Source organism: Miscanthus floridulus, chromosome 14 (genome assembly GCF_019320115.1).
Source record: "Miscanthus floridulus cultivar M001 chromosome 14, ASM1932011v1, whole genome shotgun sequence".
Taxonomy (NCBI): Eukaryota; Viridiplantae; Streptophyta; class Magnoliopsida; order Poales; family Poaceae; genus Miscanthus; species Miscanthus floridulus.
In genome coordinates, this window is record NC_089593.1 from 26,385,736 (window position 1) to 26,457,531 (window position 71,796).

Consider the following 71,796-nt stretch of genomic DNA (forward strand, 5'->3'; position numbering starts at 1 on the left):
TTTAGTGAATAGTCACGGATACACGTCGGCCATTGGATTAAGTAAGCATTAGTTCCAAATATGGGTTTTGGCCGATGGATGAATGCTAAATGGAATCCTAAGTGCGGATCAGAATCAATGGATTTCTTAAACAAAGTTTTGTGACACTTAATAAAATGCTTGACCTAGGTTGATTAATCATTTGACCTTTGGTATGAAAGATTCTGCGGGACGTTATCCTGGCATTTGATCGATACTCGATAGCCGATTCGTTTAGTCATTGGCTCTAATAGCCGGTACCATAAGGGTATCGCCTCTAGTTCAAAAAATGAGATCTAAGATGAAAATCTTCAAAGACATAAAAGCCGATACGATACGTATTGCCTCTAGAGCAAAGAATAAAAACAAAAATAGTCATACACAAGAGCATTGCACTAAGACACATTCATGAAAAGAATAGGAGTCTTTGTTCATCGGATTACCCTAGATACAATCTAATCAAAGACCTTGTTCACCACATCCTGGGCGGATGTGATGTCTACTATGGCCTCCGCTGCCATAACAAATTCTTCAAGCAGGTCCTCATGTTCCTCAGGGCCGTCGCCCATTGGGAAACCAGTCTCCATGGCATGGAGCCCGTACCCATCTTGGACTTGCGCCGCGGTCAGCGCCACCGCCACACCATGATGAACGCCGTGGAGGGTGATCTTCTCAACGCGGGCTGGGATGTCTTGAAGACGAGCGTCGATGGGAGAACCCCGAGCATTGACGACGTCTGTGGCCGCGTTCGCCGCCAGTTGGAGGGACTCCAATTGCACCATTTGGGCTGGCGATTACAGAAGACTATCAAGACAAAGGCAATGAAAACCAGAATAGAAGCATTCATGGAACTCATCTTACCTGCCACCGTGGCGTCAGACTCAGCTAGCCATGCTCAAATGGCGCTGGCCTCCTACTCAGCCACATTAAGGGCCACTTGGAAGACCCCTAGACGGATCTCAGGCTAGCTGTTTTTCTAAATCGCTTCGAAATACCGGTCCTCCACCGCCCTCCATTCTTGGAAGAAGCGCCGAGCATCGTCTCCATCATACGAGGTGGAAGAGTCCGACAACGAAGCCGGCGCGGAAGATGCAGCATCAGAGGGCTTGCTGGCCCTAGGGAGGAGACAAAGACTGTCATTCACGATGAACCTATAGGCGAGTCAAAAAATATCGTCATCATGAACAGAGGATATCAATCTCACCTCATATGTCGGAGGTGCTGGATCATTGGCATGTTCTCCTCCAGGACCTCCTCCGTCGTGCGCTTGCCGTGGTTCTCCTCATCGGCCATGAAGTTGATTGAATCTATAGGAAGAGAGAAAGGCCGCTATAGAGTTCTGTGAGGGCAGAGAAAGGCAAAGAAATAGGAATGGTTGCAAGTGCGGATGTGTTCAAGGCCGGAGCCCTTGGTCGGTATTTGAAGCCATAGGACGAAGGGGTGAATGCATAGGGTCGTGTAAAAGGCAACCACAATTAATAGGAGGTGAAGCATCACCTCACTGGTACCGAAGAGAATACGACACCAGATGACTAGGGATAGAAGATCGAAGGGCTCTCTTAATAAAGGTCATGTTTTCAGACCAAGATAGGATTAAAACCAAGAGTCTGGAATCGGCTATTTTCAAAATCGGCTCTTTAGCCAAAACAAAGGTGATCAATCGACTATGACAGTCCTTTAGCCTCATGCCTATTCAAGTTCCCCTTGGCCAAAAGAATTTCATGATAAAAAGACTCCCCTGAAGTTTGTGTCACCTTCAGGACCTGATCTTCAAAAATGGAGAAGGGAGACAAGACTCTGGAGAGGGCTGGGGATGAATTACCCTTGATGGCCAAGAGCAAAAGAGCTGATAGAGTTGCCTTATGAACTCATGTGTATCCATAATACAGTCCCTCCATGGGAAGTTCAAACTGGATCGAGGCGCATTATGTTGCAGAGCGATTTATCAGCCGAAGTCTATAAGAAATTTTGTGATGAATGACTTAGAAGACTTGAGTTGCCTTCGGCTGTGTGCTCTTGAAAAACATTGAAGCCCAGAAACCGAGGATTGCAAAATATTACAGTTAAAAGGTCAAGAATGAGCAATTCTCTGAGAGAGATTTGGTCTGGAGAGTAAAATTGCCGATCGGGTCAAAGGACAACAAATCCGGCAAAGTGGTCACCTAATTAGGAAGGACCTTATCGGATCAAGCGTTGTGCGCCTGGTAATACTTATATTTTGAAAACACTGAAAGGAGAAGAAGAATTTGGCAGAGCAATCAAATGGGGAATATTTAAAGGAATATTACCCTAACATTTGGATTAATACTTGACAACCAATTTGCTCGGTTGTCAGCACTAATAGCTGATACCAGAAGGGTATTGCTTCTAGTGCGAAGATAAACCCAGAGGGGTAAAAGCTGGTACAATGTGTATCGCCCATTGGAGCAAAGCAAACACGGATAAAGTGATGCATATAGTATGAAGTACAAAACAAAAGGAAAATCACTCAAGATGGAGAAATTCTTTGCTAATATCACCAATTACAAACTATGGGCTGGAAAACACTTTGGCTACTATATCATCGGCCTGAGAGATAAAGGCTACGAAGTTAGCAGCACTGAAGAAATCCTTAATCAGGCATTCATAATCCTCAGGGTGTGCCGCGGCTGGGAAACCATGGGGAAGGAATTGAAGCTCGTGGCCAGAATAGACTTGCATAGAAGTCAATGCCATGGCGGCACCATGGCGAACGCCATGGAAAGTGACCTCCCTGACATGGTTCGAGATGTCGTGCAGGTGAACTACCAGGACGGCGCCTCTGGCATTGACAAATCCCACTGCGTGCTCCACAGCCAATTGGAGGCTCTCCAGTTGGGCAGACAGATCTAAAAAAGATTCAAAGGGGAGAAAATTAGAGTCTTGAAGATGAAATTGAAAGGAATCAAAGGTTATGATAGATATCTCACCCGTAATTCTAGCCTCAGCCTTGGCCAACTTATCCTCTAGTGAATCGACCTCAGGAGGTGATCGACATCGAACCATGGCCAGGGCCGATTCTGTGAGGGAGAGACATTCAGCGAGACTCTGGCCATGCCGATCAATGGAGGCAAGTAGATCATCGTTGTCAATCCACCTCCTTTGATAACAAGGGAGCTGGCGATAAGTTGTTAACGAAGAGGTCCCTAAAGGTCGAACGAAGTCAGTCCTATCCCCTGAGGCAATGGGGCACCAAGAGTTGTACCCTCCTGACGATGAAGGCGCTGACATGATGATGCAAGTCCGTTGAGGGCCTCCTCAGCAAACTTCTTGCTGTTCTCCATGATCTAAAACCTACAGAAGAGCAGGAACTATACTAAGGACATGGAAGGTTTGAGGTGAAGTGAGTTGTTTTTTGATCCCTAGACATGGCCCGTATATATAGCCCGAGAAGGCAAAGAGGTAGATTTCGCCAGCGGTGTGAAATTGAAATCAGATACGAAAAATGATCGACGCTCTGAGAATTCAGGGAACAAATAACGAAGAGATAATAGATTCGAACTTATTGCTTCCCCAAAAAATATCATAGGACAGATGTGAAGAATTTACATTGACTGGAGATCAACCCATCAAGACTTCTTTGGATTGAAGGGAGTCCAGGTCCCCACAAGGCCGAAGGTCATCGTGAACCGAATTACATCAACCCATTGATAAAAGTGTACCGGAGAAGGGAAAGGCCGCCCGCCTGACAGATGCCCAGCCAATTTCTCGGTGAACTAAGAAATTGTGGGAAAGAAGCCTATGGCTTTCCCGGTGGGCGTTTGGTGGAACAAACAAGGGGAAGGTGTACACACATTTTAGCCCTTTCAAATACTAGAACAGCTTTGCGAGCAAGGAGAGAAGACTCAGGTGATATCACAAGAATTCTTCTAACCGCAATAGCTGGTCTTCTTGCTCAATGAGGCGCTAGAATGAGCGACACAATCACCCTATGCACAAGAATTCTTCTAACCACTCAAGATCTTCATAGCAAAAGGATAGACCATGGAGGGTCCAGCGGAGTCGGAAGCACTCGAGAGGGCAGATAGAAGAGAAACATGGCTGAATTATTGAGTTGCTCTTGCTAGGGTCGGATAGATATTTTATAGCCGGCCTGAAAAAATGAATCCAAGTGCCCGTGAAGCAATGATGCTCTTGTAAAAAGTTTTGAAGCATGGGCTCATGAGCTTTCATAGGCGACAACAAATGGTAGACCCCAGATCAAGATTCTCTACCCATGACTGTAGACCTATCGGGGGTACAGATGCGATAATTTTGGAATAAAATTACTTCTATCCCAAAATTGGGGGGCATGTGTTTACACCAAAATTTAGAAGAAGAGGCGCAAGAGACTCGAAAGCTCCCAAGATCATGTCGGCAGGGAATCAATTGTGTGTAGATCAGAATCAGCTGATTTGAACGTAGCACTGGAATCGGCTTTCTTTAGGCAGCGCTAGCAGATAACGACAAAGGCTACGATCGGCGCCGAGACAAAACATGATGGACTCTACAAAAGGGAAAGATTAGAGTCCAAGTTATCTTAAATTAGGAATGTTTTCTCTTAGGGCCAAAGATTGTGATGAGTCATGCTTAGATAGGAGTCATATGTAGGTCCTGGGTATAAATATCAAACCCCAGCTATTGTAAAGGACACACAATCCATAAAATACCAGTTATTTACTTTTTTCGGCTCCAGCCACCCCTTAGGAGTAAGAGTAAAGTAGATCTCGGTGAGTTCTTTAGCAAATACGGCTGCATCGATCTAGTCGACCTCCGATATTGCTTATTGCATCCATTATTTATTTAATTACAGCAATATCACTTCGCCTGATTGGGATTGATCTAGATCGGCCTTACATCTTTTTTAACCCATCGTTTGTTAATCTAAATTGATATGATTTGCACTTTAAATGATGACTTAATGTTTTATCGGCTGTTTTACATCAATCTTGATCGTGCATAGCATGCGGTTAAGGCATGTTTGATCTTGAGTAGATCTATTGGCTAGCGAAAACTGTTCCATGACCCATTATCACGGCCTGTGTGATTTTGCCTCACACCCCACTATTAGCACCGTGGAGTGGGGATCATTATTTGGTAGATCTATTTCTGAGAGGGCATGACCTTAACTGTGCGCTATGCTTGAATCGGCTGTTTTAGCCGATATCAAGCGCTTTCACGAATAGTTCGCATCATGAGATCGTTGAAGTAGCGATAGGTTGAAAGGTGTGTTAGCCCCATGATCTTATTATTGTATTATGGCCTACATGATTCTACCTCATGCCCCACTTATATTAGTAATAAGTTAGGGTCGTCGAGTCTATTGTTGTTTCTAAGGCCTGCATGATTCGGCCTTATGCCCCACTGGTTATAGCGATAGATGAGATCTAACATATTCATTAGATTTATTTCTATTAAATGGTTAAATGTTGATGAACTATTTCTTTTATAAAGGAGTTTGGTTGCTTGCAGTCATTGGCTTAGCATGAATTAATTATCGTTGATATCTTATTGCCATTGACTAATATTTGTCCAAAGAATGATATTCATCCTGAACGATAACTGATTCTTCTTACACAACCCCATGAGCTTTAACCGATTTATTCTTATGGATATGCTGGAATCGACTATTTAGTTGATCTCCTTTCATATCAGCTCTCAGAGCCGCATATTCGGGACTGTCTAGCAACACCAACATGTTTTGCCCTTAATTACTGATAAACTTTCTCTCCTTGTCAATTGCAGGGTCAAATTGACTGGCACGTCTTGGGAGGAGTGCGTAGGAACGACCATCCCTGCACTGAAGCTAGGCGGATCTCCAGCTCCATCGAGCGGACCCTTCCGGCTTGCTCGTGTGCCCTCGGCACGGGATGAAATTCTGTGTCGACAGGTAGCATGGGAGCAGTGGGCCCTGTTCTACAGCGAGGAGTGTAGGATCTGCAATGAGTGTCGTTGGTTCTTCCTTGATTGCCTGTGGACATGAGTGCTGATATGTTTATATATTTGGATGATATGATCGAAACTTTTGCTTTTGGTGATGGTTGATGTTCGATCCGGAGAAGCAGTGATGAAAACTGAGATGATTTAGTTGTAACTCATGTTATATTGCTGTTTGTGATGGTGTTTGTGATGTTCCACACTACTCTATTGAGCCGCCTCTACATATAGACGCCGAATTTTAAAAATTAACTACTAAAATTTGAATTTTTTAAATGACCTTGGATGGAGAAAGAACCAAAATAACAGTTATAGATCTCGAAAAGCCATTAAACTTTGTAGTTGACAACTTTTTCATTTAAAATCATCTTGTCATCGAAAACTAAGTTTAAATTTCCAAAAATTTGAAATTTGAATTTTGAATTTTTAAAATGACCTCAGATGGAGAAACTACCAAAATAAAAGTTGTGGATGTTGAAAAGTTATGAAACTTTATAGTTGACAACTTTTTGATTTGAAATCCTCTTGTCAACCAGACTAAGCATTCATCCACAAAAGATTTCTTGTTAGAGACGCGTGTTGTAAAAGCGCGTATCTAGTAGTAAAATGAAAGGCAAAAAATTTGTACCCCTATGGGGAACGATCCCGAGACCTTCAGGCCCACAACCCCGTGAGTTAACCATTGCGCTACGTTCGTAAGTTCAAACGGGGAGCGGTGTTTATTTTTAAAAAGGTTTCCCATACATTAAAACAAGGTGGCGATGGGGCCGTCCTGTCGGGGTCCTACTTTAGACCCGTGTTATTAACAATCGTCTGTAGTAAGCCAATTGAGGAACTGTCCGCAGTCATTCGCATCCAAAGGGTGTCACTTCACCACTCCAACAGAGAGAGGAGTGGTAGTTCAAAGCATTGGAACTGCAACTCCTTCACTCGCATTCACTCCGGCCTCTCGTCTCTCCACTCCTCTCTTGCCTTCCTCACCACGCATGCAGCCGCCTCCACTCCTGCCGCCTCCTCAGCCCACAGCCACTGCCATTGAAGATGACGAGGCTAGAGAGGCGACACAACCTGAGGGACAAGAAGATGGGGAGGTTCACCCGCCATTCCTTGTCCTCGGTAGTGGTGAAGGAGGAGGTGAGCCCCCTGTCAGGGTCCAAGAAGATGTCGGCCTTCAAGAAGAAGGTCGTCCCGATCGCCCCATTGGGGTTAAAGAATAAGGCCGTTGTCATCACTAGGAAGGAGAAGCACCTGGTGGCGTTGATGAAGGAGAAGCAGCTGGCGGTGGCGAGGAGGAAGGAGAGGAAGGCCTTGCCCGCCTCATCCTCTCCTATGAAGAAGAAGGCTAGGCAAGACATGCCCTCTTCCTCGACCGCGGCACCCTCGTCCTCGGTGGTGGCATCGAGGGCAGCAGTCAAGAAGCCAGCGGTGGTGCTCACTGTGGACTCAGATAGCGAGGAGGAAGGCAACGCAAGCAGCGGTGGTGGCGGCGCCTTCTTCCTCGGCCATGGCATCGAGGGTAGCGGCCACCAAGATGTGTGACCACTGCTTTGAGGGAGGAGCCAGGATGTGCCGTTTATGGCTCTGCGGTGGCGTCAACTACGGTGAAGTCAGCGGTTCAAGCTCCACCCATGGCCAGGTAATGCACACTCTTTAGATTACAACTGCTTATATATAGGTTTTCTTTCTTAATTTCATGACAATTTTGTTGGTAGCCTCTGAATTGGATGAGTTTGTTGCTAAAATAATTTGTCTCATGCCATTCTCTCATCCTGGACCCAGATGTAGCAGAGAAAACAACTTAGTGTAGAATAAATGCAGATGCATCTCAAGTTTTTATACAAGCAATGTAAACTATCATATATTGTATTTTGCAACAACATTGTGATTTGAGTAGATTGCTTTATTTAGATGTTTATCATAGATCAATGATTTTAATCTTGTGAATAATTTTGATGGTGCCACTTCAATATTTTAGCATTGTGATTTGAGTAGATTGGGTTTCATCTCTTTGGAGCAGCTCTAAGTCTTTATGTGCATTGTTAATGGCAGCTAGATGTTTTATTTTTCTAATTTGCTATGATTCTGGTGTTCACAAGGTCATAGACTTTGTAGCCTATAATTGATTATATAAAACTTATATGATTTTGATATGTATGCTGGAAAATGAAACTTATATGAATGCAAATGAAACTTATATGTAGGTTTTTTGTCACAGTATCTAGATTTATGCTGGATTTTCATATATGTTCATATAACTGTTTCTGTGCATATAAGTTCGATCTTATCAGCTCCCTCTAAGTACCATGCATGAGGCCCTATAGGCAGTGGTTTTGAAACCCATCATAAAGAGCATAGGCGGTCTTCAGCGGAGTGTTGACAAACTCAAGAAAGAGAAGGCTAAGAACGAAGAGAAGGAGAAGCATCTCAAGAAGAACCTGGACGACCTTGGTGACCACCTAGCGTCTGTGGTTTAGAATGTGCATGACCTCCAGAGCAAGTTGCCTCTGCTGTCGGCGAACAACTAATGATGATGTGATGTTGTGTTAGTTTTTGCTAATGAAACTATGTGAATGTAAACTCTGTGATGACGTACTTTTGGTGATGATGTAATTACTATGATGAAGTAGTAAAACTTGGTGATGCAAACTCTGTCACATACTTTGGCTAGAAATGCATCTATCTATATATTATTACATATATATATTGTTGCTAGTTTTTCAATGGCTGGAGTGAAAATGGAAGAATATAAGCAAATTCATCAATGCTTTAGTAATAAAAATCACATTTTTCAGTATACTTAGTTCACATTGCAAGTTTCACACAAGCAACTTCATCACAGTTTCACACAAGCTCACCACTGTTCATAGAGAAGCACACGCCAGAGAACAGGAGGCCAAAGGTGAGAGTAGGGAGGACCAGGGAGGAGAGTTGAGCACGCCGGCGATCCACTGTAGCTCGAGATGGCGAAGCATGGTCGGAGCACACCTGATCGAGTACACTGAAGAGAGGAACGAGTTAGAGTTGTGGTGCGGCGGACACTAAACGGCGGTGCAACAGTGCTCCAGCAGATATAGCACGGTATAGGTTAGTCTAAGGCCTCAGGCAGCATCAGCAGCTCACCGCGATGTTGATGCGCTGCTTGGTTGAACCGGGGATGAGGCAGAGCTAGATGCCCAGCGGTGATGGCGAGTGCGGTAGTGCGAACTAGTGACGAGGTCACCGTTCTGCCATGACCTATGTGGTAGAGGTAAAATAATGGAGCCAATGAGCATCACGGAGTTGCAGGAGAGCTAAAACAATAAACGAATTCACTAGAGGAGCGCCAAAATGAGCTGGCCACGGCGAGCTACTCATGGCGGCCATGGTGGCACGGCCGTAGTGGCAACCGACGCCGAAGGCAATTGCGGCGGCGAGAGGTAGCTACAACGGTTCGAGGAGGACCGCAAGAACTAGGCAGAGCTGGGAGCTCCGGATTTTGCCGTCGAGCGGTGTGACGGTGCTCCGGCAGAGAAGACGGAAAGAGAGGAGCGCTGGTGGCTCGAGCTTAAGACTTCCTCAACTACGCCTGGCCGCCTACGCGGCGTGGCACTAAGGCTGCCCACCGTCGCCTGCTACAGCAATGAGCCCCTCCGGCCTGCCGCCCACCACAGCAGCACGCCCCACCACCTACCGCGCGCCCATCCTTCCGCTCCTGCCTACGCGCTGCGTATCTACCCACCGCCTGCGATCGTGTTGCGCAACTCCGGCCGCCTGCAATCGCGTTGCGCAACTCTGGCCGCCGCCCGCCAACTCCACCCACGCTCCTCAAAGCTGCGCAAGAGACACTGCCCACTGTGTTCCGTACGCGCCAAGTACCTCCCTCTGCCCGTTAGCACGTGCCAACGGCTAAGTACACAGGCCAAGTACTACAAACACGTGTATGGAACACACGTCTGCACAAAGTATAGACGGTATAGAGCAGCACGCGTCTGCTACAAGTAGGATTACTCAAGACGCTGTTGGAAACACGCGTCTCCAACAACATACGTGTCTGCAATAAGAGATCTTACTACAGACGCGTGTCACGTACGTGCGTCCATAGAGTTTGATCCCGTTATCCGAGACTTAGAAATCACAACACGCGTCTCTAATAATTGCTGCAGATACAAACGTGTTTTATATACACGCGTTTGTAGATTTAGCTCAGACGCATTTTACCAACACGCGTCTGCAGTAAGCGCTTATTACAGACGTGTATTGACCTCGCCGGACCGGTGACCCCTACCGGCGACTTACTACAGACATGCGTCAGGAAGACGCGTCTGTAGTTGTACTACAGCAGACGCGCTTTACTGGTCGCATCTGTGGTGAGCTGGTGGATATGTGGCTTTTTATATAGTGTAGGTGTGCCAGCTGCACTTTGTGAAAATCAATATTTATCACTTTAAAAATTCTTTCTTTTTAATTTAGTTTAATTCAAATAGGAGAGTATGCAGAAAGACAGAAAGACAATAGACTTAAGTGGTTATCGCTTCTCCTTGTTCGTGTTCATCTCGTGCTAAACCTGATATATCTTGAAAAGGGTGGGGCACTAGTGTGCTCACTAGATCGCACATTATCTGTCAAGATTTCGTTCGCAGCGTCGGGTGGAATTCATCCCACCAGATAGGGAGCGTAGCTCAGCTGGTTGGGTTTCTTGTGGTGGAATCTGCCCACCCGGGTTCAAGCTAGTCCCCGACTTGACACGGGTGCTCGCATTTTCCTAGATTTATTTATTCTAGGATTTAACGACGCTATTCTTTTAGTGGTAGGCGATGTGCCCGTCGACAGCGAGGCGCCTATGGTGACTTCATCAATCTTGAGATTTGTTGGTCCAACTCAGTTTTTCGAAGGTGCTTATAGAGATAGAATGTGTGTGCGTGCGTTCATAGGGGTGAGTCTGCGCTCGTGTATGTGAGCATATGCGTCAGTAACTGGGTCTCGTAAAAAAAGACATGGCTTGATGCACCACAGCATGCCATATGTGGAAGGACAACATTGAAGCCGAGGTAAGCCATCCTCTTGCCAATCCCATAAGTCAATCAAAAAAAACGAGAAACAAGGTATCTTGGGAAAGTAAGCTTCTACTTGAAGTACGAGATGGGTGTGGTTTCATCCGCTTTATGAGCACGAGATCATATGGTGGATCAAACACTCCATCTGTGGAGTGCAAAAAAGCATAGGATCCCAATAATACTGGCAACTCCAACCCTGGGTTTTGGTTGATTCATGAGGGGTTTGCCGAATTAGTACATGATGTGTGGAAAAAATGAGAAAAGAGGCTCAATACCACTCGGGATATGGCAAAATAAGCTTTGAAAATTATGTCATCATTTGAGGAGTTGGGCCAAGAATGTAAGTGGTGCTTATAAAAAGGAAAAACAAGATATAAGAATCTAAAATTAATCTCAAACATGTATTAAGATTGGTGCATTTGCTTAGAGAGGAAATTAGGTGGTACCAAAGATCCAAAGCAACCAACTTATTGAAGGGTGATTGTAATACCTGATATTTTCAGTCGTTGGTTGCCAATGGAAAACATCATAAAACAAGAAATATTCAATTGGTAGACAGTGATCAAATCTTTGTAGAAAGATTAAGCAATAAAGTCTCACGTTACTCATTATTATAAAGGGTTGTTTGGACAACCAAATGAGTCTCCTATATCCTTGGTCAAATTGCAAATTGAGGATACAGGTCAAGTGGGCGATGCTTAGTATGAGGCTTATAGAACCATTCGTTGAAAAAAAAAGAATAGGATTTGGCAGGTGACATGGCAGGCTAGCTACTCTTATGCATGCACTCTTACTGCTGCAGCAAGGGTTGGATCAAATTTGGGCAATGCTACCGTACATCTATTACCTCGTAGGAAGTAATAACTCAAATAAATCTGGACCATTGATTTTTTAGATTTTATGAATTAATTAAATAAATTAGTAAGCTAAGGAAAGGAGGGAAAATCCATCAAACCCTCTAATCACGTAAGAAACGGATCTGCACTTCCTTTCTCCGTATACACAGGGAGCAAGGACGCGGAATCCCATCGGCGCATGCTACGCAAGCGGATGAGGGGGGTGTTTGCGTTATTTAACATTTCCTTTTAATTATTTGATACACGGTTGATTTTACAAATCCTTTTGATACACGATTTATTTTACAAATTGACACATTACCAAAACACCGTTATATACAATCTTAAATCCAAACTTAATTTTTGTTGTCCGCTTCCGTATTATGCTACACGTTCGTTCTTCTGAAACCACGAAAGCTAATGCAATGAAGATCTCTAGAACCAAAAGTGATTTTGAATTTTTGATGCATGTAATAATTCATACTTATTGGCATGACACCACCAGAAAGAACGATTATTCTACATAAATTACACGTTATTTACATGCATCAAAAATATTTGTCACGTCAAAACATCGGGGAAATTACACGTTACAAATCTTACATGTGGATTCATCAACAAGTACACGTTAGACTTTACATGCATCAAAATATGTCACATCCAAAATTCCAAAATAAAAAGATTTGCCACATTCAAAAAACCAGATACGGGTCAATTAGATCAAGAGCAAAAAAATTAATCTAGAACTTTCCTTATTTATTTTATTTTCCTAAATAAGAAATTAAATAAATTTATATTTCACATATTACCATTCCGATCTAATTGAAGAGATGGCTCACAGTCATGTGAGGGTACCACAGCAAACCCCATCAAATTTACATATGGTTATTCTTGTACATTTTTGCATTCAAATTGGATCCTGAGTTTTTTTTTATAACGGAACTACGGTAGGCTTATGCCGACCTGAACGTGAAGATGTAAAGTTTGTCGCATTCAAATTGTATTGAAGATGTAAAGTTTGTTGCACGCACAGGATTTGAGAAAACGTGAAAAAGAAAAGGAGAGAGAACAACAACTAGCTAATTACAGAGCCTTTGGATCATAGCTAGGGACGACATCTGCTATTTTGGTAGCTTTAGCAGGTCGGTTAGGTGAAATACTGACATTCCAATATAACAGGCAATGTTCTTTAATTTTTTCTACGACTTTGCATCATTGTATTCAGGTCCGGATGGGGGCCGACACAGATACGTCACTTGATGACACGACACGAGTTTACCAAAAGCATATAGTCCAAGTTTATAGGGAATATATATGTGTGGTCGGTCATTTGCTGAGCGTTCTAGTCTTCTAGAAGGGCTACCTACCAGGCTACTACCTCATGCACACATCATAGTGGCATAGTTTCTCGTGAACATCACCCGTTTGGCCAATCTAGCTGGAACCATTTAGGGCTCCTTTGGATAGTGTGGTGGAAAAGGCATGTGGGTTTGAGCCCCCAAGGGGAATTTTCCACTGCACCTGCCACCCCTGCCCGCCCAGGAGACGGAATTCCCTTGGGGGGAAATTACCGGCTACCGTTTGGAAACCACCGGGATACAAATCCCGGCCAGACAAAAAAATATTCAAAAAAATCAGAAAAAAATAAAGATTTCAAAAATACAAGAGAACATAGGTTCATCTCACAGCTGGTCATCACCATTGGCTTTAGATGAGTGTGTTAAGCAACCCAAGAAAACAGACAAGAGTCCACAGGTTTACGACAAAAGTACATATTACATTAATCTTGCTGCATAACCAGGTAGAATTAACAACTGTCTCGGCATAACTGCACTACACTCTATCCCTCACAACCAGCATCAGCAAGCTAGAGCATATAGAATCAGCCCTGCAATTGGATGAAGAAAAATCACTATTAGTCGATGCAATGTAATATTTGTAAAATGGTGCAATGTAAACACAGACTGAAACTAATTCAGATACTTAAGAAATACAACTCATCTCCAGAAAAAGCTGCACCGTAAATCCTACCAAACAGTGAAATGCATAATATTGGAGCTAATGAACTGTTTTGATATCGAATCACCAACTACCAAATTTAGACCTCTCTTTGGTAAGACATCATCAAATTTAGAGTGACAGTGCTATTGTCTGGAAGTAAACTACTTGTCTAGCTAGCTTAACTGTCTCCTAGTTTAGTAATGGAGAGATTTGCCTGAGATCAGGCTTATGTGCCTAGCTAGCTTAACTGTCTCCTAGTTTAGAGTGGGCTTCTATGAGAAATGAGTTACAGATACTCTCTAGGAAAAGCTAAGTGCATAACTGGTTTGTGATGGAAGATAATGGTTATTTACTTCCAAATGACCACTTAAGTGACAGTGCTATTGTCTGGAAGTAAACTACTTGTCTAGAATTGTATCCGATATGTATCGAGGTCCATTCAACCACACTTTAAATTACTTGTCGAGGAAAGGCAGAACAATATGGACCAATGTTGAACTAGGGACCAGTTGTTAAGACATAAAGTGCTGAAAATAAATCTAGATAAACGCTAATAATAACAACCTTTGCCAACTACTACTAGATCACTAGAAAGATTTCTAAGGAAAAAAGGTAAGTCTGAAGATTGTGCCTCCAGCATATCCAGCGCACCCTAGAAAGAAGAGAATAATAGAACTGCACAGTAGCTACAAGCTCTACAATATTCAACTAAGACTGATACATCTCATCAGACATGGTCCTTCTAAATGTACATTTCAAATTTACTCCATCCCAAATATCAGCTAGAGTTTTACCCTTTTCATTGACTATCCTGTAAATGGGCCAAAATTGAATGATCAGGCTAGAGGAGCCAAGCCAATTATCCTCCCAAAATCTAATTTTTCTCCCATTGCCTACTTTCCATCTATAACCCATCTTAGCAGCTTGAGCAGCCCACATGAACCCCTTAAAAAAGCTAGAAGCCCCTACTGTGCTCGATTGGAAGATGTTGGGGTTGGAAGTGTCATACTTATAATCAATGAGCTCTTTCCAGAGCTTCTTTATTTAAATTGTACCTCTTAAGCCAAGAGGCCAGCAAACTGATATTGAGATCTCTAAGACTTGGTAGACCTAACCCCCCATGTTCCTTACACATAGACACTAGTTCCCAATTAGCTAAGTGGTATTTGTGATTTTCCACAGAGTCATTCCACAGATAGTTACCCATATGAGTGTTGAGAATCTTTATAGCCCACTCTGGGAACTTAATGAAGGATAGAAGGTACACTGGAATACTTGCTAGACATGTCTTAAGTAACATGGCTCTAGCAGCTAGGGAGAGAAGTTTACCCCTCCATCCTGAAATCTTCTTTAGGATCTTGTCCACCAGAGGCTGGATATCATCTCTTGTTAAATTATCATAGTGAAGAGGTACTCCTAAGTATTTAATAGGAAAAGAACCCAAAGAGCAGGAAAACAAGTGTGCTAGCCTATGTGCTTCAGATGATTCTAGATTCAAAGGAACCAATTCACTCTTATGGAAGTTAATCCTCATACTAGAAATCTGCTCATACCACATAAGAACCCCTTTAAGATTTCTCAAAACTACATCATCTGCTTTAGAAAAAAACAGTAAACTTACCTTTGGAGCAATCTCACCCTTGATCCACAATAGGCGAACTCTTGGGTTTGTGAAGTTGATAAAAATTTCTCTGTTCACCTCACACTTCATGACGCTTGTTGCTTGCGCCTTCTCTTCATCTGAGAGCTCTTCCATAGATTCCAGAAGATCCATACACTTCTTGATAGAATAGTCACCTTTACTTGTTTCATCTAGTGATTCCACAAAAGTTTTGCTTTGCTTTATCTTGTGGTCCAAATAGCCTTGTAGAACTCCAGCAATGCTTCTCTTTTTCCCACTTCCTGATCCCTTTTGTCCCGAACAAGCAGAGGAAGCTGGTTCTGCTCCAGTGAGGTCTATAGGTTCACTTGATGCCCTATGATCATCCATACTTGCAGAGAAAGGGTTCATGCTGCTATCTGGAGCATCTATGTCACTGGCGTTGACATGTTGAGTGGAAGACGGTGGGTGCAACTCAAGTGGCTCTGTTGATGTGAAATTTAATTCACCTGTTGCAATGCTTCCTGTTTCATGTGGATAAATAAACTCAAGTCACATGAATGTCCCAAAAATATTAGCAGAAAAGGATAGTAGTAGTAGGAAAGCTACTACTGTACAGAACACACATTGAAATAAAAAGCTCCCAAGAACATTCCATGCAACAGTATCAGAAGACACATAGGTTTTCACAATAGTATAGTCAAAATTACACATTGCACACTTGCATTTCATATCTTTGCGCAACACACATGGCAATCACATGTAATCAAAAGATAGTCAGCCATGTAGGCTGCATAACATTTGGCCATCCCTAATCTGATAAACTAGATCTAACACATAGATGGATCCTTTTATTGTTTCTTAAGTTGCAAGCGCTGCAATAAGAAGAATAAAGCTAAAGGAACATGAACCTCCAAAGCACACCTGACAACTGGTATTTTATAACAGTAAAAGTAAGTCAATACATATCCTGCTTTCACATAAGAGATAACCATATGCATTCAGGGTAGACCTGGGAGCAAACATGCTTCTAAACATATCCCTAACACACCATGTGAATACAAAACAAATTAAGGAAACCATGACTGAAAGACCATGTTTTGATGTGCATAGATAGCTGGCAGCACTATTGCAAAGCAATGCAATATTGTGTTCAGTGAAAACAAGAATTGACAATTAAATAATGGCAATAGAAGCACATGCTATAAGAGAAGGTATGGATTTTCCGCTCAGCCCACTTTCCAACATGCAGGTTGCGTGCACATATGCATAGACAAAGTCCAAATATCATCAGCTATAATTGCCAACTGAAAGGAATGGAACAATTCTGGATAAATAGGTTCAAGCTAAAGGATGCTCTACTGAACCCCAACTAGGAGTTCAGGACACAATTTGCAAAACAGGATGATATGTGATTAATAAATAATAGGTTCAAGCTATAGGATGCTCTACTGAACCCCAACTAGGAGTTCAGAACACAATTTGCAAAACAGGATGATAGGTGATTAATAAATAATACGTTCAATTTGCATGTCTGTAAAGCTATTTGCAGGACAGTTACACAGCTGCACAGTTTGAGAAACACATGTTAATAGTTCAAAAAAAGCTATTTGCACTAGTAGCTGAATAAAAAGTTTACCTTCATACACTTTCTCACACTCGTGATACAAAGGAAATGCTTTTGCTTGGAACTTCTTAAGCCTTGGATGATCCTGGCAAATGCAAACTAAAGTTAGCAGCATAGTAACAAGCCAAATTATCTAGCAAGTGAAATGATCTTACAACATACATCAATAAGTTTCTTCCATTTATCTGGTAAAGCATTGATCATGCACAAAGAATCATTCCAGCCAACCCCACTTTCCTTAATCTCTGCCCGAATGGCCTTGTAGTTTCCTTTAATGTCCTTCTCCTTATCTTGAATCTGTGCCTTCGAAAATCCAGTGGATGGAAACTTCTCATTGAAATGCTTTATGATACTTCTCCATCCTTCAGGTGACCAACCATTTTGGCCCTTAAACCTTTCATGATTGTGTTCTTGAAGTACATCAAGAAGTCCTTTCTCATAATTAAAGCTCCATGATGCTCTTGAGCTTTGTCCTTTAGTCATAGCTAGAGTTTACAAAAATAACATTCAAACACAACTGTAATAGTTTGGCGACATATAACATAACTCACATAGATAGGAAGTCATAAACATAGATGTCTTGTACAATAGCACATTGGCATGTTCAACATTTATTACATAACACCCTACAAAATAATCTTCATGCTCTACGACTTGACTGCTACTTCCTAAGCACGACTTTGATTGTAGCGTTCCCACATTTGCATGGCAATCTGATCTCTTAGGACGTTTGCAGCATGGTCTTGTAAATTCAGCGACTGCACATCATTTTGATGATTATCATCTCCTTGTGGCAGATCAACATGATCAGATTCTGGTATATAAGTAGGTTGGTGATCTAGCCAATTCTCGTCACCATTTAGACATCTAATTATGTTATGAAATACAGCGGCTGCTGCTGGAATTTTTATTTGAGATTCTATGGGATGATGTGTTCCCACTTTCAGAATTTGAAACCTTTTCTTAAGAATCCCAATAGCCCTCTCAATATGGTTTCTAAGAAGTGCATGACGATGATTGAAAAGCTCTTTGTGATCAGCATATTCTCTTCTTCGAGATGAGCGCCGCCGAAACTCAGCAATGTGATATCTAACTCCTCGATAAGGCGCCAGGAATTGTGGTGCATTTGCATACCCACCATCCACAAGATAAAACTTTCCCTCAAGAACTTGGAAACCCTTGGAAATAGCTGATCGAAGAACTCCAGCATCTGAAGCAGACCCTTCCCACCCACAAGAGATAAATGTGAAGTTCAGGTTGAAGTCACATGCTACCATGACATTCTGAGATAGTGTGCCTTTCCTATTCCTGTATGGGGGGGCTTTCTCTTCTGCAATTGTGATAGGCACATGTGTGTCGTCGATAGCATCAATACAATTCTGTAAAAAAATGAAACTTAAAAACAGAGCAAAATGTTGGAGAGACAGTAAGGTCTAGTGTTATGCCTTACCCGAAAAAAGGGCCAAAATCTAGGATCCGTAGCGATCTTGGGGTGAGTTTGGTTGGAAGTAGGAAGCTTCACAAATATATATGTGAGAGTGGGAATGATATTGAAAACTGCCCTTATGTGCCTATGGACAATTTCACCACTATGCTGAAATGTTTTCTTCAGTCTATCATTGCTAGCATTGTGTGAAATCATATACATAAACATCCCTAGCTGCTCCTCAACGGTAACACCTCGTGTGTCACGCAATAGACCCTCACGCCTAAGATAGTTGCATGTCTCCTTAAATATTCGTGTCTCCATACGAAACTCAGATTTACACCAATTCTCGTGCCCCTCCAGAATTTCCTTCACCTTCTTAGCACCAGTATACTCGGAGGTATGCTCTGGCCTCTTCTCTTCATTCAGACATTCAAGTATTGCGGGAACAATGACAAGAAACAATTCATCATCTTCTTCTTCTTCCATCTGTATGAATTTTCTAATTTTCTCCTTCCTAGAGCCCATTATCTAAAAGTTGCAAATAAAAACAAGCTGAGATATTATCCTACTTGTGTATTTATAATAAAGTACGTGTTAGTACTTTATTTTTCTCTCTGAACCGAACAAGATCACAGGTAGCAGTACTAATTCTGCAAGCATATTCATAGTGTGACCCTTATATTTGACATTAACATCAGCTCTATACCAGCTGAGATATTGGACTACTTATGTATTTATAATTGAAGCCTATGTTCCAAAATACCAGCTCTATACCAGCTCTATACCAGCTGAGATATTGGACTACTTACAACAACAACAACAACAAAGCCTTTAAGTCCCAAATAAGTTGAGGTAGGCTAGAGTTGAAACCCAGCAGAAGCAATCAAGGTTCAGGCTTCTATAACCAATAAACCAACAAACTTCATATCTGAGCAACTCATATAGAGTTAATAAAAAACATCTTTATTAATCTAGAAGAACCACTGAATGTAAACAATGAATCCACTATATTTGATTTTCCTCTGATTTTCATATTTCTTGACCAACTAATACCAATCGATAGCAAGCTAACTTACCAAGGTTAGTTGTTGGGATGCAACCAAATAAACCTTCCCAAGCAGATAGAATGCATTTCCCTTCCAAGCAGATATTGGACTACTTATGTATTTATAATTGAAGCATATTCATAGTGTGACCCTTATATTTGACATTAGCATCAGCTCTATACCAGCTAAGACAGCTAGCAACCGATGGAAAACAAACAGCTACTACAAAGAAATCTCTGAACTGACTGAAAAACGAAGTCTGCAGCTGAGTTTTACCTGAACTCTCCACTGGTCAGTTACTACTGACACTCTAAAATGCAGCTGCAGTGCGCTATCTGAAAAACAAAAACAGAGGAAACCTTGAGCCAAACAAAGAGCAGCAAGCTAGTTTGACAACCTCAACTGAACTGGAGTCATTAACCTAATGTTCAACTAAAAAAAGAAGCAACCAGTCGCTGCAGCTAACAACTGAACTGGATTGCAGTACAACTGAACTGGATTGCAGTTAACTGAAATCTGCGCATAGTTAACTGAAGATAGGCATGCAATTAATTAATGTATCATATCCCTAAAGCGTATGAGAGCATACATCCATCCGAAGTAATGACCATAATAATTCTTTAACTTGAGACATATTCATAGTGACAAGCATCAGCTCTATACCACAAATTCATAGTGACATATTCATAGTGACAGTCTAATAAAAAACATGTCGTGCACAACTATCAAGTGACAAGCTTTCCAGGATGCTATTGAATTTTTTTACTCAATTATGTTACCTCCATCTAAATAGACTCGTATGGAAGAATACTGAAAAAGTAGAAAGTGCCTTGTATACATAATTACTGAGACCAGAAGTTTTTTAACCAAGATGCATTCACATTCCTATTTCTAGAAAAGGTGCAGCTTTAAAATGAATAATGGTATTTTAAAATGTGCTACAGCTACAGCTACAGCTATTACTGACTAAATTGATCTAGCCCAGCGGCAAATTCTCAGGTGATATTTTAAAATGAATAACGGTATTTGCCATTACAGCTACTATATTACAACTAATATTTGGCTTCTACCATTACAATCGATTTCCCAAATTGATTATCTTGGAAATAGTTTTCTGAAGGAATATAATGTTCTGAATAGCCATTTTGTGTCAGAGAGCTACCATACTATGCCAGAAAAAAAACTTTTTTAAAGAAAATCTGAAGCAAGAAAAATATTTTCTTGTGATCACAAGAAACAGTATTAATTTCTTCAGAAAATATTTTTCTGAATAGCTTGTTCTGAATAGCTTGTTTTCTTTCACAGCAACAAAAGACATTAGGCACGCTTGAGAACTAAACGGACACTAAACTAAACAGAGATGGTTAAACACAAATGGAACGAGAAGAGAGATGGATTGTACCACAAACAGAGATTACATATGCAACTTGTCTTTGTAGCCTTGTAGGTTTAGGTTAACAAGCTATTGTAGATGAAGAAATATGTGACGCTAGGAGGAACCAAATCCAAATTAAGTAGGAGGAACCAAATATGCATACAGTGCAGCACCGTGGATTGGAGGCTACCTAGGTAGACATTGCAGTTTGCAGAACAAACAACAAATACTGCAAAATTAAAGAATCCGAATCCACATAAAAAATATTCACACATACAGATATAGGAGCACTAAATTAAGAATGCACAAGTGATCTGCCATTGACCCAAACATGCTCCAGTGGAAAGAAATCGACAGGATTGACAATAAAAAAGCACTGGTCGCCATCAGACCACCACACAATTCATGAACACCCAGCAGATCTAAAAGAAACGTACAACAAGAGGAGGAGGTAGCGTCCAACCTGTGGCTAGGAGTCCACCAACGGGAAGGCTGATCGGGGATGTAGAGGGTGCAGGCAGCAACTCGATGAGGGTGGAGCTAGTGGATTGGGGACGGAGCAGCGACGGGCGGCGCTCAAACCCTAGGCTCCATAGCGGCGCTCTGCGAGGAAGACGAAAAGAATAGATGGCCTGTGAACGGAGGGAGCAAAGATGCGGAGGAGCACGAGTAGGAGAGGGGTAGAGCTCGAACCCTAGCCGCCATGGCTTACCTTGCGAGTCGGAGAGGAGGCGACGCCGCGCGCGAGAGAGAACGCGATGGGAAGGAGAAACACGAGGTCACAGGCGTTTATTCCCTCCCCCGTGGATCAACGGGTAAGGACCGAAAAGCCACGCGTATTTTTTCGCCCCACGCTGTATCCAAACGGGTACCGGGGCTACAAAGGGACGCAGAATCACGGGTGTTTCTCCGCCCGCGGATTGGACGGGGATACCGGCGGGGGTCGCTGCACCCAAACGAGCCCTTAGCATTAGCGCGTGTGTCTCAGTGTCTGGTTTAGGGGTAGGCACTAGCGCTAACCCACTTTCTCTTACAGTTCGCGGCCAAAACTTCTACTATGCCTGAATTATAAAAATGACTAAGAGGCTGTTTGGATTGGAGCCACACTCCGTGCCACGGGTGTGGCCCGCCATCGTTAATTAGCGTAGCGTTTGGTTTCTTCGCAGCTTTAGGCAGCCACAACGCCGGCACACTCATTTTGTCGCCACACTCTGTGGCATTGGATTTTGCCGCCATATTTGTGACGCCGCCGCAACTCGCCGCAGTTGGGGCGTGGTAAAAGGTCGCGTAAAACCGAAAGTCTACCTCTAGAAATCTTTAAAAAAATCAAATCAAAAACTGCACAGAAAAAGATTAGAAAAAAATTATGTGCACAAGCGGTTGCCGCATAGTCACAAGTCACTCTAGCACGTCCATAGAGTTTCAGACTATAGTGACGGTATAGCGGACTAGCGGTGAATAGTTCTTTTTAAAAAATAAATATACCGGCTAACCGAAACAAATGTGGAATTAAAATTATTAATTTAGCTAGGACTACACTCCTCTATCTAAATTATCAAGCACCTTATAAAAGATCCTAATCAAGCAACTAAGATATCGGACTAGCTAGAGCTCACCTAACCAATTCTAGGAGCAATGTCACACAAACATATACCACTAGTACTTCAAGCACCGGGGAGCTCCTACACATGCTAGTAGCAAAAGCACAAAGCTCCTAAGCTCACTAGCAATGCACAATAACAAGGCTACACAAGCCAAATTATAAAGCGTAAATTACTTAGCTACACAAACTAAGAAATATAACTAACAAGGTTACTAAAACTAAATTAGTTACATAAGGGAGCTACTTCTATGCTATACAAACAACAATGTAACTAGCAGTGTGCTGGCATTGTGGCTGCCTAAAGCTACGAAGAACCCAAATGCTACGCTAATAAATGATGGCGGGCCACACCCGTGGCACGGAGAAGCACAATATATGAAATATAAATACAAGCTTGTGTAATAGAGAATGCAAACCAATGGAGAGACAAGGATGACACGGTGATTTTTCTCCCAAGGTTCACGTGTTTGCCAACATGCTAGTCCCTGTTGTGTCGACCGCTCACTTGGTGGTTCGACGACTAATTGGCATCACCCGCCAAGCCCACACATCGGGCACCATAAGAACCTACCCACAAGTGAGGGTAGCTCTATGACATGCTCTACTAGTGTTACTCTTCACGTCTCTCGCGGAGTGAGCATGGTACCCCTCACAAATACTTCTTCGGAGCACCGCACAATCTTCTTGCATGCTTCACGATGGAGAACTTGCCGCCAAGCTGTCTAGGAGGTTGTAAGGAAAATGGACCATTTGGCCCATTTAGTTTAGATTTTGGTGTTTGAGGAACAACATGACCCTTTGGACTAATGTTGGTTGCTAGTATAGAAGGTATAGTTCAAATAGATGCAAGGCAGACTTTGACTTGGGCAATGAGGTGATTCGGATGATCAAAACCTCAAGCAAGACATTAGAAGCTTTTTTGAAGACCTGCAAGACATGCTAGAATTCAAATACACCAAGCAGTAGAAGCGCGGACACAAATACACAAACCAAGTTGAAGCCACTCAACCCGAGACAAAGAGGTGAATGAATTGAAATTGTCTCATGATTTTGGATCTGCTCAAATTGACATGACACTAATTCAAAGCTATAGAGCTTTTCATTAGCTTTCCGAAAAGTCCAGCGCCTCCCAGGGTCCGGAAGGAAATAGAGAGCATCCAGAGTGCACCAAACTGACGGAACCCAGTCTGGCTTCAGCGATCGGACCCAGACAATGCAGGGTCCAAAACTCCAAAATGTGCAACGTCGCCTCTTCACCGCTCGCGCTACAACTAGACCCGCAGCTCAGTGTCTGGTCCTGCCCAACACCTGGGTCCGGAACACTTTGTGCCGCTGCTGCCAACAACCGAACCCGATGTAGCCCTGGGTCCGGTCCTCTGGGTCCAGAGCTCCATAGAGTCGCACCTTGCCTAGGGTTGATGACCAGACTCAACCACTCAAGGTCTGGTCCTCCTGTAGCCAGGGTCCGGTTGTCGACAAAATATCATCGGCAGTCCTCCGAGGGGTATCCCACGAAGGTAGATTGATCGGTAGGGGAGCGTGAGATCAAGAACAAGAAGGCAATAGAGACACACGAGTTAGACAGGTTCAGGCTATCAGTATGACGTAATACCCTACTCCTGTGGTCTGTTGGTTTGTATTAGCTATCATGTGATATTATGTGAGTTTGGAGGGGTCCTTGCCCGCCTTATATAGTCCGGGGAGCAGGGTTACAAGTCGGTTAGATCTAGGAGATAACCAGAAAGTAATAACTGATTACAAGAATCTAGGGATCATACATATCCTAATAGATCTCGTAGTATCTTCAGGATATCCTCCAGATGTCTTGTGGGAGGCGCCGAGCAGAGCCGTGCCACCAAGGCTTCGTCTTGTGGGCTAGGCCGCCCCTAGGGGCGCAGCCCATGTGGTCTGCCGTGGGTATCCGAGGTCATACCCCCCCACAGCTAGTCCCCGAGCGCCTTGTACCCATTGTGCAATGCCGTCTTGAGCTTGTCCGAGCAGGTGCAAATGAAGCCGAGCAGTATGGACTCATGGTCCAACCACCGTGATGAATTGCCGAGCAGTCGTGAGCAGTTGCCGAACAGCATATACTAATGCCGAGCAGTGCGACCCATAACCGAGCAGCATAACCCAAGCACGTCTTGCCATAAGGGTGTAAGGAGCTCAAGTTTAGAATAAAAAATTTCCTCGCAGTGGACGAAGTGTGCCCACTTAGAGTCCGACCATGTGTGAAGGAGATATTCTTCTTTAGCTTCAAGCAGCATGGAGTCTTCTAGAACAAAGCAAACACATTCACCGTGAGGTGAAGTGTGCCCACTTAGTCCCCGAGCCTGACAGTAGATGACGTAGTCATGTGGTGCTAGGGTCAGAAAGTAGAGAACCAGTCGAGCAGGCAGCCAGTCCCCGGGCGTGACCCCAAAAAGAGACAAAACACATTCACCACAAGGTGAAGTGTGCCCACTTAGTCCCCGAGCCTGACAGTAGGTGACGCAGTCATGTGGTGCCAGGGTCAGAAACAGAAAAACAATTAAAGACCAGTCAAGCAGGCAGCCAGTCCCCAAGCTACAAGCGGAGATATCGGAGAAATCAAACCGTGGAGAAAAAAACCGGAGTAACAGCTGTATATTGTCGGTTACTGAGCCTCAATAAATGGCGGAGAAGGCAGCGATTATTCAGCGAGTAGCAACTGACGGCGGCGATAAATGGGCGATGTGGGCTGTAGTTGCGCAAAAGCCCACGTTACGGCCACCTTGCTGTTGCGGAGGATTCGAAGAGGCACAAATCGCGGGAACGGTTTCCCAAAAACCCTCGACTGCGAAGAGGTGGGAAAAGTGCTTTTTAACTGCGCCACCGCATCCCAAGTTTCCACCTTCACCACTTTGCCATTTCATCTTCCTCTGTAGTCCTCACACTTCTAGATTCGCACCCACGCACGCTACCGGCTCCAGCCCCCATCCAGATCTAAAAGATGGTGCCAAAGAGGAGAGCTGCGAACCCGAAGAGAGCGAGCCCAAAGAAAGCAAGTGCCGGAGCCAAACATGACAAAGAGTGGATGCCATCGCGCACGAGAGAAACAGAGCTCGAGTCATTGGTGGCGGTGGGCGTGCTTCCAGACCATGTCACCGCCGGATGGCGGCCAGCCAGTGGTGAGCCCTTCCCAATGCCCAACACTGATGAAGTTGTAGTCTTTGAAGATTATTTCTGGCATGGGTTGGGGTTCCCAGTTCATCCATTCCTGAGGGATCTATTGGAGCTCTGGGCGGTTAGTCTGTGTAACCTCCATCCCAACACCATTCTTCATATCTCAATATTCATCCATTTCTATGAGGTGTTTCTTGGGGTTCTGCCACAATTCAACCTCTTTAGACATCTCTTCTGGTTGAAGAAGAAAGGTAGTGGTGGCTCCAGGGTGGTTAGCGGTGTCTATTTGCAGCTCCGGGACGGAATGGCCAGCGAGTATATTAACATACCGTTGAACACTTCTCTAAAAGGGTGGAATTCTGAGTGGTTCTACATGAAACAGAGCCACCCTGCAATCTGCTACGACGTCCACCATATCCCAGAGAACCAGAGGAGCTGGTCGGAGAAACCGAACAGTGTTGACATGGAACAAGTGATGGAGCTCCTCGACCTAATTAGAGGCATGGAAATTAGAGGTGAACTAGTGGCAGCAAGCTTCATAGTGCGCCGTGTCCAGCCCTGCAAGGAGAGGGTCCACCTGGGTTTTGACTACAGAGGTGATGACGACGGGACCTAGGAGAGAATGGAACGACTGACGAAAAAGAATGTCCTGGAGTGGGCCGCAGAGCTGTTCGCTCCAACATTTCGTTCACCTGGCCAAAGCAAATGAGGGTCTTCAATTGCACATATCCGCCCCCAGAGGTAATCATCTCGATTTTTATCCCTGATACTTTTAATCCTAAAGCATTGACGAGCAGTGAACTGATTTGCTTATGCAAAGATCCATTCGCAGGAAAGAGCAGTGTATTTCTCCAGTGTCCCGAGGGGTGATTGGCTGAGGGGAGTAGATGCCCGGCCACCAGCTCGATCTGAAGAAGATGCGGCCAGCACCCCATCAGAATCCTAAGGCACCGACGCTGGTCGGACGGGGAGTTCACCCCTAGTGACGGAGAAAGTCCAGGGGAAGAGGGCAGCGATGGATGAGCCATCCTAGAAGAAGAGAAAAACAGCAGCTGCTGCTCCTCTCAAATGAGGCGGCATCTCGCTTGGTAGCGACCAGACCACTTGACCACGAAGGACCGCGGTGCTCAAGTGGTCTGATGACGATGAACATCCAGTTGCTCCTCCTTCGAGCACCCAAGCACCTCCAAGCAGCACACGCATGGAGGAGCAACCAAGGGGAAGCAAAGAAGTCCCCAAGCACCAGGCGACAGAGGTTCCCACTGGCCAGGCGACGGAAGTCCCCGAGCAACAGGTGGAGGTAAATCCAGAGCGATGGGGGAAGAAAACCCTAGAGCAGTAGGCGGAGCAGAGGCCGACTGTGGAGGAGGCGAGACCTTCACCCCCAGAATAAGGGAGTCGACCCAACAGCCGCGCCTAGGGGCTCGGGCAGGTATCGTCGATTTAAAAAATTGCACCGGCAGACCAAACGGTAAGTACTCTCATATTGGAGTTACTTTGCTATCTTGTCTTAGCTTTGTTGCCGATTGACCAAATGATATGATGCGGTGCAAGTCATACGGAGGGTCTGGACCTGTCCGCCCAGGCTAACGAGCAGCCTCGGGCTGATCCCGGAGCGGAGGTAACGCCGTTAGCTCCCATGTCAGGGTCCTCGGGTGCTCGGCAGCCGGTGGAAAAGTCAACCACCACTGCGGGTGGACTAGGAGATGGTGAGAGGTCGGCGTCGGCAAGGGACGGGTCAGCGACAATACCTGAAGCAACGACGATTACTGTCGGGCCCTCGGGAGCTAAAACTGGAGTTGTCAGTGAAGCACCAGAGTCTGGGTCGGCGAAACCAATGGGGCCCGAGGAGCTAACAGCGCCCCCAGAGGCGTCATAGGGCATGGTTGGACCCGCTGTTTGGCCACAGAGCCCCCTAGTGGTTTCTTCTGCTGCTGCGGAAGAGGAGGATGAGGTGGAGGAGATCGTTCGTGCCGAACCTCGAACCCAATCCGTCTGAATCCTCCGCAGGCGCGGTGACGAGGTGGTAGTTGTCCAGGAAGAGGACACCCCCAAGGAGATAAGGAGGCTAAAATCCACCCTTGCCGGAGTAATAAAACAAATTGAGGTTAGTACTCAATCCTGAGTATTCAGTTTTGACGTGGGAGATCGAATACCATTATTGTCCTTGTAAATTTCAGGGAATAAATCGGACTGCCGAGCAGCGGCACCAGTTGATAAAGAGGATGGAACCCCTTGCTGAGGAGAACCAAAAACTCAAGGAGGCGATAAACCTCTCGGAGAGACACACCCAGAGGGCCCGGTGCGAGCGAGACCTCGCTGAATCCAACGTGCGGGACCTGGAACATCAGAAGGGAGTCATGTCTAAACAGCTGGCGACTATGAAAGAACAGCTGTGGAGCAAGTCTGAGCAACTGGCCACTACCTCCACACAATTGAAGGATGCTTCTGAGCATTTGGAACAGCTGCAGAAAGTCTCCGAGCAGAAGAAAGGTACGTGTGATCGACGAAAGTGCTTTGCATAGTTGGATACGCTTACTTGTGGTGCTGACTGTTGTACTTGTAGAACAAGATGTAGAGCTTAGCCAGCTGTGCTAGGCCCTCGAGCAACTTCGAGAGGAGAAGGCGAAGGAGACAGAGTGAGCGAGCAAGCTAGCCGAGGAGCTGAACGGTGAGTATTCTCTAGTCGGGGTTACGGTTGAAGTAACTTCCTCGCTTGATGGAACTTTGTAATGCTTGTAGACTACCGTCGGAGGGTCAAGGCACAATTCGATGTGCTGGAGCAGGACGCCCAGACCCAAAGGGACAAATTTGATGCCATAGTTACCGGAATCAAACCAGTGCTCGACTGCATCAACCCAGAAGTGGCTCCTCAGCCTAATGGCAGGCCGCCGCACCCGGACATCGTCATTGAAAGATGCAAGACGATGTGGGAGAGCTTCAAGGGCTTCAACCACGATGCCGTTGTTACCGCCGCTACCCACGCCCTTGCTATGGTTTGGTCCCACTATCCAGCCACTGACCTTCAGGCAATAGGGGGCGGGTTCACCGAAGGACTGAGCGAGGCAGAGACCCAGTAGCTAGAGGATGAGGTGGAGGATGCAGCGAAGAAGTTGGCAAGTGATATAGACCTGTTCGGCGAAATGGACGACCATGGTGGAGCACAATGATCTACCTGGTGGATATCATTTGTAATTTCTGGATAGTGTAGCTGGAATGCGCGAAGGCGTAAAAAACACTTATGTATACGATAAATATTATAAGGTGCATGTGGATGCGGTTAGATTGAATTTTGGCAAAAATAATCTCCATAGTTTTAACCACGTAGTGTAAGTAGAGTCCGAGCAGTTGGTTCGCTACTGACCCATATGGCCTCGGCTAGCCCGTAGTCCATAGCGTCGATCGCGGAGCCCGTGCACATGTAGGAGGAATAGGCATGACCAAGGAACCGTAGCTGACCACCCATAACGCAGAGCGCAGAGCCCGTAGCACGTGTAGGGAGAGATCAGAGACTGGGTCTTCTCCATAGAGAAAAGAACAGAACATGGGCTACACGGCGGTTATCAAAATAACTTGGAGATATAGGTAATATAACCGGCGTTCGAGCAATTAATTCTATGCTGAGCCCTCAGCCTTGGCTAGCCCATAGTCCATAATGTCGAGCACGGAGCTCGTAGACGTGTAGGATGAACAGGCGTGACCAAGGAACCACAGCCAACCACCCATAACGCAGAGCGCGGAGCCCGTAGCACGTGTAGGGAGAGATCAGAGACTGCTTCTCCGAAGAGAACAGAAAAGAAAGTATGTTGCTCGCTGATCGGTGAAATATCTTGGAGATTTGGAGCAAAATGTTCGGCATTTTGGAGGAACGTTTTGTGACGGTTCGGAGAGAACGTATTCGGCGAACTGGAAATTACGTGTTCGGCGAATTGGAGAATACATTCGGCAAATTGGAGATTACGTGTTTGGTGAATTGGAGAATACGTTCGGCGAATTGGAGATTATGTGTTCAGCGAATTGGAGAATACGTTCAGCGAATTGGAGAATACGTTTGGCGAATTGGAGAATACGTTCGGTGAATTGGAGATTACGTTCGGCGAATTAGAGATTTAGAGAAACATGGTCGGCGACAACGTTGGTGGAGCTCGTCATGAAGTGGCGTAAAAACCCGGTCATTGTAAGTGGAGATTTAAACCATAGTGGAGAAAAAATGGAGAAAAATTATGGAAATCAAAATTTTATTCATCATAAAGTGGAGAGTACATATCTGAGGCATTTCAAGGATAGAAACGTATGACGTGCTCGATATGCCAGGAGTTAGGAACATCGATTCCATCTAAGTCACATAGGCGATAAGACCCTGGTCGGGTAACGTCTTTGACGACGTAAGGTCCTTCCCAGGGGGAGGAGAACTTGTGCATCCCTTCAGTTTTCTGCTTTCTGCGAAGGACAAGGTTACCGACAGCAAATGAACGACCATTGACGTTGTGGTTGTAGTACCTTCGCAAGCCTTCTAGATACTTGGTTGTGCGGACACAAGTGATTAGGTGTTCCTCCTCGGCCCTATTGATGTCCTCTGTCCAAACAGCTGTGGCTTGTTCTTCATCAAAATTTTCCACCCTAGGTGCTCGGAAGGCGATATCCGCTGGAAGTATGGCTTCTGAGCCATAAACCAAGAAGTATGGAGACACGTCGTGCTATGACTATCTTGAGTACGCAATCCCTAGACTACAGCTGGTAGCTCTTTGAGCCATCTGCCCGGATGTTTATCGTCTTTCTGAAATAATCTCTTTTTGAGGGCATCTAGTATCATACCGTTCGCCCGTTCGACCTGACCGTTGGCTCTAGGATGGGCAATGGAGACTTAATTGACAAAGATACAATGGTCTTCGTAGAAATCCCAAAAGTGATGGCCAGTGAATGTAGTTCCAAGGTCGGTGATGATGCTATTCGGGAGACCAAATCTGTAGATGATATCTTCGAAGAGCTCGACTACTTTCTTTGCAGTAGCCGAGACGAGCGGTTTATATTCAATCCACTTGGAGAACTTGTCGATGGTGACATACACGTACCGGAAACCACCTGGTGCTGGTTTGAAAGGGCTGATCATATCTAGTCCCCAGCATGCGAAGGGCCAGGAAGCTAGGATGGTTTGCAGTTCTTGCGCCGGCACGTGTATTTGTTTAGCGAAAAATTGGCATCCTTCATAACATCGGATGAGGTCTTCTGCATCAGAGATGGCTGTGGGCCAATAGAAACTAGCTCGGGAAGCCTTGCCAACCAGTGTTCTCGAGGCCGCGTGGTTGCCGTAGGAACCAGAGTGAATTTCGAGGAGTAACTTCACTCCGTCTTCTTGGGTGATGCATTTTTGCAAAATCCCTTCCTTGGTACTTTTCCTCATCAAGTTGCCATTTACCAGCACGTAATGTTTGCCCCCAACGAGTTAGGCATTCAGTTTCAGTTTTATCGGCTGGTACATCGGCGCTAGAGAGGTACTTGATGAATTGTTCCCTCCAATCGGCGGTCGGCAAAGGTACCGTAAGTACCAGCTGCTCGGTGGGTGGAACTTCTTGGATTTCTTTTTCTTCTTTAATGGATGGTGTCACAAGATCTTAGACGAAGACCCCGGGTAGAACCACGGCACAAGAGGAGCCCAACTTGGACAAGTAATCGGCGATCTGATTTTGGTCGCGTACCACGTGGTGGTACTCGATACCGTAGAACTTCCCTTCAAGTTTCCTGATTTCGGCGCAATAAGCATCCATCTTATCGTTGGAACAAGACCAATCTTTGTTAAGCTAGTTGATGACCAGCGCGGAGTCCCCGTATACCATAAGGCGTTTGACGCCGAGCTCAACAGCTATACGGAGTCCGTGGAGACATGCTTCGTATTCGACGGCGTTGTTGGAGGCCGCGAAGTGTATCCGGAGGACGTATCGGAGCTTATCCTTGGTCGGCGTGATGAACAGAATGCCCGCACCAGCACCATTGATGTTGAGGGCGCCATCGAAGTACATCACCCAGTGCTCAAGGCAGGTAGCGGCGATGGGCTCTTGGATCTCGGTCCACTCAGCGACGAAATCAGCGAGCGCCTAAGACTTGATCGTAGGCCTGCTTCTGAATTCAATGGAGTAAGTGCTGAGCTCGACGGCCCACTTGATGATACGGCCGTTGGCCTCTTTGTTGCGGAGGATGTCCCCTAGAGGGAACTCGGTGACCATGGCGATCTTGTAATACTCAAAGTAGTGGCGGAGTTTGCGCGACATAATCAGGACGGCGTATAACAACTTCTGGACCTGAGGATAACGAGTCTTGGGCTCGTTAAGAACCTCGCTGATGAAGTATACCGAACATTGCACCTTATAGGCGTGTCTGGCCTCCTCGTGTTCGACCATAATTGTTGTGCTGACGACGTGAGAGGTAGCGGTGATGTAGATCAGGAGAGTCTCGTCGGACCATGGCACCGTCATGTTCGGAGGCTTTGTTCTGAGGCCTTGAGGAGTTTGAAGAAAGGTAAACTTTTTTTGCCGAGGTGTGATATGAAGCGGCTTAATGCAGCCATGCAGCCAGTAAGCTTCTGTATATCCTTAACGCATGTTGGCCGTTTCATCTTGGTGATGGCGGAGACCTTGTCAGGATTGGGTTCTATGCCTCGTGCGCTGACAATGTAGCCCAGGAGTATACCGGATGGAACTCCAAAGATGCACTTTGAAGGGTTCAGCTTCCATCGGTATCTTTTTAGGTTGGCGAATGTTTCTTCGACGTCGGCGATAAGATTATTGGCGGTCTTGGACTAGATGACCACATCATCGATGTAAGCTTCGATGTTGCGGCCGATCTGTTGATCGAGGCACATCTGGATAGCCCGTTGATAAGTCGCCCCGGCGTTCTTGAGTCTGAAGGACATGGTGGTATAGCAATACGCGTCGAAAGGCATGACGAACAATGTCTTGATCTCATCTTCTTTCTTGAGAGAGATCTGGTGATAGCCAGAGTAACAGTCAAGGAAAGAGAGTAATTCGCAGCCAGCGGTGGAGTCAACAACCTCGTCTATCCGAGGCAAACCGAAGGGGTTTTTGGGGCAGTGTTTGTTAAGATCAGTATAATCAACACACATTCTCCATTCTTTATTCTTTTTTTGAACGAGAACAGGGTTCGCTAACCAATCAGGATGATACACTTCTTTTATAAATCCGGTAGCTAAGAGCCATTTTATTTCTACCCTGATAGCCTCCTTCTTGTCTGGCATGAATCGACGAAGTTTCTGCTTGATCGGTTTGGCGGTCGGCAAGACATTCAAGGAGTGCTCGATCTTCTCCCGTGGTACCCCCGGCATGTCTGCAGGTTTCCAAGCAAACACATCGGCGTTGGCACGTAAGAAGGAGACGAGCGCGCTTTCCTATTTAGGGTCAAGGTGAGCCCCAATCTTCATGGTCTTGGAGGGGTCGTCGAGCCCGAGGCCAACCTCCTTCACTTCCTAAGACTTGGCGAAAGCACGGGGAGGTTCCAGCTCTGGTATCTCCATGTCGGCGGGTAGCATTTTGGCTTCGGCAACCATGCTGGCCATCTGGATGGAGAGGTCGGTAGCTTTGGTGAGAGCGAGACTCTCTGTCTCGCAGGCGTAGGCGATGGAGAGGTTAGCCCGCAGAGCCAGAACTCCTGCAGGCAAAGGCATCTTTAGCACCAAGTACACATAGTGCGGTATAGCCATGAACTTGGCCAGAGCTGACTGACCAAGTATGGCGTGGTAAGCGGTGTTGAAATCGGCGACGTAGAAGTTAATGTGCTCAACGCGGTAGTTGCTCGCTGTGTCGAACTATACTGGTAGCGTGATCTCTCCAAGCGGTTTGGAGGCCCTGCCGGGTACCACACCCCAAAAAGAGGAATCAAAGGGCGTTAGATCCTCTAATCCGAGGCCTAGATCCTTTAAGGCTCTAGCGAAGAGGAGGTTCAGAGCGCTCCCACCATCGACGAGCACTTTTCTGAACAACACCTTTTGGACAGTTGCGTCGAGGACAAGGGGGAAGCGCCCTATGTAGGAAATGTCTGCCCACTAGTCATCCCTACTGAAGGTGATGGGAACCTCAGACCATGGGCGATAGCTGGGGTTGGCGACAGCGTCCTTCGCGGTGACGTTGAGCACCCACCGTGCGGCGAGCTTCCGTTCCCTTCTGCTTTCGATGGAGGCAAGGCCCCCAAAGATGGTGGCAACCACCTTGTCATGGTCCTGGAAGGCATTGCTATTGCCCCCAAGTGATCGGCGACTGCCGGTTCCGCCATTGGCGTCGTCGTCAAGCTTTTTGTTTTGGAATTCCTTCGCCAACCCGAGGTAGTCCTTCATTTTGTGCTTGGCGTTCTTGTGGAGCGGGCATGGGCCATCGAGGATCTTCCTATACTACTCATCATAGTTGCGCTTGGCACGAGGTTCATTGATGGCAGCGACGATGTGGTCTGGCCGACGGCGGCGATTTTAGCTAGACTTAGGCCCTTCTTGCCGATCTTGACCACTGTTATAAGGATAACTACAGTCGTCGAAACGACGGTCGCTATGGCGTCAGTCGGCGGGGCGGTCGTCATACCAGCGTGTTGGTCATTGGGTGCCCGCATCCTCATTGAGGCACACCTCGGCCTCCTCGGTATCGGCGTACTGGTCGGTGGTTGTGATCATCTCGCTGATCCTAGTAGGCGGCTTCCTGTTGAACTTGGAGCGGAGCTCGCGGTGGTGGAGTCCTCGGATGAAGGCGGTGATGACCTCAGCTTCCATGATGTTGGGGATAGAGTTCCTCATCTCGGAAAAGCATTGGATGTAACTGCGGAGGAGCTCAGACGGCTTTTGGTCGATGCGGTTTAGGTCGTGCTTGGTGCCCGGCCGAGTGCACGTGGCCATGTAGTTATCGGTGAAGACTTTTTTCAAATCCACCCAGGATCCGATGGAGTCCGGGGCAAGGCTGGTAAACCAGCTCATGGCAGCAGGCGTCAGCATGACAGGAAGGTAGTTTGCCATGACATTAGAGTCTCCTCCAGCGGCACGGACAGCAGTGGCATAAGTCTGTAGCCACTGTGTCGGGTTCATTCTTCCATCGTAGGGCTCAACCCCAGTGATCTTGAAACCATGGGGCCACTGAAGCATTCGGAGTGTCCTTGTAAATGTCGGAGGCCCCTCGGAGTTGTCGATGCCGTCATCAGCGGTATTACCACCGGCGAGTGGTTCGACAGCTGAGTCTGGGTTACCATACTCTTGTTCGTACTCCTGACGGCGGTAGATTTCATCTTCATGGCGACCAAATCGGCGTTCGTCAATGAGCCGTCGTGCATCTCGATGATTGTTGAGATGCACCCGGATGTCCTGGTCGACCTCCTAGTCATGTTGGCAGTGATGTTCGGCGCGATCGCCCCTAGCTCCACCTTGGGGGGGCTACCTATCATCATGGTGCTGGTCGGTGAAGCGACTTTGGCGGCGGTCGGTCCTTGTGGCAACTGATCGGCGGATCAAAGTGGTGGAGTGAGAGGGTCTCTGATCCTGGCGGATCTCATTGACCTGATAGTGCGCTGCTTTAAGCATGGCAGCGACCTTGGCAAGCCCAGGCATCTACGAGAGGCGGGCGAGCTCGTTGGCGGCTACTGCCAGATTGGCGCTCGGAGTCCTGAAAACATCGTGGCCATCAACGCGGAGAAACTCTTCATCGAGGTTGCGCTCGAGTGGCCTCCCTTGCAAGTCGAGCTGCTGCTCGGCCATCACGAGGGCGTGCTCGTTTGCTCAGCGTTGTGCGTGGTTGACGTTCCGGTTCTCGTGAGCGGCGTGTTCCTTCTTGGTCTCGCCGTTCCGAGGGGGGCTATCGACGCTGACGTTGAAGATCGCCCCCCCCCAGAGAGGAGGGAGAGGAAATTGTTCAGCGGAGGTTTCGGCGAGGGTCTCTATGGAGTCTTGGGACTCGGAGCCTGGACTCTCCTCCAGAATGGTGTGGAGGGACACCCCAGGGTGCCGGCTAACATGGAGCATGTTGACGGCCGGCAGAGGCTGGTCGGCGAACTGGTCAGTGAAAGGATGAGCGTCTCCCACCTGGTCGGCGAATTTGCCCCTTAGGGCATCTTGGAAAGTGGCGACGGCGTTGGCGAGCCCGAAGGGCAGAGCCATAACTCCCGGAATCTTTCAAGCAGCCTCCGGGAGGTGTAGATTGGTGGGTGGTCGGCGCTAAACAAGGGTGTCTAGAACCAATTCGGCGATGGAGAGGCAATCGGCGAGCTTGTGACCAACCTGGTCGATGGATGCGATCAGATCGTTGCTGTTGATCTGCCTCCTCTAGTAGTGAGGAAACAGGCAGCGGGTTGTTGACGAAGGCGACCGCAGAAGTGGTTCCGAGATTGGATCTATAGTCGCAAATGCGGGGGTGATCGGCGTAGAATCGATCTGCACCGGCTCGAGGAGCTCTCTGACTCCATCAGCATTGATGATCCACGAGATCGATCCGACCGTGAAGATCTGGCCGGGCTGCGGGAGGGACGAAGAGCCTACGGAAAAAACCATCCTGTTCGATAAGGAAAACAGCACGCACAGCCCCTACCTAGCGCGCCAACTGTCGACAGAATATCGTCGACAATCCTCCGAGGGGTATCCTACGAAGGTAGATTGATCGGTAGGGGAGCGTGAGATCAAGAACAAGAAGGCAACAGAGACACATGAGTTAGACAGGTTTAGGCCGTCAGTATGACATAATACCCTACTCCTATGGTCTGTTGGTTTGTATTAGCTATCGTGTGATATTGCGTGAGTTTGGAGGGGGTCCCTGCCCGCCTTATATAGTCCGAGGAGCAGGGTTACAAGTCGGTTAGATCTAGGAGATAACCGGAAAGTAATAACTGATTACAAGAATCTAGGGATCATATATATCCTAACAGATCTCGTAGTATCTTCAGGATATCCTCCAGATGTCTTGCGGGAGGCGCCGAGCAGAGCCGTGCCTCACAAGGCTTCGTCTTGTGGGCTGGGCCACCCCTAGGGGCGCAGCCCATGTGGTCTGACATGGGTATCCGGGGTCATACCCCCCACACTGGTCCTCCCAGACCACCTCGTTTTCTTCTCCAAGTTGATCCATTTCAACTCCAACAACTTCTCCTTTGCAAATGTGCCAATACCACCAAGTGTACACTACCATGTGTATGTGTGTTATCATTTCACAAACATTTTTCTAAAGGATTAGTCACTCAATTCACCATGCCACTAGATCCTAGCAACGATGTAAAGTTAGATCATTCGAGTGGCACTAGATGACCGATATGCAAAAAAGTTTGCCCCTCTTGATAGTACGGCCATCTATCCTAAACCCAATCATGCACTTCTCTACACAACCTTTGACTAGTGAAATGAAATGCCCTAAGGTTATATCTTTGCCTTGCGTATTCCATTTCATCTCCAATGTTGATGCAACACATGCACCAACCAATCATAAATGATATGATCCACTTCATATCATCACGTAAACGTATTGGTTCATTGATTTTGACTTCACTTGCTCTTCACTGTTGCATCGGTCTATCGGCGGCAAGTCATCAATCAACTTGCCCTTCACACTTGCAACCGGTCCATTAAGCCAAGTCTTGTTTTGATCTTCTTCACCTTAGTCACATGACTCCATATTATGTCTCATATGCAATGAGCTCCTTCATCACATATGTGAGCCTTGCAACAAATCCAAGCCATCTTCACCATCATGGCATGAGTTGCTCACACGAGTGTATCTGTAGACTAATCACCTGTGTATCTCACATTTAAACACATTAGTCCACCTAAGTTATCACTCAATTATCAAAACCAAAATAGGGACCTTTCACAGACCCACATGATCTTTTGTCTCATTTGTGGTCCTTCTACGACTACACCATATAGTCACCTAAGACTAATTAAGTATAAGATGCTATAATTTTATATTAACTTTCATAAATCTTATATTGAATATTTTTTGCCCATAAACAATCTTAAATGAAAAGAGTTTCAACTATAAAGTTTTAGATCTCATCAAGAACTACAAGTTTGTATGGAGCCAGTTGAGGTCGTTTGACAAATTAAAAAAATTAATTTCATGATCTAACGTAAACACAATTTGAACCCCTAAACATTCTTAAACAGGAAAAATCTTCCACTTCAAAGTTTTGGATCATGTTGGCCTCTACAATTTTATTGAAGTTTGTCTTCGTCCTATTTTATTTGAAAAAATTTATGAATTTATTTGTTTGGAAGTTATTTTCTAGGATGATCGACTTAGTTATCATATACATGCATATGTATGCCACCTGTGTAACTAAACATAATTAATTGGAGAATATACAGGTCTCTTTCCGGGCCTTGTATCATCAACTTCTATCTATAAATGACTCGTCTTGGATGAAATTTAGAATATGTACTCCTGAAAGATGATTACGAATGGAAAACTGGGTATATATATAATAATAATATAAATAATGTAGTATCTATCGATCACACTAGTTGCATGTAGGGATTATCCATACTGTGTCATGCATACACGAACTGACGTTCATTCAGTTTACATGTTCGTTAATTTTACTTTTCTCCTTGCGTCACTGTTGATAATTGCTACGCAAATTATAACAAATTAACTCTCTATGTACTAGAGTGACTCATTTTGGATTCTCAGCGATATGCCATTGGACTATATGCTTTTGATGCGATTTTTTTTCGGTTCTTCGCATCTTTGAGTGTTCACACATCTCCACGTCTGCTGATTGCAGTTCCAAAGTGTTGCACAATTCGCGCATGCAAGCGTTAGTTCGACTGAATCAGAGAGCTGATGATGTTAACTCCACAATTTAATATAGTATTAGACGTACAGAGTCAGGGATTATATGCGTGTCGACATGCATAACATTCCCACGTAGCCAACAATAATTCTCCAAAAACAAACTTAGGCAATGATATGATGTGACATGAAAACAATAATTCTCCAAGAGAAATAGGTTGAATTAGGTCGCTTAAAACATAATCTTATGGTTCATTAAAACTTTGTCTGAAGATATATATACAAACCTAAACTTTAAATGCACAGCTATGGTTTATCTAGCGATATATTTTACCCTAACCAAATAGTTTAATTTGCAACCGTTTTATCTAGCGATACGCCCTGTTCGTTTTTGTGCTGGTTTGGCTTATAAGTCATGGCTGAAAGTATAAGCCAAATACGACCAAGCGAACAGGCTGTATATATTCCAGGAAAGTATAGGCACACAACAAAACTAAAGCAAGTGCAGAAGTATAAAAGCGATAAGTGAAGATTTGTGCAAAGACAGATGTAAACAGTGCGAATAAAGATGTAGCCCGTGGTATCAATAATTAAGCTAAGCACCACCACCCCTAATCCACATAGTAGCTCCACCGAGAATATGTGCCCGGTCACTCAGACTCGTCCAAGGACATGGGCCTGCGTTGGCAAGAGGGAATTCCTTGTCAACCATTAAAAAAGATCGTAATTTCATGTGAGTCACTGAAAAAGTTTGGCGGACTTCAGCGCCATTGCTTTAATTTTTTTTTTTTTTTTTTGCCCTCCATGCCACTGCCATCAGATTGGGCTCTAATGATATCACACTGTATAGGTGTGAAAAGTCAAAAATACCCTTAGGTCTAAATATGTCATTAATGCTTTTGAGCATCTTAACAACTTTAAATGAAAAAAAAAACTCAAAACTAGTAAGTTGTAGATCTCGTCGAGATCTACAATTTTCATATAAAAATTATCCTCATTTAATTCCGCAAAAAAAGATATAATTTGATATGATTAATATATCTTAGAAAAATCATATATTTTTCGGTATTAAATAAAGATAATTTTTATATGAAAAATGTAGATCTCGACGAGATCTACAGCTTTCTAGTTTTGCGTTTTCCTATTTGAAGTCGTTAAGATACTCAAATAAAATTAATGGTATATTTAGACCTAGGGGTATTTTTGACTTTTCACACATGTAGTTGACACCGTTGGAGTCCAATCTGACGGCAATGACATGGAGGGCAATAAAAAATTGGAGCAGTGGCGTTGAAGTCCGCTGAACTTTTTTAGTAACTCACAAGAAATTGTGATATTTTTTAGTGGCTCACAGGGAATTCGCTCTTGAAGCAATGGCCCGCGCAAGGTAGATAAGCAACAACATGCCACAAAGGCAGGTCTCACCTCAGGTTTCTTCCCATCACTTGATATCTCCACTATGGAGCTTGCATTGGTCCACTAATTAAGGAAGGAGGTTCTTCGTCCCCAAATCCTGTTTGATGGTCGTTCATGCTGAGCGAACGCTTGTCTCAGCATGACCGTGGTACCCCGACTCTCTTAGCTAACGCGCGGGCCGCTAAAGCTACTGACACACACTCGTCCACCCCGACCCAGCTCGCCTCGGTTCTTCTTTTTCCCCCGGCCAGCCCCGCATCCGCCCACCTCGACCACTGCCCAGGCCGCCGACAACCTCCCCTCCCGGCGCCCACCTCCGCCGGACAAACTCGCCCTTCCCTCCCTAACCCCAATGGAGGAGCTCGCCAGTGACTCGTTGCCTCCGCCGCTGGCACCGCCCATCCGTTATCTCGCTCACCGCCCCTCAACCCGCCAACACCGTCAGGCCGGCCGCCTCCCCTGGGACCCTTCTTCTAAGGCTGCCGGCCATAGATGGTCGCAAAATATGAAACATTAACCGCTGCCGGCGCCGCCGCCGTCAGCGCCTCATCCACAACCGCCCCGGCCGTGGCCCGTGGCGACCTCGCCACTAGCTGTTCCGCCCACCACCTGCCCCCCTTCTTCCCTAGTTCTAGTTAGAAGCGCACACACGCCATATAAGATTTTGGGTGGTACCCCAACCTGTTTTAGTTTCATGTGTGGACCCTTTCCCCCTGAAAATTAGCTGAGCCGCTGCGGCTTTTGACTTGCCATCGAAATTCACTCTCATTATTGTAATGGTATATCTTTACTAGTTGCATGGCGTAATACGATGTCGTACATCGTGCTTGTTTTTTTCAAATGCTCTCCCATTGCAACATGTTCTTCGTATGGGAAAAAACTTAAATTATATTCTAATTGTTCATCCTTTATAAAGTTGCAGACACACTTAAAGTATCTTCTTTTAACAGTACAAAACACGTAAACTTGAATCATCATGTCGTTTTTTTATTGCAACCACGGGCACTCACCTATCATCAAATATATGTGGTTCGACTCTTCGAGGACTGGCGGCGTGCAGATATTGGCGTCGCAGGTGGGATAGCGGCGGCATGGACAAGGCGATCGCCGTAGCCATGGTCGGGTGCTTGCTCCCATTGCAACGCACTACTGAAACAAACTACCTCAATCATTAGGCTAGCGCTGCTGAAACAAATTAACTACCTGTCATCAGGCTACTAACTGTCATATTCTTCACATTCAGTTTAGCAAAATTTACATGACTGGTTTTTGCAGCTTAGCATGTGATTCAGGGAGCCATATATGTGATTTTGGGACGGACAAACCTTTGGTAAGTAAATACTTGTTGCACTTCTTTTAGCTATAGCTGATCATAATTTTTCATGGCTAAAAAAACTGTAGTTAGTAGTAGCTCAGTATTCTGTGAATTGCTGGCAGCAAGATCCAATTGAATGAAGGTGAAAAGGGAGACTTGAAGAAATCCGTGGGAATGCGCTGATGTTCGGACCTTGTCGAGTATAAAAATGCACCTTACTTGACATGATTGAGCATCAAGATGAAAATTTATAAAAATATATATAGCATATTCAAGACTTGGGTAGTCTTTTATATATATATATATATATATATATATATATATATATATATATATATATATATATATATATATATATATATGAAGTATTGGGGTAGCTGAAAGGTGAGCTATTCGTTTCAGGTTAGACGGTGGGCTTGTTTGGGGTAGCTGAAAGGTGAGCTATTCGTTTCAGGTTAGACGGTGGGCTTGTTGGCCATTGCCACTAGTAGAGAACAGACCTTTGATCCTCGGTTAAAATGGGCTCTAATCCCAAAATTTTTTGCGTCCGGGACTAAAGATACATTTAGTCCCGGTTGGTGGCTCCAACCGGGCCTAAAGGTCCCTGCCACCTCTGTCTGGCGCAGTAGCCGTTGGGCAGGGCAGGGACCTTTAGTCCCGGTTGGAGCCACCAACCGGGACTAAAGGTAGACTTTTACTCCCGGTTGGTGGCTTCAACCGGGAGTAAAGGTCTACTCCCGGGCCGTGGCTGCGCCCGGGTTTGGAAAGTTACCTTTAGTCCCGGTTGGAGCCACCAACCGGGACTAAAAGTCCCCCTTTATATCCCGGCCGTCTCCTTCCTCCCCGAGCCCGAGCTCAGCACATTTTGAAGCTCACTGCACTAGTGTTCTTGCTTCCTCCCTCCCTCCATTGTTCCTCCATCCATTCTTCGATTCCTCCGTCGATTTCTTCGATTCCTCCGTCGATTCTTCAGTTGTAAAGGTTACCAACCTCATACTCTCATTTTTCACCATTGTCTTATCTCATTTTGTTCACTATATATATGGTTCTTTATTGTGATTTTTTTCATTTGTAAGCAATTTGAGCTCAAAATCACTTCAAGCTTGCATATTTACACGAAAGAAGGTTAAAGTAGCTAGTTGAACTTGCGGACCGTGTTCATCTCAGCGACCATGTTCTCTGCCGAGCGGTAACAGACGTCAAGGAGGAGCTTTGATTCTACGAGGGAGAGCGGCAACGGTCGTGGAAGACCGTGTTCCCTTCCTCGTAGAATCGGAGCTCTTCCGTGGCCAAGTACAGTGCCGTCCGGTGGAGAAATGCTCACCGAGATGATCACGTAAGCAAGTTCAACTAGTACGGATGGTTATTTATTCACATGTCCCGATATCGTCGCAGTAGTCTGTCAATCACCGTACTTTTTATTTTAACTTTTTATGAAATATAAAACCTAGAAAATAGTTAGAAAATTATAGAAAATCCGTACTAGTTGAACGTGCGGACCGTGTTCAGCTCGGCGAGCATGTTCTCTGTCGAGCGGTAACGGACATCAAGGAGGAGCTTTGATTCTACGAGGGAGAGCGACAACGGTCGTGGAAGACCGTGTTCCCTTCCTCGTAGAATCGGAGCCCTTCCTTGACCAAGTACGGTGCCGTCCGGTGAAGAAATGCTCGCCGAGATGATCACGTAAGCAAGTTCAACTAGTACGGATGGTTATTTATTCACATGTCCCGATATCGTCGCAGTGGTCTGTCAATCACCATACTTTTTATTTTAACTTTTTATGAAATGAAAAACTTAGAAAATAGTTAGAAAATTATAGAAAATCCGTACTAGTTGACCTTGCGGACCGTGTTTAGCTCGGCGAGCATGTTCTCTGTCGAGCGGTAACGGACATCAAGGAGGAGCTTTGATTCTACGAGGGAGAGCGACAACGGTCGTGGAAGACCGTGTTCCCTTCCTCGTAGAATCGAAGCTCTTCCTTGACCAAGTACGGTGCCGTCCGGTGGAGAAATGCTCGTCAAGATGATCACGTAAGCAAGGTCAACTAGTACGGATGGTTATTTATTCACATGTCCTGATATCGTCGCAATAGTCTGTCAATCACCGTACTTTTTATTTTAACTTTTTATGAAATGAAAAACTTAGAAACTAGTTAGAAAATTATAGAAAATCCGTACTAGTTGAACTTGCGGACCGTGTTCAGCTCGGCGAGCATGTTCTCTGTCGAGCGGTAACGGACATCAAGGAGGAGCTTTGATTCTATGAGGGAGAGCGACAACCATCGTGGAAGACCGTGTTCCCTTCCTCGTAGAATCGGAGCTCTTCCTTGACCAAGTACAGTGTCGTCCGGTGGAGAAATGCTCGCCGAGATGATCACGTAAGCAAGGTCAACTAGAACGGATGGTTATTTATTAAAACATGTTTTTGAGCTATAGTGTATTAAAAAATGAGTATAGAGATATAGATAATTTTATAGTTTCTTAATTTTATTTGTTTATAAAATGAGAAATTTATAGTGTATTAAAAAGTGAGTATAGACAGTAGATGGCAACTGCTTCATTGTTTAGAGATATAGATAATTTTATAGTATCTTAATTTTATTTATTTATAAAATGGGAAATTTATAGTGTATTAAAAAATGAGTATAGAGAGTAGATGGCAACTGCTTCCGGGTCCTCGGCCTCTCATGGGTTTCCAAAGCGACTTAGGCTGGGCCTCCCTCTCATTCCATGCGGCAAGTGTCGTGATGAGACGAAGATTGTGATGGAGTACCGAGTGAAGAAGGAGGGTCCCAACAAGAATCGTATCTTCTACAAGTGTCCGGATCGCAATGTGAGTTATTTTATCGTATTTAATGATTATAGTTAGTTTATACCTATTTTCATGATGGTTGTGATTAAAGTTCTAATTTTTTGTTTTAATTTCAGTGGGATGGCAGTGGACGATGTTCAGGCTTCTACTGGGAGAAAGAGTATGTTGAACTCGTGCAAAAATATCTTGCACAACAGGCAGATACAGCGGCTAATGAGGCAGTGATCCAGCCCAAGAAGCCCAAATATGTTGCACAATCGGGGGATCTGTCTGTTTTAGTTGAGATTGGTCGCGAAATCCTTGTGCTCCTGAAATGTATTTTAGCTTTAGTTCTTTTAGTGGTAGTTGGGATTGTCTACATTGTAGCGATGCTTTCATAAATTTGTACTTTTTGTGGTGGCACGCATGTTGTATAAATAATTAATTATGATCTAGGTTTTAATATGGTATTTATGTCATGTAATGCAGATGAGCCGGCATTGGATGTACAATGCTGATCGCCGCTCCCAAGAGTTCATTGACGGCGTGCATTCTTTGTTACGTGCGGCCGAGGCAAATAAACGCGACGGTTTTATGTGCTACCCATGTGCCATATGTAAGAATACGGTGGAATATCCTTGCTCAAAGACTCTTCATTCACACTTGTTCAAGTCGGGTTTTATGCCAAACTATATTTGTTGGACGAAGCACGGAGAAACCGGTGTTGTAATGGAAGAAGGTGAAGAAGAACAATGGGACGACAATGATATTATTCCCGATGGTGCATGCTTCAATGATACTGCAATGGAAGAAGCTGAAGAAGAGGTAGCCGCAGAAGATGATCTGGCTGATGATCTTTGTCAGGTCATTCGTGATGCACAAAGAGAATGTGAAAGTGAAAAGGAGAAGATCAAGTTCGAGCGGATGCTAGAAGATCACAAGAAATTGTTGTACCCAACTTGTGATGCAGGGCAGAAAAAGTTGGGAACCACACTAGAATTGCTGCAATGGAAGGCAAAGAATGGTGTATCTGACAAGGGATTTGGAGAGTTACTAAAAATCCAAAAGAAGATGCTTCCGAAGGACAATGAATTGCCCGCCACTACCTACGAAGCAAAACAAGTTGTCTGTCCTATGGGGCTAGAAATCGAGAAGATACATGCATGTCCTAATGACTGCATCCTGTACTGTGGCAAAGAGTACGAGAAATTGGATGCATGCCCGGTATACCATGCATCACGGTATAAGATCAGGCGAGATGACCCTGGTGATGTTGAGGGCGAACGTCCGTGGAAGAAAATCCCTGCCAAGGTTATGTGGTATGCTCCTATAATACCACGCTTGAAACGTCTGTTCAGAAACAAAGAACATGCAAAATTGTTGCGATGGCACAAAGAAGATCGTAAGGTAGACAATATGTTGAGATACCCTGCTGATGGGTCCCAGTGGAGAGCAATCGACAGAGAATTCCCGAAGTTTGCAAATGACGCAAGAAACTTAAGATTTGCTTTAAGTACAGATGGTATCAATCCTTTTGGAGAGCAGAACAGTAGTCATAGCACTTGGCCTGTTACTCTAAGTATCTACAACATTCCTCCTTGGTTATGCATGAAGTGAAAGTTAATTATGATGCCTGTGCTTATCCAAGGCCCGAAGCAACCTGGCAATGACATCGATGTGTACCTAAGACCACTTATTGATGAACTTCTCATTTTGTGGAATAAAGAAGGTGTACGTGTGTGGGATGAGTACAAACAGGAACACTTTGATCTGCGAGCATTGTTGTTCGTAACAATCAATGATTGGCCTGCTCTAAGTAATCTTTCAGGACAGTCAAACAAGGGATATAATGCATGCACACACTGCTTCGGTGATATTAGAGGTGTATTCTTGAAAAAATGCCAAAAGGTCGTGTACCTTGGCCATCGTCGATTTCTTCTTGCAAATCACCCCGTAAGAAAGAAAGGCAAGCATTTTAAAGGAAAGGCAGACCACCTGACCAAGCCTCGCAACTGAACCGGTGAGGATGTACTCGATATGGTCAATGATGTGAAAGTCGTCTTTGGAAAAGGACATGGCAGCCAACCTGTTCCGAACGACGCTAATGGTCATGCACCCATGTGGAAGAAGAAGTCCATATTTTGGGACCTACCCTAATGGCAAGTCCTAGAGGTCCATATCTCGATCGACGTGATGCACCTGACGAAGAATCTTTGTGTGAACCTGCTAGGCTTCATGGGTGTGTATGGAAAGCCTAAGGACACATTTGAAGCACGACAGGACCTGCATTGTTTGAGAGAAAGAGACAACCTGCATCTAGAGAAGACAGATGATGGACGCCATTACTTACATCCTGCCAGCTACACTCTAAGCAAAGAGGAGAAGGAAATCATGTTTGAATGCTTAAACAACATCAAGGTACCATCTGGATTCTCCTCGAATATAAAGGGTATTATAAATGTGCCAGAGAAGAAATTCTGTAACTTAAAGTCCCATGACTGTCACGTTCTCATGACGCAATTACTTCCAGTTGCATTAAGAGAAATTCTACCTCCAAATGTACGTCTAGCCACCGTGAAGCTATGTGCATTCCTCAATGCAATTTCTCAGAAGGCAACTGATCCAACTGATCTAGCTAAACTACAGAATGATGTGGTTCAATGTCTCGTCAGCTTTGAGTTGGTGTTCCCTCCTTCCTTCTTTGATATCATGACACACCTCCTAGTTCACCTAGTCAAGGAGATTTTCATTCTCGGTCCTGTGTTCCTACACAACATGTTCCCCTTAGAGAGATTCATGGGAGTCCTGAAGAAATATATTCACAACCGTGCTCGCCCAGAAGGAAGCATCGCCAAGGGCTAGGAACAGAAGAGGTCATTGAGTTCTGTGTTGACTTTATTCCCGACCTTGACTCAATTGGTGTTCCTAAATCGAGACATGAGAGGAGACTAAGCAGAAAGGGGACACTAGGGAGGAAAACATATATTGGTACGGATGATGATTATTTCAATAAAGTGCACTACACAGTTCTACAGAACTCCTCTTTGGTAGATCCGTATATTGAGACACAAGGATCTCTTACGATCCGAGTTTCCAGGGAAGACTGAAGCTTGGATTACGCGTAAGCACATGGAAACTTTCGGCGGTTGGTTGCAAAAAAAATGTCAAGGTGATAAGATCCGCTCGTCTTCTTTCTCGTCTTCTTTCTCGTCGAACACCGCCGCCCTCCTCGCGCCTGGCGCAGATCGATCCGCTCGTCTTCTTTCTCGTCGAACACCGCCGCCCTCCTCGCGCCGCCATCCGTTCGCCTTCCGTGACACCGCCGCCCTCTTCTTCCTCGTGCGGCCTCCACTGCGCGCGCCCGTGCCCCTCCTCCGCGCGCGACCGTGGCCCTCCACCGCGCCCTCCTCCGCACCCGAGGCCCTCCACTGTGCCCGTGGCCCTCCACCGCGCCCGAGGCCCTCCACTGCCGAGCTCGAGGTGATATGTTCGTCGATCTCTTTGTACATTCTCAGACGAGGCCCTCCACTGCCTTTGCTCAATAGAAGAATTTTTTCTATCTTCATAGATCAATGTTTGTTAACGAAATTTTATCCAAATATATTTATGTAGGGTCTTTTTTTTGAAGGATTTGTTGTAGGATATATAATATGGTCAAATAGGAACTCAATTTGGATACCCAGTTTGTAAACTAAGCGTTTTTTAGTTTATAAAAAATATCACATGTGATGATGTAAGCAGTTTTGGTTGGACTTGCATGCATGGCTACAGACAATGAAGGAAAACTTCAACGTTTCTTCATTTGTGAACTTTGAATATACAGATATAATATATTAATGTTGCTAAAGTAATATGAGCATTACATATTTTTTCAACTTTATATCATAGCATCAGAGATCGCCTGTAGAAGAAGAAAATAAATTCTTATCATTTCGAAAATAGTAATGGTTATATTAGCAATAAGACACATATACTTACATTTCATAATGACTTATACTTACATTATCAACATAGAATTTTCTCATATGATGAATGACTACATGGTTCACATGGTACATAGGATCACAACATCACGCACCGACACCGCCCCGGCCCGCCTCACGTCGTCGTCGTCGTCAGCACGCCGGCCCGCCTCACGTCGTCGTCGTCAGCACACCGGCCACCGCGCCGACACGTATATATACGTCATTTGTATTCATATGCATGTATATATACGTCACGGAGCACCACCGCCCTCATTCGCCCATGCGTTTCTATGTATACGGCGGAGCACCGCCGCCCTCGTTCACCCATGTGTACAGACATATATACGGCGGAGTGGAGCACTGCCACTCTTGTCACACCGCCCTTTCTCGTGGCCTAGTTGATCAACATTTGTATTATCGTTATCGTTAATGCTAAACAATCACACCAGGGCGAACCGCGCTGTTGATGTCACCAATGTGGTTCGCCCTAGTCACCGATGCAATTTGCCCTCGGCTGTTTATGTATAGCCCTAATTCGCCCTAGTACCGACATAGTTCGCCCTAGTGTGGCGAATTGCGTCCGTGGCCGAGGGGCAAGATTTAATAATGCATATTGTTCGTAGATTTTACGCATGTAAGCAAAGATTTGACGTACTATATATTGGTTTTGTTTTTTGAAGCTAGATGGCTGACCCGAGAAACATGGATGAGGAGGAGTTGATGATGAATTTGATCAACACTGGCACTCAAGTTGCCGGCGATGATGGTGCTAAAAATAACGTGCAAGAGGATGTAGATGACGGGAGTCAGTACTTAGCTCTTGAACAAAATGAGCAACAACATATTGGCCAAGTATATATTTTTTATTATTAGCTATATATATTATCATATGTCTTATGTGTGCTCATGACATTAAAAATAATGTTTATGTTTTGTAGCCCTCTGGATCGACATCAACAACTACAACGAAGAGTAAAAATGCTCGAGGTCCCAAAAAGCCATTGGAGGGCCGCTTCATCATCTCAGAGTTCAATGTGGATACAGGAGAACTGGGGGGCCGAATAAAATGAAATTTGTGCACCACTGTGGTTACCTTGTACGGGACCGGCTCCCGATTAGTACCCGTGAATGGAAGAAGAAGACCAATGCTCCTCATATCAGTTTTGTCTCCGATCGTGACAAGGCGTTAATTTGGAAAGATGTCTTGGTACATTTCACGCTCCAAACAGATGGTTATGATGATATAATAGATGGTGATGAATTGAAGGAGCGAGTTAGGGATTGGGCAATGAAGAAGATGGCCACCCAGTTTCAGACTTGGAAGAAACACCTATACACGACGTATGTCAAGAAGAACATAGCACCAGATTTTACTGTCCTAGGCCCGATCTCAAAGCAGAGGCCCTATTGAGATGAGTTTGTACAGTACAAGACTTCGGAAGAGGATGTGAGTCGGGTGATAAAGAACCAACGTAATGCCCAACAGAAGACATACCACCATACCTTGGGATCAGGTGGCTACCCGACTACCATTAAGAAGTGGAACAAAATGGAAGCAGACCTTCTTGCCAAGGGTATCAGACCAGAATCACTCGAGTGGGGAGAACGTGCAAAGAATTGGTTTTTCGGTCATGGGGGAACACTAGACCAGGAGATAGGGAAGTGCGTTTATGGCGCAAGACTGCAAGAAGCAGCAGAAAGATTGTTTTATGCTCAGAGAGCTACTGCTAGTGGTGCGTTCAGGCCCAACAGAGAGAAGGATGAGCTGACATACACCATCGGGACTATTGAACATGGTGGCCGAACTAGAGGCAAAGGAAGTGTCTCGTGGGAGCATGGATTCCCTCAGGACAGACCTTCCTACAGAAGTCGCCAGAGAAAGAAGGAAGAAGAGGCACAGCGGCTCCAGAGGTTGGAGGAAGCGGTGCATGAAGCATAGGAGCAGGAAAAAAACCTTGAAGCGAGAATGCAGGAGGAAATCAGAAGGCAAGTGCAAATAGCAGTGAGTGCAAGCAAGCAGGCATCAGAGCCAGGAATCAACATTAGCCAATCTGTTCAGTTGAAAAGCAGCTGTGCTTCCACAGAGATACCAAATCAAGGGGACACAGGAATGCGCTTCCCTGTGGATGACGTCACTGAACCTTATACAACGTGTGAGCTACACATTCTGAAGGAGAATTCCACAATCAAGGTGGCTATCGGTCTTGTTAGTCCTATCGACCGAACCAAGACACCAAGGATTCATGGGAATATAATCCAAGAAGGATATGCAACCATCTCGGTAGATAAAGCTGAAAAAGGTTTTAGTGATTTGCCTCTTGACATTCCTGGAGGTGATGGCGAGAAGACTCTAGGAGAAGCGGAGAAGACATTCATTCTATGGCGCAAGCGCTACATCATCATTCCAGGGATGTCGGCTCCACCTCCTCCTGAACTACCTCACCATAGGTACGTGCGGATGAAAATACTACATCATTAATTTGTATTGGCTTAAATAATTAACAATCTACTCATAATAATATGTCATTCCTTTTTTTGTAGCAGATCCTCCCCCAACCTAAATCCAATTGTTCAATCGCTAGATCATCATAGTGCTCTGTACGATGACATTGTGTTGGAAGGCGAGGTTGCATCCACACCATCTCCAAGGAGGTCTCCAACGCCGCAGCCGCCACCTCCAAGGAGGTCTCCAACGCCGCTGCCAACACCTCCAAGGAGGTCTCCAACACCTCCCTCGCCCCCGCCTACCAAGAAGCCTAGCAAGAGGCCAGCCCCTCAAACGAAGAACCAGTCCCCGCCTGCAAAGAAAGCCAACGTGAAACCAAGGGCTATTCCCAAAATAATATCTGAAGAGAAGCAAGAAGGAACTGATGCATATAAAAAAGATATGTCTAGATTCTATGACAAACTTAAAATGAATCAAGAAGCAAGGAGAAACCCGGAGAAACCGTACTTCTTCGTAGCTCCAGATATTCTAAGAAAAAAGGTGACTTCTTACCAGCAACAACAGCGGGAATCTCGTAAGCCGTCCAAATCAACGTTATCGGACTATGACCGTACTCTCACCAAGTCAATTGAGGCGGCACAGAAAAAGAAGCGGGCAGGGAAAGGAGTTGCCCAACTCGGACAACAAGCGCACCAATCAATCCCCCCGCTAGTTGTTGGTAATGAATATGGTTCGAATTTAGGATTAATGCATCAGGCAAACATACCTCCGGATGTCGATTTGGATCACCTTGGTGAATTTCTTGATGAGACTGGTCTCGACCTTTACCAGATGTTTGGTGATGGAAACATTGAGAGTGCGGTGGAGGTTGATATTTGGAAGAAAAAATTTGTACTAGGCCAGAGTCTATACAACCCTCAAGCCTTATCTGATCTGGGGACACAAATGTACCTGCTAAACAAGTGGTACATGCAGGCGTCTACCAGTGGAGACTTCTGTGTTGCTGTCAGAATTAGAGACGAACATTGGTTCCGTGGCGATGATGTTATGTATGTTGACTTTGCAGAATTTCATCAACTATGCCACCTGACCTCTCTAGACAAAGTTATCATTAGCTGCTATTGCCTGTAAGTAATAATTCTTTCGATCTATTATTAAACTCATCATATGTGTGTATATGCATATAAATTATCCTAACAAGTACTATATATATATGCAGATTTATAATGACAGAGCTCAGAAAGGAAGGCTGCAATGAAATTGGTTTTGTTGATCCCCATATAGTATTCAAAGACCCAATTACTCCAAAGACTAATTGGAAGTCTGAGTTAGAGAGTAACCTCATGATCTTCTTAGTGAACCAACGCCACAAGAAGGATATACTCTTTCCCTATAACTTCAAGTGAGTGTTAATCATGTCGATCATCCTTAATGGCTCATATGTTGATTCTAGTTAATTAATGAGTGTTATGCGTTATATCCTATAAACACATGCAGCAATCACTGGATATTGATGGACATCGATCTGGTGAAAAGTCACTTGATAATCTATGACTCGATGAGAAAACCACAACAAGACTACCAAGATATGATAGATATTATCCAGAGGTAATTTCGAGATCTCTAGCAACTATATATACACACAAACATGATGATTAACTATATCTGATGACGTGGCAAATTTTTTATTGGGCAGTGTTTGGAAAACCTTTATTGAGAAGCAACACATGGAAAAATGCAAAGCGCCACTGAATGTAATCCCTTTGAAAGTAAGTCCCCTGAATCGCATCATCTTTATTAATTAAACATATAGCTTTCACTGGATCACCAGATTGGATGACAAATCTTTTTCTCGTAAAGTGGTGTCTGAGGCAGGAACAGGGGAACAACTACTGTGGTTACTATGTTTGCAAGTTTATCAAGGTGCTCTCCCAAAGAACTCCTACAGAGAGACTCAAAGTACGTTAAAAATACACTATATATTCATTTAATTATTATTATTGATTGTGTTACTATGTCTTTATATATATATGTACATATATTAATTTATTTTCCTTTAATTCAAACCTGTAGACTCGATGGTTGGAGGAAAAGGTCATACGGCAAGACCAAATCAAAGCAATTCAAGAGTCTATAGCCGGATTTTTTAATGAGCAGGTCATCGATTCCAAGGGCGAGTTCTACTTCGACCCAACACTGCCATTGAAGCCAAGCTAGAGGATGAGAGGAAACTTGTTATGTCACAACAACTGTAATGCAATCTTTTGTAATATATGCACATGAAATAATATAATGTAAAATACACATATGCATGCATGCATGTAAATATATATATGATGCATGCATGCATATATATATATATATATATATTTCTATGCTTGAATTGTGTGATTTAATACGTTCATTGTGCTTGAACCGAAACATACTATACGCGCGTATAAATGTATAATTAGCAGCGTACAATATGACTTCGAAAACCTATTTTGAAAAGAAAACAAAAAAATGAAAAGAAAAGAAAAAAGAAAAAAACCTTTAGTCCCGGTTCGTATTACCAACTGGGACTAAAGGTGCCGGCCATCGTGGCATGTCAGGAGGCACCTTTAGTCTCGGTTGGTGTTACCCACCGGGACTAAAGGTCCTTCTTTAGTCCCGGTTCCTGACCCGGGACTAAAGGACCCCCCTTTAGTCCTAGATGCTTGCTCCCGGGTGGGAAACCGGGACTAGAGGGGGTTCCCCACCGGGAGTAAAGCTCGGTTCTCTACCAGTGTGCGTAGCGACGCCCCCCTTTTGTTTCAGGCAGGACCGCCGCCAAAACCTACTCGCTTCCTTATTCTTCTTATCATACAAACCAACCTTCACCCGTCAAAACCTACTCGTTTAGGGTTTAGGGTTTATACGGCGGAAGATTTTACGTATGTAAGCAAAGATTTGACGTACTATATATTAGTTTTGTTTTTTGAAGCTAGATGGCCGACCCGAGAAACATGGATGAGGAACAGTTGATGATGAATTTGATCAACACTGGCACTCAAGTTGCCGGCGATGATGGTGCTAAAAATAACATGCAAGAGGATGCAGAAGACGAGAGTCAGTACTTAGCTCTTGAACAAAATGAGCAACAACATATTGGCCAAGTATATATTTTTTATTATTAGCTATATATATTATCATATGTCTTATGTGTGCTCATGACATTAAAAATAATGTTTATGTTTTGTAGCCCTCTGGATCGACATCAACAACTACAACGAAGAGTAAAAATGTTCGAGGTCCCAAAAAGCCATTGGAGGGCCGCTTCATCATCTCGGAGTTCAATGTGGATACAGGCGAACCGGGGGGGCAAATAAAATGAAATTCGTGCACCACTGTGGTTACCTTGTACGGGACCGGCTCTCAATCAGTACCCGCGAATGGAAGAAGAAGACTAATGCTCCTCATATCAGTTTTGTCTCCAATCGTGACAAGACGTTAATTTGGAAAGATGTCTTGGTACATTTCACGCTCCAAACAGATGGTTATGATGATATAATAGATGGTGATGAATTTAAGGAGCGAGTCAGGGATTGGGCAATGAAGAAGATGGCCACCCAGTTTTAGACTTGGAAGAAACACCTATACACGACGTATGTCAAGAAGAACATAGCACCAGATTTTACTATCCCAGGCCCGATCTCAAAGCAGAGGCCCTATTGGGATGAGTTTGTACAGTACAAGACTTCGGAAGAGGGTGTGAGTCGGGTGATAAAGAACCAACGTAATGCCCAACAGAAGACATACCACCACAACTTGGGATCGGGTGGCTACCCGACTGCCATTAAGGAGTAGAACAAAATGGAAGCAAACCTTCTTGCCAAGGGTATCACACCAGAATCACTCGAGTGGGGAGAGCGTGCAAAGAATTGGTTTTTCGCTCATGGGGGAACACTGGACCAGGAGACAGGGAAGTGCGTTTATGGCGCAAGACTGCAAGAAGCAGCAGAAAGATTGTTTTATGCTCAGAGAGCTACTGCTAGTGGTGCGTTTAGGCCCAACAGAGAGAAGGATGAGCTGACATACGCCATCGGGACTATTGAACATGGTGGCCGAACTAGAGGCAAAGGAAGTGTCTCATGGGAGCATGGATTCCCTTAGGACAGACCTTCCTACAAAAGCCACCAGAGAAAGAAGGAAGAAGAGGCACAGCGGCTCCAGAGGTTGGAGGAAGCGGTGCGTGAAGCACAGGAGCGGGAAAAAAACCTTGAAGCGAGAATGCAGGAGGAAATCAGAAGGCAAGTGCAAATAGCAGTGAGTGCAAGCAAGCAGGCATCAGAGCCAGGAATCAACATTAGCCAATCTGTTCAGTTGAAAAGCAGCTGCGCTTCCACGGAGATACCAAATCAAGGGGACACAGGACTGTGCTTCCCTATGGATGACGTCACTGAACCTTGTACATCATGTGAGCTACACATTCCGAAGGGGAATTCCACAATCAAGGTGGCTATCGGTCTTGTTAATCCTATCGATCGAACCAAGACACCAAGGATTCATGGGAATATAATCCAAGAAGGATATGCTACCATCTCGGTAGATAAAGTTGAAAAAGGTTTTAGTGATTTGCCTCTTGACATTCCTGGAGGTGATGGCGAGAAGACTCTAGGAGAAGCAGAGAAGACATTCATTCTATGGCGCAAGCGCTACATAATCATTCCCGGGATGTCGGCTCCACCTCCTCCTGAACTACCTCACCATAGGTACGTGCGGATGAAAACACTACATCATTAATTTGTATTGGCTTAAATAATTAACAATCTGCTCATAATAATATGTCATTCCTTTTTTTGTAGCAGATCCTCCCCCAACCTAAATCCAATTGTTCAATCGTCAGATCATCATAGTGCTCTGTACGATGACATTGTGTTGGAAGGCGAGGCTGCATCCACACCATCTTCAAGGAGGTCTCCAACGCCGCAGCCGCCACCTCCAAGGAGGTCTCCAACGCCGCTGCCACCACCTCCAAGGAGGTCTCCAACGCCTCCCCTGCCCCCGCCTACCAAGAAGCCTAGCAAGAGGCCAGCCCCGCAAACGAAGAACCAGTCCCCGCCGGCAAAGAAAGCCACCGTGAAACCAAGGGCTATTCCCAAAATAATATCTGAAGAGAAGGAAGAAGGAACTGATGCATATAAAAAAGATATGTCTAGATTCTATGACAAACTTAAAAAGAATCAAGAAGCAAGGAGAAACCCAGAGAAACCGTACTTCTTCGTAGCTCCAGATATTCTAAGAAAAAGGGTGGCTTTTTACCAGCAACAACAGCAGGAATCTCGTAAGTCGTCCAAATCAACGTTAACGGACTATGACCGCACTCTCACCAAGTCAATTGAGGCGGCACAGAAAAAGAAGCGGGTAGGGAAAGGACTTGCCCAACTCGGACAACAATTGCACCAATCAGTCCCCCCGCTAGTTGTTGGTAATGAATATGGTTCGAATTTAGGATTAATGCATCAGGCAAACATACCTCTGGATGTCGATTTGGATCACCTTGGTGAATTTATTGATGAGACTGGTCTTGACCTTTACCAGATGTTTGGTGATGGAAACATTGAGAGTGCGGCGGAGGTTGATATTTGGAAGAAAAAATTTGTACTAGGCCAGAGTCTATACAACCCTCAAGCCTTATCTGATCTGGGGACGCAAATGTACCTACTAAACAAGTGGTACATGTAGGCGTCTACCGGTGGAGACTTCTGCGTTGGTGTCAGAATTAGAGACGAACATTGGTTCCGTGGCGATGATGTTATGTATGTTGACTTTGCAGAATTTCATCAACTATGCCACCTGACCTCTCTGGACAAAGTTATCATTAGCTGCTATTGCCTGTAAGTAATAATTCTTTCGATCTATTATTAAACTCATCATATGTGTGTATATGCATATAAATTATCCTAACAAGTATTATATATATGCAGATTTACAATGACAGAGCTCAGAAAGGCAGGCTGCAATGAAATTGGTTTTGTTGATCCCCATATAGTATTCAAAGACCCAGTTACTCCAAAGACTAATCGGAAGTCTGAGTCAGAGAGTAACCTCATGAACTTCTTAGTGAACCAACGCCACAAGAAGGATATACTCTTTCCCTACAACTTCAAGTGAGTGTTAATAATGTCGATCATCCTTAATGGCTCATATGTTGATTCTAGTTAATTAATGAGTGTTATGCGTTATATCCTATAAACACATGCAGCAACCACTGGATATTGATGGACATCGATCTGGTGAAAAGTCACTTGATAATCTATGACTCGATGAGAAAACCACAACAAGACTACCAAGATATGATAGATATTATCCAGAGGTAATTTCGGTATCTCTAGCAACTATATATACACACAAACATGATGATTAACTATATCTGATGACGTGGCAAATTTTTTATTGGGCAGTATTTGGAAAACCTTTATTGAGAAGCAACACATGGGAAAATGCAAAGCGCCACTGAATATAATCCCTTTGAAATTAAGTCCCCTAAATCGCATCATCTTTATTAATTAAACATATAGCTTTCACCGGATCACCAAATTGGATGACAAATCTTTTTCTCGTAAAGTGGTGTCTAAGGCAGGAACAGGGAAACAACTACTGTTGTTACTATGTTTGCAAGTTTATCAAGGTGGTCTCCCAAAGAACTCCTACAGAGAGACTCAAAGTACGTTAAAAATACACTATATATTCATTTAATTATTATTATTGGTTGTGTTACTATGTCTTTATATATATATATATATATATATATATATATATATATATATATATATATATATATATATATATGTATGTATATGTATGTATGTATGTACATATATTAATTTATTTTCCTTTAATTCGAACCTGTAGACTCGATGGTTGGAGGAAAAGGTCATACGGCAAGACCAAATCAAAGCAATTCAAGAGTCTATAGCCGGATTTTTTAATGAGCAGGTCATCGATTCCAAGGGCGAGTTCTACTTCGACCCAACACTGCCATGGAAGCCAAGCTAGAGGATGAGAGGAAACTTGTTATATCACAACAACTGTAATGCAATCTTTTTGTAATATATGCACGTGAAATAATATAATGTAAAATACACATATGCATGCATGCATGTAAATATATATATGATGCATGCATGCATATATATATATATATATTTATATATATTTTTATGCTTGAATTGTGTGATTTAATACGTTCATTGTGCTTGAACCGAAACATACTATACGTGCGTATAAATGTATTATTAGCAGCGTACAATACGACTTCGAAAACCTATTTTAAAAAAAAAAACAAAAAAAGAAAAAGAAAAGAAAAAAGAAAAAAAACTTTAGTCCCGGTTCATATTACCAACCGGGACTAAAGGTGTCGGCCATCGTGGCATGTCAGGAGGCACCTTTAGTCCTGGTTGGTGTTACCCACCGGGACTAAAGGTTCTCCTGTAGTCCCGGTTCCTGACCCGGGACTAAAGGACCCCTTTTAATCCCGGATGCTTGCTCCCGGGTGGAGAACCGGGACTAGAGGGGGTTCCCCACTGAGAGTAAAGCTCTGTTTTCTACCAGTGTGCATGGGCTGGCCAACATATATAGCAGTCGGACAGCTAGGGACTGACGGCCGCATCTCAATGGCTGAAAAGCATGTCGAATGCATAGTGAAACCCACATTTGGTTGTAAGATTATTTATTTTCCTGTGCAAGCTACTTTTGATGGAATGTATTACAACTTATGTTTTCGATGAATTTATAGACCAAACGTTTCGTTTAATCTTAATCGGTAGAGAAGATAATATATGCTGATGTTGTAAAAACCTATACTCTGTACCTTTGCATTCGCTGTCATCAAATCCTGACACGACGATGCATGTCAGTCGCCGCAGTGGCTGGAGCATCGCCCTGCGGTGAGGTGGTCGTGTATTATTTTTGTTGCCGTTGCAACGCAGAGCTTAGTAAATAAATAATAAAGCACTTTTAACAGATTTAATTATTAATACGCACACAAGCTAACTAAGCACAAACCACACACATGAAGATGGAGAAGACGGCTCTCGCATGAATTCAAGTTCAAGCGAAGTGGGTTTCGGCCGACTTGTTTATCAACCAGCCTTCAATCTCGCGCATCAGCTGAATCTGGGTCCACATGGGGCCCTCGGCGAACCCGCACCACAGCTTATCGACCACCGGCGCGTTGGAGAGCAGGAACTTGGCCACTGCGCGGTGCCTCCCTGGTAATGCACCGGGTTGATCTCCCTCACTTGGTTCCTCAGGCAAGGGATCATGGCGCTCGGCGTCGCGAGAACCGAGTGCGGATTGTAGATGAGATGGCGCGCGTCATGTAGCTCCTCCTCGCTGAAGCGAATGTAGTCGGGGCGGTCACCAAAGTCGTGCTCCTGGGGATGGAAGGCTAGTGACAGCGTCTCCAGGTTCGGGGCGTGCTCGAGGACCGTGCTCATCGCGGCGATGGCGCTGGTGTCGTCGTCATTGGGCAGGCATCCCCTCATCTCGAGGTGGAGGAGGCTCGAGAAGGAAGGCAACCTCATCGGCACGCCCTTGTCGAGGCCTGAGCCGAGGCGAGCGGACTCGAGGCGCAGGTGCTTGGCGTTCACAAACAGCTGAAGAAGCTGCCTCAGGTTCATGAGCTCCTCCTCTGATGTGGCCTCTGTAAAGAGAAGTGGGAGAACCATATAACCCCTTGGGCTGCTCCTGGTTGCGTGTTATAGGCACGGGAAAAAACCCCGTGGTGGCAAGTACACAAATCTCGGGATTACAACAGATCTCATGCCTATCTATTCTAACTACCATATACAACCGAGTCAATCCACATTACACGGGTTACATAGGTTCAATGAACCTGGAACATGACTACTCTTAACACCCCTCCTCAATCTTAACCGGCCACTAGGTTAAGATTGGACCTAAACTTGCTGATCTTGGCTGCAACAATCAGTTTGGTGAACCCATCAGCGAGCTGGTCGTCTGTATGTATCCATCGGATGTCGAGTAGCTTCTGAGCGACCCTTTCCCTCACAAAATGAAAGTCTATTTCTATATGCTTTGTGCGTGCATGGAAAACTGGATTTGCAGAAAGATATGTAGCACCAATGTTGTCACACCAAAGTCGAGCTGCGCATGGATGTTGTATCCCCAACTCATCAAGCAACTTTTGAATCCACATAACTTCAGCTGTAGCATTCGCTAGTGACTTATATTCTGCCTCGGTGCTCGACCTCGACACAGTAGCCTGTTTCTTGGCGCACCAAGAGATCAAATTTGGTCCAAGGAAAACGGCAAAGCCTCTAGTGGACCTTCTGTCATCAGGGCATCCCGCCCAATCAGCATCCGAAAATGCACTCACCATTGTAGATCCAGATCGACTGATCTTCATGCCAAGCTTGAGGGTTCCTTGAACATACGTAAGTATTCTTTTGACAGCACTCCAGTGAACAGATGTTGGCGCATGGAGAAATTGGCATACCTTGTTCACAGAGAATGAGATATCAGGTCTCGTCAGGGTAAGATACTGTAGTGCTCCAACTATACTCCTGTATCGTGTGGCATCCTCAATTTCAAGAGGTTCCCCTTCTGTCACACTTAGTTTTTCAGTCAAAGAGAGAGGAGTATCAACTGCCTTGCACTTGTTCATCCCTGACCGATGCAGTACATCAGCTGCATATCTCTCCTAAGAAAGCTTGAGACCATCACCAAGTCATTTGACCTCTATGCCAAGAAAGTAGTGCAGATCTCCAAGGTCCTTGAGAGCAAATTCTTTCTCAAGATCCTTAAGCAATGCATCTGTCGCTTTCTATGATGAGCTTGCCACTATAATGTCATCCACGTACACAAGAACAAATATAGTGTAGCCACCCTTGCTATAATAAAACAGTGACATATCGGCCTTAGAGGGTGCAAAACCCAAGGCTACTAATTTTGCACATAACCTGGCATACCAAGCTCGCGGTGCCTGCTTGAGTCCATAAAGTGCTTTCTCAAGTTTGCATACAAAATTTGGTCTATCTGGATCTGCATAACCAGAGGGTTGTCTCATGTAAACTTCTTCTTCCAATATGCCATGCAAGAATGCATTCTGCACATCTAACTGTCGAAGTGTCCATCCTCTCGACACAGCAATGGAAAGTATGAGGCGAATGGTTGCAGCCTTGACAACAGGACTGAATGTGTCTTCATAGTCAATTCCATAACGTTGACGAAACCCTTTGGCCACCAAGCGAGCCTTATACCTGTCAATAGCACCATCTGCCTTTCGTTTAACCTTGTATACCCATTTGCAATCAATAATGTTTTTGCCACTTGGAGGTGGGACAAGTTGCCAAGTCTTGTTGTTCATGAGAGCCTTGTATTCAACATCCATGGCACCTTTCCATTTTGGATCACGGAGAGCTTCACTAACAGTAGAAGGCTCCTCAGAGGCAACAGCAGACATGCCCCAACGCACCATGCCATCGGTGTATCGCTTGGGCTGTTGAATGCCGTGTTGAAGCCAAGTTGTAGGGCGCACAGGTTCGGGCGCAGGCGCACCAGACGCAAAGGATTCGGAGCCACGGATCTCCCCTGTCGAATCAACAGCAGGCAGGACAGCCCCCCCTGGCGCCGGATCTCGGTGTGGAGCCACATCCGTGGCCACAGGGCGGGCGGGTAAGGAGGCCGACGGGGTTGCCGCAGACGATCCGGAGGAAACCATCCCGGTGGGCGACAGCTCCTGCGCCGAGGAATCAGGCGCCGATCCCGAGTTGGATCCGCTGGCGACGCCATCAGTTGTGCCAGGCGGATCAGCCCCAATCTCCGTGTTGCCGCCACCTGGGGAGCACATGAAATACTGGTGTTGAAGCTCCGGTTCTTCATCCAATTGCCCCGCCGTTACACCATCAAATTGCGCCGAATTTTTTTTCTGTAGTTGCAGCACAAACACGAGAGCTGGAGCACGGGTTAGTAGATACAGTATCAAGACTACCCTGGTCCAGTAAATTTGCATCTCCAAATGTAGAAAGAGAAGGCAAAAGTGATGGTGAAAGGAGGGCAATTTCAGAACGCAGCTGGGCACCAGCATTGGGATGAAATTGAGCGAATGGGAAAACATTCTCGTCAAAGACAATGTCTCTGGAAATATAGACCCACCCCTCAGAGGGATCAAGACATTTAAATCCCTTATGTGAGTCACTATAGCCGAGAAACACACATCTCTTTGAGCGAAACTGAAGTTTTTTGTGTTGTATGGCCGCAGGTTTGGCCACCAGGCACAGCCAAAGGTACGAAGGAAGGAGTAGTCGGGTTTATGGCCAAGAAGTCGTTCATATGGTGTTTCATTGTCAATGACCTTAGAAGGTAGACGATTAATGAGAAAAACTGCAGTTTGGAATGCTGCATCCCAAAACTTAAGCGGCATAGAGGCATGGGCTAGTAAGGAGAGGCCTACTTCAACGATGTGCCGGTGCTTGCGCTCAGCGGAGCCATTTTGTTGATGTGCATGAGGACAAGAAATGTGATGATCTATCCCTATGCGCTTGAAAAAGGAGTTTAGGGTTTGGTATTCACCACCCCAATCAGATTGAACTGCCAAAATTTTGTGACCGAATTATCGTTCAGCTAGGCTTTGGAAATCACGAAAACGAGCAAAAACTTCAGATTTATGGCGCAAGAGATAAATCCAAGTAAACTTGGTGTGATCATCAATAAATGAAACATAATAATTGTTCTTCCCGACCGAAGATGGTGCGGGACCCCATACATCTGAGAAAATCAAGTCTAAAGGACTAGCTGAAACACTGGTGGAGCGAGGGTAGGGAAGCTGATGGCTCTTCCCTTGCTGACACGCATCACAGATGGCATCTTTATTGGACTTGCAAATCGGAAGACTATGGCGACTGATGACTTGCTAGACGATGGCAGAGGATGCATGCCCTAATCTAGCATGCCACACGGACTCGGATGGCTTGAACACACCAAGGGATTGGTTATTTGACGAAGGCTTGAGGGGGTAGAGACCGCCTTCACACCTGTCGTGCAGCAGTGTTCTCTTGGTCCCCTATTCCTTGATGAAAAAAATCATTTGGATGAAACTCTAAGAAGGCATTATTGTCACAGGCTAAACGATTGACAGAAATAAGGCTTTTGTGGGCTTGTGGCACATGAAGAATTTTATTGAGATGAATTTGACTATTTGGAGTATGCAAAATACTGTGACCAACGTAGTTGATATCCATACCTGAACCCATTTGCAGCATGCACCTGCTCGCCACCGTTGTACTTGTCGCGGAACGAGAGCTTGTCTAGCTCCCCGGTGATGTGGTCGGTGGCACCGGTATCCATGTACCAGTTGGTGTCCACCCCGTACGAAGTCATGGCAGCTGGAGGCGCTCTTCTGCGGTGGACCGGTGACGTTGGCGTCAAACCTCTTGAAGCAGTGATGCGCCATGTGCCCCTCCTTGCCATAGATCTGGCAGAAGACACCGTGGAGAAAGTTGCGGCCGCACTCGCCATTGCCGCCCTGTCCTGCGGCCACCATGGCGACCACGCCCGGAGCCGCCTCGGCCACCACCACCACATGGCCAGCGCGATGGTTGTTGGATGGCGCAACACCCCCACGTGCCGCCCCTGGTGGCGATGTTGGCAGAAGAGGGGGAGCCACCATTCGCAGATTTCACGCCTTTGTTCATCGCTCACCAACTGAGCCTAGAGCTCCTAAAGGGAGATCAGGTTCGACGCTGGTTGGCAACACCGGTCACCACCGAATCAAATTCCTCCCCCAGACCCATGAGGATGTAGGAGGCGATCTCATCATCGTCGAGCTTCTTGCCGGCCGAGGCCATGTCATCGGCTAGGCTCTTCATCTTGGTGAAGAACTTCCGCCACAGTGGAGGAGCCCTTGATCGCCAGTGGAGAGTGCCATCCTCGTCGTCATGAGGCGCACCCGGGACTGAGAGGCTTGCAACCCCTGAATGGCAGCCCACAAGGAGGCCACTGGTGGTCGAGGAGGCCACCTGAGAGAAGACATCCTTAGATAAGGAGGAGAAGAGGTAGGCTCAGACTTGGCTGTCCTTGGCGAACCACTTCTCATATTCCGGATTGACCAGCCGGCTCGGGCGTCTTGCCATCCGCACCAGCAGGCGGCGTCCTCCTCCAAGAACTCAGGCGGAGGCTTGGCAGGTGGACTTAGTGAAGCTCCAAGAGTTGGGCACCCTAGAGGGTGGTCGTGACTTGCGCAAGACACATGTTGTAGTTCCCACGGGTGAGCTTCTCTGTCACCGGGGGGGAGAAACCCGAAGGAGAAAGAAGCAGCGGCGGCGTGGGAGGAAGCCACCATGAGGATCGATGAAAACAAAAACCTAATCCGCTGGGATATGTGAGGTGTCTGATACCATGTAAAGAGAAGTGGGAGAACCAGATAACCCCTTGGGCTGCTCCTGGTTGCGTGTTATAGGCACAGGGAAAAACCCCCGTGGTGGCAAGTACACAAATCTCGGGATTACAACAGGTCTCATGCCTATCTATTCTAACTACCATATACAACCGAGTTAATCCACATTACACGGGTTACATAGGTTCAATGAACCTGGAACATGACTACTCTTAACAGCCTCTACTCCGTAGATGTCGTGGTCAGGAACGAACCATCGGTCACGGTGCCCCTGTACTCGAATGCTTGTAGCTCTGATGAGTCGACGGCGACAGCCGTCAGGTTGTGGCAACAGTGGAGGGCCAACCTGAGAAGGCGAGCGCCACCGACGATGGAGCGCATGGTCACCGTGCTGCAGGCCTCGAGCGTCAGGTCCGTGAGGCGCGGGCAGCCGGCGACGAGCCGCTCCACGTCGCTCCCGGGGTCGGAGACGTCGGACAGGAGCAGTGTCACCAGGGACGGCAGGCTGACAGTGTCGGGCAGGGCGAGTCGGCAGGAACTGAGGGAGAGCGACCACAGGTGGGCGTAGGAGAAGATCACTCTTGTCGTGGTGTAGTCTCGTAGGACCCACGGCCACCAGTTCGTCTCATTGTCGTCATCAGAGGAATCAGAGGAGAGGACGACGCTGTCATCATTGGACTCGGATCCCGCTGCATCATCGATCATTGACCTCTGCCTCTCAACCATGTCATCGTCGTATGTGCATGGACATATGGTCGTCATTCTTGTGTTGATGTTGGTGGCCGCGGTGGAGTGCGTAAGGGTGGTCGTAGAGCAGGCGGCGGCACTAGAGACGGAGGTCGAGTTCAAGGCCCTCGGCGGCGCCCTGCTACATGGCATACGAGACCCACTGGTCCACCATCAAGGAATCACCATGGAGACCGTGGTAGCTTTCCACGGCAAAGCGGAGGGCTCGTAGGGGTACCGTGCCGCGTCGTCGTTGGCGGGCGATGATCGCGGCGCTGACGATGCTGTAGAAGGGCGGCGACACGTTGGGGTCCGAGGGAGGGCGCCACCCCGGGGAGTAGTAGCCGCGGTCACCGTAGTCGGGGATCGGGCTCTCTGGCTCCTCGAGGGAGACGGTGTCGACGGCGCCGAAAACGTGGCACCACCGTGACGACAGCAGCGCCGCGCGCGCCGCCTCCTCAGCCGGGAGGAAGGAGAGGATGTGGCCGAGCGCGCGGTCCTTCAGCTTGCTCAGGTGGCCGCCGACGCCGGAGCACAACGTTGCGTGGGAGCTGTCCATCATGTCTGCTTCAATCGGTCGAGAACTCGTGATTGATTTTATTAGGGACTTTTATTTATGGTTCATCGTGTTTGGTTGATCTCTCCACCAAAATTGGCCCAACGGCCAACTTGGACCTTGATCCCGCGTCCTGATCGGTGCTCTATAAATAGGTGGGGTCGGCAGCTCGTAGTACGAGATTCACTGTAGCCACAGTACCCCACCGACACAACCCTAATCGATCAAGGGTGCGCAAGTAGCGGCGGGAAGCGCCGCCATCGTTCTTCACCGCCTCGCCGTTGACAAGACATCTACGCCAGCGCAGGGGCACCACTGCTACTCCTACACCATTGCCAACCTCACCACTGACCCCATGGCTGACTCTTCTTCCTCCAAGGCCGATGGTCAGGCATCCCTACCCCCCGTCTCTCTCTCAATCCATCTCGCCCCAGTTCGTACTCTAGGTCATTTTATCACGAATAGAAGCATGTACACCCACTGATCTATGCCTAGTTGACCCTGGTTTATTCTAACAATGGTATCAGTTGAGCCTTACACTAACGTGTAGATCTAGATCAGGGTAGAAAGTAGAAGGAGATTATTCGATTTGCGATTTCGATCCAAACCCTAACCCTAATCCTAGAAGTCGGACGGAGGGGACAGGGGCTACCTAGGGGCTCACCACCGCCAGTAGAGCGGGAAGAAGACTCACCGCCGCAGTGGGAGAATGAGCCGAGCCACGCGCCGTCAGGCACAGACCACCACCGCAGTGGCTTCGGCTCAGGGCACCAGTCGCAAGGCCACTCGATGGCGGCGCGCTCACCCTCGGGCGAACGCGCGCGCCGACGAGGGGGGCTGTGGCGGTGCCACCATCTTTCCTCCGGCCTCGGGCCACCTCATGAGATCCTACTTGCTTCGTGCGGGGCTAGAACAGAAGAGAAGGGGAGCGAGAAAGAAGAAGAGGAAGGGTAGCCGGATCTGCTCTGGCGGCGCTTTTCCTCACTGGCGCCCACGGCCAATGTGGCTGCCACCACTATTGCCTCTACAGCGAAGAGAGAGGAGGGGAGGGTGAAGAATGAGTTAGAGTTCAGGGGGAGGAGGCAGGCGCCTAGGTTTTGTCCCACCGAGATCGACAGACAACTATCCCATCGGATCTGACGGCCAGGGACGGTCAGGCCGGCTTTAGGACCAGGCGGGGGAGATAATTCTCGGCCTAGGACTAGGTTGTGGCCTGGGCATTGGGGAGCGCGGGCATGCTCGCACGAATCAGGCCGTGGGCCGGTTTTTCCTGAATGAACAGTAAAATTTTGTTTAGTTTTCCATTATTTTCAGAATCATTTCCCTTATAAGTTTTATATATTTTTTATCTCTATAATTTTGCACCAACGTGTATAATTTTAGAGAGTAGACAAATACCAGTGAAATGTTTCTGAAAAGCAGACAAGTTTAGTTTTATGTTTCCGCTGCAAAGATGATGCTTATTATCTTCTAATTAAATTTGAATCAACAGGAGGATTTAATTTTTGAAGAATAGTAATATTTTTTTTTGTAAATTATGATATTATTATTTTCTGACCAAAGTTGTTGATAGCAATATTATAATTTTTTATTCATGATGTTTTATGCATTAGTTCTATTTCTGTCCAACGGTGATGTAGAATTAATGTAGAAGCACATTGTATAGTTTTAATTTTGACCAACGTTAAATTACGACATGCAATTATTATGTCAAATGTTTCTCACTTTCTCTGACATTGTTTTTTGGCTACAACGTAATGACATTTATCTCGTTCATTCCGCCTCTCAATGGGAGCAATTATAACACATGGCGAGAGAAGCTTGAGATAGCACTTGTGCTCTCAGACAATGATCTAGCACTTATCTCTCCGTGTTCCACTGAGCCTATGATCCGGTGAGGGTAGAAAATGAGACCGATGCAGCTTTTGCGACTTGGCAGCGTGACCATGCAGAAGTGATAATGAAGTACGATCTTGATCGTGCTGAAGTGGAATAGTTCAAAACCGTAAGTGTTTGATGGTGATTAAGGGCACCATTGAGGATCCAATAAGGGGTTCGATCTCATAATGTACTACCACCATTGAGTATCTCAAGAAGGTGGAGAGTCAGTTTACTGGCTCTTCAAAGGCTTATGCAAGCACTCTAATTAAGAAGTTAGTCAATGAGAAATACTCTGGTGGATGGATTAGAGAACACATATTGAAGATGAGCAACACGGCATCTAAGCTCAAGCCAATGGACTTGGGGTTTAAGGATGAGTTCCTAATTCATTTGATTTTTGCTTCTTTGCCTAAAGAGTATGAGACTTTTGTTGTGAACTACAACTTACAGCCAAATAAGTAGGACATTGAGAAGCTCATTGCAATGTGTGTGCAAGAAGAGAGATTTAAGAGCTCACATGGTGACTCGGCTAACCATGTGAAGGAAAATAAAATAAAGAACTTTTACAACAAGAAAGACAAACCACAAGGAAAACCTCAGTGGGACAATAGCTCCTCATCTAAGTCACAAGGAAAGACCCCTCAGAAAGATCACCATCAGAAATCCAACTATGTTCAAGTGGACAAGGACACCTGCAAATGGTGCAAGAAGACTAAACACTACCAGAAGGATTGTCCAGATTTCCTGAAGCCCCTGATGAGAAAAGGTGAGGACATTATTACATTCATAGATGAGTCCTTATATTTAAGTTATGCAAAATTCCACTTGGTGGATTGATTCAGGTGCAACTATTCATGTTGCAAATTTATTATAGGGATTCCATATGAGGAGGACCCTGCAAACAGGAGAAAGACACATTAAAGTGGCAAATTGAGTCCAAGCTGAAGTTGAAGCCATTGGAGAACTCTCATTAGAATTAAATGATGGCTTTGTACTTAAGCTTGCAGATGTCCTTTATGTACCCTCTTTGCGTAGAAACTTAATAAGTGTTTCACGTTTAGACGATGATGAATTTGGTTGCCATTTTGGTAATGGTAAATGTAAGATAATGTTTAATCATAAGTGTGTTGGTGTTGCCTTCTGACAAGACGAGCTATATTTGTTATCACTTTCTGAGAATATGAATGTTCTGAGCACTGAGAATGAGAATTCCTCCTCGTCTATGAATGCAAGAAATAAGCGGAAGAGAGTTCATGATGTATCATCAAAATTATGGCATTGTTGTTTAGGTCATATTTCGAGGGGGAGAATAGAACGATTGATTAAGAAATTAATTCTTCCACCATTAGAATTTTTAGATTTAGAACAATGTATTGATTGCATTAAAGGAAAGTATGTTAAGAAAATAAAGAAAGACGTCAAACGAAGCGTAGGAATTTTGAAAATAATTCACACAGATATATGTGGTCCTTTTCCTGTGAAAAGTGTGGATGGTTATGATTCATTTATAACATTCACATATGATTATCCTCATTATGGATATATTTACCCATTTAAGGAAATATAATAAGCATTGGATAAATTTAAGATATTTAAGGCTAGAGTAGAAAATCAGCATAATTTAAAGATTAAGATAGTAAGATCCGACCGTGGGGGAGTACTACGATCGACATACCCCATATGGCCAAGTTCCTAGACCTTTTGTAAAGTTCTTACAGGAAAATGGCATAGTTGCCCAGTATCTACACCGAGCGAGCCTCAGCATAATGGAGTAGCTAAAAGACACAACCGTACCTTAATGGATATGGTGAGAAGTATGATAAGTTACTCCACTTTACCGATAAATTTATGGATGAAGGTGTTAAAACCCGCCATTCATATTCTCAATCGAGTACCAAGCAAGTCGGTGCCCAAAACACCATATGAATTGTGGACAGGAAGGGAACCCTCACTTAACCACTTACGTGTGTGGGGCTGTCCAACGGAGGCTAAAGTATTTAACCCAAACATTGGGAAGCTAGACTCCAAGACAGTCAGTTGCTATTTCATTGGCTATCTAGATAAGTCAAAAGGTTATCATTTCTACTGTCCTGGCTGACATACGAAGTTTGTAGAAACAAGACATATTGTGTTCTTGGAGGATGATATGGTTAGGGGGGCATGGTAGCATGAGAAATTAACTTTGAGGATAAGCGGGTATACATGCCCACTCGATGGTTCAGGAGCCATTTTTCTCACTACCTGTTGCTGTTGCACCAACAGTACAAGACACTGTAGTGACAACATCTGTTATTAGTTCTTCGATGGCAACAATAAATGAACATGAGAAACATGTCCTTCAGGATCCTATAGAACAAGTTATCGCACATAAGGATGAACAACAACAGCCCCATATAGAACAAGCGCCAACTAATGAGGCCCCTAGAAGGTCTCAAAGAGCCAGAAAACCAGCCATTCCTGATGACTACGAAGTCTATGAATGTGAAGAATTTCAAATGGAGGGTGATCCCACCTCATTTGAAGAAGCCATGAGAAGCGCTCACTCATCAAAGTGGCTTGAAGCCATGCAAGATGAAATGAGATCAATGAGCACCAATGGTGTTTGGGACTTAGAAAGAATTCCTAAAGGAGCCAAGACAGTAGGCTGTAAATGGGTCTACAAAACTAAATATGACTCCAAAGGGAATATGGAAAGATTTAAAGCATAACTTGTGGCGAAAGGTTTTACGCAAAGAGAAGGAATAGATTATAATGAGACATTTTCTCCAGTCTCATGCAAGGATTCTTTTAGAATCATAATAGCGTTCGTGGTGCATTATGATTTAGAATTACAACAGATGGATGTAAAGACGGCTTTTCTTAACGGGGATTTAGATGAGAATGTCTACATGGCACAACCAAAAAGTTTTGTCGTAAAAGGAAAAGAATGTATGGGATACCGCTTGATGAAATTCATTTATGGATTAAAACAAGCCTCTAGACAGTGGTATTTAAAGTTTGATGGAACGATAAGGAAGTTTGGGTTTAAAGAGAATGTGGAGGACAATTGTATTTATACAAAGTTCAAGAATGGGAAATTTATTTTCCTAATCCTATATGTGGATGGCATCTTACTCGCTAGTAGTGATGTTAATCTACTACTGGAGACGAAGAAGTTCATGTCATCAAATTTTGACATTAAAGATCTCGGTGAAGCTTCATTTGTTTTAGGAATAGAGATTCACCAAGATAGAAGAAAGGGGGTTTTAGGATTATCGCAAAAGGCACACTTAGAAAAGGTTCTACAGAAATATAGTATGCATGCGTATAAGCCTTCACCTGCTCCTATAGTCATGGGCGATAGTTTTGGGGAATTCCAATGTCCTAGAAACCAATATGAGATCGATCAAATCAAAGCGGTTCCATATGCTTCAACTATCGGAAGCTTGCAGTATGCTCAACTATGTACACACCCTAACTTAGCTTTTGTTACCGGGATACTTGGTAGATATCAGAGTAATCTAGGAATAGAACACTGGAGGATGGTGAAGAAAGCTTTGTGTTATGTGCAAGGCACAAAAGGCCTCATGCTAACGTACAGAAGACCTGATTCCGTACATTTATAGGGGTATTCGGATTCAGATTTTATGGGAGATGTAGATGATAGAAAATCAACATCAGGATATGTATTTACTCTCACAGGAGAAGATATATCGTAAAAAAGCTCCAAGCAAACCGTCACTGCATCGTCCACGATGTATGTCGAGTTTGTAGCTTGTTATGAGGCCACAGGGCAAGTGACCTAGCTAAAGAAATTTATGTCCGGGTTGAAAGTGGTTGACGACATCCATAGACCACTCGAGTTATACTACGACAATGAACCAGCAGTAACCTATGCTCACAACAATAGGTCAAGTAATGATGCCAAACATATTGACATAAAGTTCTATGTTGTGAAAGACAAAGTCCGGGATCATGCTATTAGTCTTGAGCATGTAAGCACAAAGAAGATGCTTGTGGATCCGCTTACAAAAGGTTTACCACCTAATGTGTTCAGAGAACACTTAGCCAGCATGGGTTTATGGGAAAGCCTATGATTCCTGTACAATAAGGGCCTAGATGAGAATCTATTTCAAAATAGAGGTGTATTGTAGTTGTTAATCCAATGGTACTGACTATTATGACGAGGCACGCTCTATGCGCTAATCTGTGATGGAATGGAAAAAAAAAGATAAGTATTTTAAGCTTAAGACAAAAAGGTGAGATCAAGGGGGAGAATGTTACGTTGATCTCTCCATCAAGATTGGCCCAATGGCCAACTTGGGCCTTGATCTCATGCCCTGATTGGAGGCGGCCAATCCTACATGGTTGGTGGGCCCCTGTCGCACTGCGCTATATAAATAGTTGGGGGCCGATGGCTCACAGTATGAGGTTCACCATAGCCATAGTACCCCACCGATACAACCCTAACTGATCAAGGGTGCGCAGCAGCGACGGGAAGTGCTGCCACCGTTCTTAACCACCTCGCCATAGCCAGGACGTCTACGCCGCCATAGGGGCGCCACGGCTACTCCTACACCATCGCCAACCTCACCACCGACCCCATGTAGGACTCTTCTTCCTCCAAGGTTGATGGTCAGGCATCCCTACCCCCCTCTCTCAATCCCTCTCGTTGTAGTTCGTACTCTATGTCATTTTATTATGAATAGAAGCATGTACACCCACTTATCTATGCCTAGTTGACCCTGGTTTCTGACACATCGATCAGGGTTGGTACAATTACTTCATCAATCAGAGTCCATAAAAGATGGGATGCACAAAATGCGGCACCGACATGGAGGAGTCCCATCCTCCGATGGCCAAGATCCATAAAAGATGGATCGTCGTAAGGTGAGATCGCATCACAAATTTACAACACCGCCGAGTGCCCGCCGATGATGACGATAGGC

The 71,796-nt window shown here is 45.3% G+C and overlaps 3 protein-coding genes across 3 annotated transcripts; all 3 read right to left on the reverse strand.

Moving 5' to 3' along the window:
• Nucleotides 1-15,286: 15,286 nt before the first annotated feature.
• LOC136503228 (uncharacterized) lies at nt 15,287-21,804 on the reverse strand. Its single transcript, XM_066498373.1, has 6 exons — nt 21,612-21,804; nt 21,363-21,502; nt 17,212-17,534; nt 17,062-17,134; nt 15,444-15,946; nt 15,287-15,310 (listed from the first exon to the last, which is right to left on the reverse strand). The coding sequence occupies exons 3-6, from the start codon at nt 17,530-17,532 to the stop codon at nt 15,287-15,289; spliced, it is 921 nt and encodes a 306-aa protein (XP_066354470.1). The 5' UTR covers nt 17,533-17,534; nt 21,363-21,502; nt 21,612-21,804.
• On the reverse strand, nt 17,718-19,003 carry LOC136503229 (uncharacterized). Its single transcript, XM_066498374.1, has 2 exons — nt 18,500-19,003; nt 17,718-18,428 (listed from the first exon to the last, which is right to left on the reverse strand). Exons 1-2 carry the CDS (start codon nt 19,001-19,003, stop codon nt 17,718-17,720), a joined length of 1,215 nt encoding a protein of 404 aa, XP_066354471.1.
• A 12,429-nt stretch (nt 21,805-34,233) lies between the features above and the next one.
• LOC136503230 (uncharacterized) lies at nt 34,234-34,773 on the reverse strand. Its single transcript, XM_066498376.1, has one exon. It carries the CDS (start codon nt 34,771-34,773, stop codon nt 34,234-34,236), a length of 540 nt encoding a protein of 179 aa, XP_066354473.1.
• Nucleotides 34,774-71,796: the final 37,023 nt, after the last annotated feature.

Coding starts and splice junctions, on each gene's coding strand:
- LOC136503228 (XM_066498373.1), bottom strand. CDS start 17,532: ATGACTAAAGGACAAAGCTCAAGAGCATCATGGAGCTTTAATTATGAG. Junction 17,135..17,211: donor AATGGAAGAAACTTATTGAT/GTATGTTGTAAG, acceptor TGCATTTGCCAG/GATCATCCAAGGCTTAAGAA. Junction 15,947..17,061: donor GTGTGAGAAAGTGTATGAAG/GTAAACTTTTTA, acceptor CACATGAAACAG/GAAGCATTGCAACAGGTGAA.
- LOC136503229 (XM_066498374.1), bottom strand. CDS start 19,003: ATGGGCTCTAGGAAGGAGAAAATTAGAAAATTCATACAGATGGAAGAA. Junction 18,429..18,499: donor GATTTTGGCCCTTTTTTCGG/GTAAGGCATAAC, acceptor ATTTTTTTACAG/AATTGTATTGATGCTATCGA.
- LOC136503230 (XM_066498376.1), bottom strand. CDS start 34,773: ATGCTTCAGTGGCCCCATGGTTTCAAGATCACTGGGGTTGAGCCCTAC.